Genomic DNA, 68,092 nt, shown 5'->3' with positions numbered 1-68,092 from the left:
TTTTGTTCCGTATGCCGCTATTCGTGTCCAATACTCCGACTCGCCTCCCTCTGCACGTCGGGCGCCAGCTCAGTCTTGTTTTCACTCCGTATCTCAGCTGTACGCCCGACCTGATGCTTACCAGGTCCCTGCGGGCGCCTGGCGGGAGCTCGAGGTTGGGCGTGTGCCTGCACAAAGGGAACCGGGCTTGCAAGTCAGTGCGTGCGTTGATCCCAAAGGCTGGTGGCTTCCCAGCAAGCCACCCTCACGCAAAGGGAGGGTGGGGGGCGAGGTAGCCCGGGAAGCGTCCGAGGGTGAAAGGGGCTTTTAGTCAATTCACTTCAACGCAAGCCCCCAAGGACGTTTGAAGTCCCAGCTCTTGGCGACGAAGGGCAGGGTGTCCAGCTTTGATCGGGCTGGGCGCCCGGCCTGGCTCGCCGCACGGCACTCGGGTGGGGGGGCGTCACGTGTGGTCTCTGCACTTCAGACAGATTCACAGGGCTCACTGGGGAAGGGGATAAACTGCCACCGCCCCTCTGCCTGATTCCCCCCCCCCCCCCGGCCTGCGCTGCCCACCCCATTGCCGGTCATGCACTCTCCATCTCCTGCAGCGGCCGAGACCCCTCCCCGGGACCCCCCACTCCTCCAGCAGCTCCCCCCAGCAGGCCCATCCCTCGCTGCTGGTCAGGCCAAGGGGGCTGGCAGCCGGGCTCCGTCCCCAGCCTCGGCACTGAACGCAGAAACTCCTCGGGCCTCAGAGCCTGCCGGGAGCTGGATGGCTCCTTCGGGGCTCGGGAGGGGCTTCCCTGCCAGGTTCCCCCAGGGCAAAGTGACTCACCTCCTGGGCGCCCCCTCGCAGCCAGGGGCTTCTCCCCACCCCAGCCCTACTGCCCGGCCGGCTGTGATCTGCTTCTCCAGCCAGGCCACTCTGGGCTCTCCCCGCCTTTGGGGTGACCCACAGTCCAGTCCACACCACAGGGAAGCCCCGTCTCATGGCCTGGATGCCTGGTCATTGGTGCCCCGGCAGCCGGCCTTTCTCCCTGGGATCTGGAGAGCTGAGGGGAACCCAGGCTCCGGGCTCCAGCACAGGGACCCTGATTTAGGCAGCTAAGGATCATCCCTTCAATCCCCCGCCGCTTCCCTGGACCGCCCCGCCCTGTCCCTGCCCGTCGGGGCCTTTCCCGGTCCCTGATCCGCTGTTTCCGCCCTGCCCTCCCAGCTTCTCCCCAGCTGGCTACGGAGGAGAGTCAGCCAAGCTGCTCCCAGCTTCCCCAGCAGCCGCTGGGCTGCGTTTCCCACAGTCCTTCCAGCCGCCCCAGTCGGAGCTAGGAGTGGGGTGCAGGGGTCTGCTCTGCCACATGCCCGACTGCTTTGGCCCTGGGCAGAGAAAATCTCGTGACTCCTCGCTGGGGGAACCAAAGCCAGACCAGGTCCGCAACCCTCCTGGAGATGAAGCCCAGGTAGATTTTTCCTGCATGAGAGTGATCTTGTGTGTACGCGTCTAGCAGCCGCACGCCCGGGGGCAAACCGACAGGCCTTGCAGCCCGGCTCAGACTGGGGCGTTTGCCAGGGAGACGCCTGGCTGGGAGCCGAGGAGAAATCATTTCAAAATACCCCTGGGGACGGGGCTAGAATCAGCCCATCTCTCAGCCGGCTGGCTCCACCGCTCAGCGAGTAGCTGCCACGCACTGGGAGGTCTGCACCTCACCGGGGTGTAGCCTGCTCTTCCGGACTGGCAGGAGGGATTTTTGTGCCAGGGAACATCCGAGAATTTACCTCTAGGATCCCCAGCCCCACCCCGGAGTCAGTCTCTTTAGGTACATTTTGTTTTTGCATGAGCCTAATTGGAGTTTTGCAAGTCGGTCCCACCGTCCTGAAGCCCCCCCCCCCCCATTTCCGCCTGCCCCCCCCCCCCCCCCCGACCTGGGAAGGGCAAAAGTTCCGGGCGGGGGGTATCCCATGGATCACAACGTCACAGCAAAGTGCAATGCCCCGGGATCCCTTGGGTAGGACATTAGGATGGGACATACCTGTCTCTTCTGGGGTGTGTGACCAGAAATGGAACCAGTCGTGCACCCGTGTGTGTGTGTGTGTGCGTGTGTGTGTGTGCCTCTGTGTGTGCTATCTCTGCAAAACCGTTCCAGTGTCAGTATCTACAGTGGATGCACGTGTGTGTGTGTGTGGGCGCGTGTGTCTGCGTGTCTGTATGGGCAGCACATCTCTCCTCCCACACCAGGGTCCCCCAGTGTCCCCCCATATTCCAGGGGCTCTGGGCACTCCCCCCACCATGTTCCCCTCCCCACCACTATCTTCCTCTCCAGGAGATCAGCGACGGGGCTGCCCATACGTCACAAGAGGGCGGGCGGAGGTGTTGGTCTTCGGGAACCTGCCGATGGTGCCGTGGGACTCGGGTTTTCTGATTCCCCCACTAGCCCCATCCCCGAGAGGGTGGAACCGGTCTCCGGGAGCGACCCGCAGTCAGCGCCATCGGTCCAGCTAATTTTAAGATGGGGTTGTGTGCGAGAGCCAGGGGCTAGACCAGGAGACTCGAGCCAACAACTCCCGGTTTACATGGTCGCGACGCCGAACGTCCGGGACGCAGGCTCTTCCCCTCTGAATAATCTCACCGCCCACTGCCTGCCATCCACTGCCGCCAGCCCCTGTGTGGGCCTGGAGGAGCCACTTCCCCGTCTGTGCCTCGGTTTCCCACACGGGGAGATCTGTGCTGCATCATGGCAAAGGGGCGCTGCGGCAGTTTGCTCGGCATTTTCTGCTATATGTGGGAGCAGCAGAGCAGGGGGTGACAGGGCAGGGATGGGAGATGCCCAGCTCTGCCTCCCTCCTGCAGACCCCGCTGGGACAGAGCCCCATGTGTGGCCGTGGGGCACAGGGATCCTTCCAGCCCCATGGAGACTTTGGCTGCAAGCAGATGAGTCATTCCCTGGCAAACCACAGAGGAGAGAGCTTCGCTCCCGGATCCCCTGCCCTGACGCGTGCCCGGAGCCAGCCGGAGCCCTGCGGAGCCGGGCCAACATCGTGGCTGCTGCCCTGCAAACAAAGAGGTCCTGGACCCCGTTATCCACCTCCCACCAAGCTGCCCAGCCGGCGGCCAGACGGGGACACGGGGCAAGGCCCCGTGCCCGATTCCCCACCCCCTTGAGCCAGCCGGGTCTGGGGCCAGATCCGAGCCAGTGCCCCCCTACAGAAGAAAGGCTCCAACCCCAGGAACCAGCTGGTGCCCCTGACCTGGGGCTGGATCGGAGCCGCTGCACCTCGGACCGTAGCATTCCCTGATCCTGCTAAACAATCCGGCTGCATTCCCCACGTGCCGCGGGGGTTAAATAACCAGCGCGAGCCAGTGACCCCGCGCCGGGACCCCACAGACACACACTCCCCCTCATCCTGCTTGTGCAAGGAAGCATTTTATTGAGAGAAGCAGTACTGACAGCTTCCCCGGGGCTGCGCCTGAAACAACACACACGCAACACCCAGTGGGTCAGTGCAACACTGCATGATGGGCACCGGGGGAACCAGGTGTGTTTGGCTCCTGCCCAGATGGGCGGGTGAGGGGCTCAGGCTGGGGTTCTCAGATCTAGCTGGGGGCTGGACTCCCCTTGTCGCTGGGAACCAGGCACCCGGCGTGGGAAATCCTCCCTGCCGGGCTGTGGGAGAAGGGGTGACACCGAATGTCCCCGTGGAGACTCCCAGCGGGTGTTGCCCGGGAGGGGCAGATAGGAGGGCCAGTGGGGGATCAGGGGACCCCAGCTACCGGCCCGGTGCCAGCCCCGTGGCCCTACAGGACTCTGTCGAAGTGCACAGGCAGCCTCTGGCGACAGGCCACGCGGATCCGGCGGGTCTGGACGCTGGCCCGGTAGTTACAGCGCCCCGGGCTGGAGCCGGGCGCCACCCGGCAGGTGGTGAGGCGAAAGGCTGCGTTGCTGTCGCAGAGGTTTCGACCGTGGCACCGCCCTGCCCCGCGGCAGATGGCCTGGAGCAGAGCGGCTGGGGCATGGACGAAGGTGTTGGTGGGTTTGCAGACGGGGCGGGTCAGGCCGCGGCGCCGCATCAGGGTGTTGCAGTAGATCCGGTCGTTGGGGGCCCCGGTTTTGGGGAAGTCGACGTGGCGGGTCAGGAACTGCCGGTAGCTGGCGCCTTCGCTGAGCTGGGCCAGGCCGGCGGCCAGCAGGACCAGGAGCAGGAAGAGCCCGGGGCGGGGTCCCCTCAGGGCCATGGCCGTGTGTGTCGCTGGATCGACCTGCAGTGGGGAGAGGGGGCTGGATGGGGACAGCGCGAGGGGGGATCTGCCTCCTCCATGGAACCTCCTGGGTCCTGCCCCCTCCTCTCACATCAACCCACTGTGCCCCAAATGCTCTAAAAATAGGCGAGTTATTATTTTTATCTCATGGCGCCTCCAGATTCTACCGAAGATCTTTGCCCCATTGTGCCAGGCACCGCACAGACCCCAGGTGAGATCAGGGCCCTCCCTCCTACTCCCCTCCCCTAGGTGGAGATAGAACCCAGGAGTCCTGACTCCCAGCCCCGCTGCTTTAACCACTAGATCACGCTGCCTCCTGGAAACCAACCCTGCTGTTTCAGCCCCACGGGAGGCTGTTCTCTCCTCTCCCCCGGCTGCTGGGATCTCTCGCAACTCACCCGAGTCCTTCTTTCTTCGCTGGTGTCGGAGCGATGGATCCTGGCCTCTGCCGCACCGAACCTCGCCCTGATCCTCCTTCCCGCCTTGGGGCGTTTTATATAGACATGACAGGGGAGGAGTGGGAGGGCAAATCCAGTAAACAATTGGGACATCCTGATACCTGGTAATTAAAAGCACTGACGGAGCAAGCGGGGCAGGGGTGGGGAACACACAGCACCTGTCCTCCTAGATATCTGCACTCCATAGCATCATCTCAGGATGTGTCTACCCAGCCAGCGAAGGTGCGATTGTCGTGTGGGCAGGCAGAGCTGGGCCAACTTCCACCCAGCTAGTGTGCGCAGCGATGGCACAGAGCACAGAGGTGTCTGCCCCTTGCACCAGCCCGCCGGGGACACGGCGTACCTACTCTGCTTGGTGGTCCTTGCTGAAGGCCAGGCCACCGTGTCTCCACTGCTCGTTTTACCTGCATTAGCAAGACAAAAGCCAGCGCAGGAACCCCAGCGCGTGCTACAAATACTCTTGGTCTGCGGTGTAGATGGACCCAGAGGCCTCACCCACCGGCACCTTCCCAATCCAGTCATGGCCTGGAACCTCACCGCTCGGCTGGTGCCCGTCAATCTTAATCCACAGCCCCCTCCTCTCCCAGCCTTCCCTCCGCCGGCAGCTCTGGGCCTGAATGACGAACGGCAAAAACGGCATCCGATTACCAGGCCATCGCATTGCTGAAAGCACAGCAGGAAGAGACTGGGAGACAGAGCTCTCCATCCAAACACAGCCAGGGTTGAGATTTTGCCATGCACCGAATGAATGTGGAGGCCACGAAAATGAGTGGGGAACTGGGTGCCTAAATCCCTTTGGCAATTTGAAGGTGGCGGTCACACCACACGTGTCCCTTGCGCCGCACTGCTCTCAGCACTGGAAGAGTGGATATTAGCCAGTTTCCGGTAGGTCAAACTCCCCCAGAGCACATTAAAAACCAGTCTCTCGCCGGATTTGAACTCAGAGCACCTCCAGCACAGGGCCAGACCCCAAACCGCTGAGCAACGAGCCTGGATGATAACCAGAGTAGCACCCCGAGGGCCAGCTGTGATGACACACCTCACCCCGCCTGCCTTCTAATTATGGTACTTCTGGGAATGGTGTGACCCCACTGCCGCCGGTGTGACCGCGCACGCATGGTGCATAGGAGGTCATGCCCCACGGAGGACACCGTTTTGAAGAGCTCCACCCCCGTGCACGCGAGGTCACGTTGGGTTGGGGCCACAGCATTTAATTCTTCAAAATGGCGTCCCTTGTCCAAACCGGGCAAAACCACAACCTCTTTTGTCTCAGTACCAGAGGGGGGACGAACCACCTAAAAAGAGGAGTGCCTGGTTCAAAACCAGATGAATGGCTGGCCGATAGTTGAGGGATTCTTTCCCTTCAGGATAAGAATGATTGTCTGAAAGAAGAACTGCCGTGGGGTGTCATTGGGCGTCTGGCCTATCTTTGAGGGGCAGAAATGTGGCCTTGGGATTTTAATAATGAAAGAAGGAGAGAGATGGGGAAGGACACAAGAGAGAGAGGGAGAGTTGTGTCAATGTTTTCTCTTGGGACCGAAGCCAGGTTTTGCTGGGCAGGGCTGGCGTGTTGCCTTACTCCTCCATCGGCTCTGGGCAAGGAAAGGAAGGTGGTATGTGGAAAGAGAAACTTGGCAGAATGCACTCAGATACGCACACAAGACACAAACGTACACAAGGAACAACGCTGGATCCAGACAAGGCTCTGACTGACCCAAGCCAGAGGAATAATCACACAAAACACAAAACGAAAGACACAACCATGCACACGAGTTGGAAGGAAAGCATCGCAAGATGCACCCAAGCAAGAGTCACACGTGCACAGAATACAAACACACACACGGAAGAAATCTAACACGAGACACTCAACGCTCGCACAGGCAAGGGAGTCAAATACACAGAACACAAACACACACAAGACAAAAAAGGAAACACGCAAGACAGACCCACACACACAAGCCCCAACATGATGCAAGGACAGATGTGACTCACAAAAAAACTCCGCCTGGCTCAGCTTCTCCAACGTGGGGAAGAATTGACATCTCCTATCAAGCCTCTGCCCAATCAGAGCTGGGGCCTGGCATTTCCTGACCCAGGCACAGCTCAGTCCTTGGCAGCTCTGACTGGGGGTCCCCAGCTGGGTTGGTGCCCTTCCCCTCTCCCCAGCAGTCCACATCAACACTCATCCGTCGGTACCCTGGTGATGGTCAGCACCAACCTAGAGGACTCATGTGGCTCAAGCAATTCCATGGATCTGGAGTTCACCCAAGCACACCATATCCCCACCCAGTGCACAGACTTCCCTGAGACAGCGAAGCCCGTAGAGGCGTCACTCCTTTCAGCAGGTCTAGTCACTCATAAGACAGCTCCCGTAGAGGGCATTACAATTCGAGGCCCCAGTATGGGCTAATTTATGCACCACATTCAGCAGTTCTCCTTGGCATCTCCTGGCTCGTTACACACAACCCATGCATCCACTGGCAGTCAGGCACTGTATTCTTTGAAACCCCTTCATGCCGACAATCCTGTTTCCTGAAAGCTGACCCGGGACCAGCAATCTTTCGTGGCCTACTCAGTCCTCCAAAGAATTCGAATAGGAAGAGAGGATCCAAAGGTGACCCCGGCATCCCCATGACCTCCTCAATGGTGCTAGGGATTTCTGTTAAATGTCAACACTGTGCCAACAGGTTCAACAGAAGAAAACTGACACCCTACTGCCCCATCACAGCTGTGACTGCCCCATCAACCTGCCCCTGGGAACAGAGGTTCCCTTCGGGAGCATTTACTCACTCTTTGAACCTGAACGATAGGCTATCTTGAGGAAAACCTGAAGCAGGGGTTGATTCGCCCCTCCATGTCCCCAGTGGGGGCCTCAATCTTTTTTGTGGCAAGGAAAGAACGCTCCTTCTGGCGGTGTGTGGACTTTGAAACGGATTACACTTACCACTTATTAACGAGCTGTTTGAAAGACTCTGCTCTGCGAAGGCCTTCACAGAGCTGGACGTGGTTAGGATTCAGAAAAGAGAGGAATGGAAGACCTCCTTCCACACCAGGAATGGCCACTGTGCGTATTTGGTCATGTCATTTGGGTTGTGCAGTGCCCAGAACCCTTCCTGCACTTCATATATGACGTCTTTAGGGACATGCAGGATCAATTTGTCATCAGTTACCTAGACAACAGCCTCATTTTCTCCAAAAGTCAGGACATAAGAACATAAGAATGGCTGTACTGGTTCAGACCAATGGTCCATGTAGCCCAGTGGCCTGTCTTCTGACAGTGGCCAATGCCAGGTGCTTCAGAGGGAGTGAACAGACCAGGGCAACTATCGAGTGATCCATCCCCTGTCATCCAGTCCCAGCATCTGGCAGTCAGATCTTTATAGAAACCCAGAGCCTGGGGTTGCATCCCTGACCATCTTGGCAAATAACAATTGATCTCCATGAACTTATCTCATTTTTTTTTGAACCCCATTATACTTTTGGCCTTCACAACATCCCCTGACAAATAGTTCCATATGTTAATTGTGCATTGTGTGAAAAAGTACTTACTCTTGTTTGCATTAAACTGCTGCCTATTTGTTTCACTGCGTTTTGGTTCTTGTGTTATGTGAAGGGGTAAATGACACTTTCTCCACACCATTCTTGATTTTGTAGCCCTCTATTATATCCACATTTAGTCATCCCTTTTCCAAGCTGAAAAGTCCCAGTCTTTTTAATCTCTCCTCATATGGAAGCTGTTCCATACCCTTAATCATTTTTGTTTTACTTCTCTGTACCTTTTCCAACTCCCTGAAGAAGCACAGGAACAAATCTACACAGATACACCCCTAGAGCCCTGACCAGGGATATTCTATCTGCTACCCAAAATCCACAAACCCGGGAATCCTGGACGCCGCATCATCTTGGGCACTGGCACTCTCACAGCAGGGTTATCAGGCTATGTGGACTCTCTCCTCTGGCCCTACACTACCAGTACTCTTCGGGATACCACCGACTTCCTGAGAAAACTACAATCCATTGTTGATCTTCCAGAAAACACCATCCTGGCCACTATGGATGTAGAAGCTGAACTTCGTGACTTTGTCGTCACCCACAACCATTTCAGATTTGGCGATGATTTATACCTTCAAGTCAGCAGTTCAGCTATGGGTACCTGCATGGCCTCACAGTATGCCAACATTTTCATGGCTAACTTAGAATAACGCTTCCTCAACTCTCGTCCCAAAGTGCCCCTCCTCTACCTACGCTACAGTGATGACATTTTCATCATCTGGACCCACAGAGAAGAGTTCCTTGAACAATTCCATCGGGATTTCAACAATTTTCACCCCACCATCAACCTTAGCCGGGACCAGTCCACACAAGAAATCCACTTCCTGGACACTACAGTGCAAATAAGTGATGGCCACATAAACACCACCTTATACCAAAAGCCCATCGACTGCTATATATACCTACATGCCTCCAGCTTCCACTCAGGACATGTCACACAATCCATTGCCTACAGCCAAGCCCTAAGATACAACCACATTTGCTCCAATCCCTTAGACAGAGACAAACACTTACAGGATCTCTGTCAAGCATTCTTAAAACTACAATACCCACCTAGGGAAGTGAAGAAACAGATTGACAGAGCCAGATGGGTACCAGGAAGTCACCTACTACAGGACAGACCCAACAAGGAAAGCAACAGAACACCACTGGCCATCACCTACAGCCCCCAGCTAAAACCTCTCCAACACATCATTAAGGATCTACAACCCATCCTGGAAGACGATCCCTCAATCTCACAAACCTTGGTAAGCAGGCCAGTCTTCACTTACAGACAGCCCCCCAACCTGAAGCAAATACTCACCAGCAACTGCACACCATACAACAGAAACACTAACTCAGGCACGTATCCTTGCAACAAACCCCATTGCCACCTCTTCCCGCACATCGACTCGAGTGACACCATCACAGGCCCTAACCACATCAGCCACACCATCAGGAGCTCATTCACCTGCACTTCTACTAGTGTAATATCTGCCATCCTGTGCAAGCAATGCCCCTCTGCCATGTGCATTGGTCAAACCAGATTGTCACTACGCAAAAGAATAAATGGACACAAATCAGACTTCAGGAATGGTAACATTCAAAAACCAGTCAGAGAGCACTTCAGTCTCCCTGGACACTCTGTAGCTGACTTGAAAGTTGCCATACATCTACAAAAAAACTTCAAAAACAGACTCCCACGCGAAACTATAGAGCTGCAAACTTGACACGCTCAGACTAGATCTGACTAGAGACTGGGAGTGGCCAGGTCACTGCAAAAAACAATGTTTCCTCTTTTGACATTCACACCTTCTCAACAACCGTTGTGAGTGGGACTCATCCACCCTCATTGAATTTACCACGTTAACGCTTGCCCTCCTCTCTGCGATGTAACTCACCCATCCTCGCATGTGTGTATACACCTACCACACCGAAGTTTCCACTTCATGCATCTGACGAAGTGGGTTTCTGCCCACGAAAGCTTATGCCCAAATAAATGTGTTAGTCTTTGAGGTGCCCCAGGACTCTCGCTGTTCTCCTCATTTTTGTGTAGCTCCCCTTTCTGAGATTAAATGCTACCGTGGTGGGCTGCTTTGGTGTCCTCCCCCGCACAGGACTGTTAAATTGTATTATGTTATGGTCACTAGTACCAAGCGGTTCAGCTGCATTCAGCTCTTAGACCAGATCCTGTGCTCCACATAGGACTAAATCAAGAATGGCCTCTCCTCTTGGTTCCAGGACGAGCTGCTCCAAGAAGCAGTCATTTAAATCATATCTCTGCTTCCCGTCCTGAGGTGCATGTACCCAGTCAGTACAGGGATACTTGAAATCCCCCATTCTTACTGAGTTTTTTATCTTTACAGCCTCTCTAATCTCCCTGACCATTTCACCGTCACAATCACCATCCTGGCCAGGTGGTCAGTCCTATATCCCTCCTGCTCTATTCTTAGTATTCACGCATGGAATTACAAGCCAGAGAGATTCTATGGCACAGTTTGGTCCATTTCAGATTTGTGTTCCATTTGACGCTGTGCTTTCTTTCACATCGAGTGCCGCTCCCCCACCAGGATGACCTATTCTGTCCTTCCGATATATTTTGCACCCTGGTATTACTGTGTTCTGCTTGTATAGCTGGGATTATGTTTTCCAATGTGCATTGTCTTGGAGACACTCTGTCAAAACTACCTTTACGCAGAGCTGGAGAAATGTGAGTTCAACACGGACTCGGTGCAATTCTTGGGATGCACGGTTTTCCCCGAGGGACTCACTATGGAGCCGCATAAAGTGGTGGCAATAGCTGACCGGGCCACCCCCGAGGGCATATGCAGGGTGCAGGGATTCCTGATTGATACAAGTACCCAACCCGACTGAATTCTGATTTCAGGACGGCCTCCTTTACTGCAAGGGACAACCCAGGCTTCAGGAATTGAAACGATGCCATGATTTGCCAGTCGCAAGCCATTTTGGCCAGTTCAAGACCTGGAATCTAAGCACTTCTGCTGGCGAGGACTATGAGTTTACATCAAGGATTATGTAAGGACCTGTGACATCTGTGCCCGTACCAAGAATCCACAGTCAAAACCCTTACGTCTCCTTCCAGCCTCTGCCAATGCTTCTACACCTGTGGTGTGCTCCATTTCTGGACCTCATAATGCTACTTTCCTGGAGGCACTTGGCAATCCTGGTTGGTGCCAACCTCCTAAGGAAGATGGCACTCATCATCCTACATCGTACAGTTCCTACTGCCCAGGAGACATCTCAGCTTCTCCTGGAAAATGTCTTCTGCTCCCACAGGTTACTGATGGGCCTTGTGTCGAGCCGAGGTCCTCAGTTCACCTCCTGATTCTGGAGGGAGTTTCGCAGACTGTTGGTATCAAGTCCCTCACATCATCTGAGGGTGGTGAAGCACTGGAATGGGTTACCTAGGTAGGTGGTGGAATCTCCATCCTTAGAGGTTTTTAAGCTGCGGCTTGACAAAGCCCTGGCTGGGATGATATAGCTGAGGTTAGTCCTGCTTTGAGCAGGGGGTTGGACTAGATGACCTCCTGAGGTCCCTTCCAACCCTCACCTTCTATGGTTCTATCAGTCACAGACTAATGGGCAGACAAGGAGAGTCAACCAGATCTTGAAGCAGTATCTTCACCACTTTTTGAGTCACCGCCAGGACAACTGGCTCCCTAACAATGCAACCCACACCTCCACCCGACATGGGGCATCCTTTGCAAATGATGGTTTTCACCCCTGATTCAACCCAGACTGACCCATTAGTTCCCCTGTACCAGCCACTACAGATTTAACCTCACTCCTACGCCGGGTGCACCGGGAGCTCAAATGAGCCTACAGACACCACACTGAAGAAGACCATTGGGCTGCCCCTATCTGGCCATCGGGGACAAGGTGCAGCTCTCCACCCAGAACATTAAATCGGGCCAGCCATCCACCGAACTAGGCTCCTAATGTCTGGGACCCTTCAAGATTAACTCGTGGCCTTCAAGCTGCAGCTCCTTGAATCCTTGAGGACCCAGCCTGTCTTTCAGTGCTCACTTTTAAAGCTCCAACCCACCGCCGCCAACCCTAACTGCCCCGGGACAGAAGGAGAACTCGGTCCACCGACTCCTTGACTCTTGGCAAGCTAGAGTTGGCCGACCGGCTCTGAACCCCGCAGCGGCAGTTCCACGACCGCCCAAAACATTTGCCCGTGGACGCAATAGCTCCTGCGCTGTCTTGCTCCTGCCGTACTCTGGCCTTGACCCCCGGTCCTGCCCCATGGATCCAGTGCCTGCCTACCAACTCCTTTAACCACTGGGCCGGACTGCTGCTCTGACCACAAGACACAAATGCCCGTGTCCTGGTGACTGACAGGTATAAAGCATAGTTATCCTGGTCCACCTGCGTGCACGCTAGGACTGCACTGGTCTACCAGTTAAATCAGTACAAAAAGTGCTCTCTCTTTCTCTCCATCCACCCACCCCCAGACACACCCCTCACCCTCCCTCTATAATTAACTCTGTGCCCGTCCCAGGGCAGGAGTAAGCCCATCAGATGCTACAGGTCCGTGGGAGGTTGTTGTTGCCAGGAGGGAACTGCCCAGCTGGGATGGAGGCCAGCTGTTATTACCCTGCAAACTGGGAGTGGAAGACCTGCGTTTCTTCATTCTTTTGAGAGCTTCTGAATGAGCCCGTGTCCTGGTTCTGCTTAGGAGGCCCTGCTGGTCCCTCTTTTAGAGCCTCAGTGGCTTTAAAGAGGTCGGCTCAGTTGCTTGCCTCCGGGGGGTATTTGGGACGTGAGTAGGGTGGGGGGGGTGGAGGCCAGGACTCCTGGTTTTACCCTTTATAGGATCCAGAGGGTTAGGACAGGGGCGGCTGGGAGTTAGGAATCCTGGCCTCTGTCTCCCCAGCCGGGAGTGGAGTGGGTCAGACGTCAGAACTGGACACAGCTCTCCAGAAGTCAATGCCCCAGTGCTCAATACAAAGGTAAAATAACCTCTCTGCTCCAGCCAGGAATTGCCCCGTTTACACCTTACACACTCGGCGCTCTCGCACCCAACACGCGTTAGCACACCCATCGTGCTACCAGGGCTTTGACTGCCCCATTTGGGAGAGACGTGACCAGCCCTCCTTAGCAAATGGCTGCACGCTGGGGGTTTCACGTCATACACAGAGTTCAGACCACACCTAGCGGTCAAACAACCAGCCAGCCTCCACACGCTTTACAGATGTTCTTTGCAGAGTTGCTGTCGCCGTGCTGGTCTCGGGATATTTGCGAGACACGGTGGGCGAGGCGATATATTTTACTGGCCCAACTTCTGGGCGGGTGACACAGCAAGCTTTTCAACACAAACAGAGCCTTTTGTAATCTCAGAAACTCGTCCTTTTCACCGACAGACGTTGAGCCAACAAAAGGTATTACCTCCCCCGCCTTGTCTGCCTGTAAGGTTTACATAAACCGATTCCACAAACTATCGCCCGGGCAATTATGGAAAAGCTCTCCCGGAGGGGAACATTTCTGACAGTTCGAGGTTGTCTTACGTGTCGAAACAGGGTTGGAGTTGCACAGGAATTCGCTGAGCCATTAACGCTGATTTTCAATAAGTTCCAGAAGACTGGAAGAAAGCTAATTTTGTGCTAATTTGAAAAGGGTAAACAGGATGATCCAGGTAATTATTGACATCGATAGGATGTGGGAGCACTGCCAGCAGATCACGGGAAGTGATTATTCCCCTCTATTCAGCATTGGTGAGGCCGCATTTGGAGTATTGTGTCCAGTTTTGGGCCCCCCACTACAAAAAGGATGTGTACTAGTTGGAAAGAGTCCAGCGGAGGGCAACAAAAACGATGAGGAGGCTGGAGCACAGGACTTATGAGGAGAGGCTGAAGGAACTAGGCTTGTTCAGTCTGCAGAAGAGAAGAATGAGGAGGGATTTGATAGCAGCCTTTAACTACCTGAAAGGGGGTTCCAGGGAGGATGGGGCTAGGCTGTTCTCGGTGGTGGCAGATGACAGAACTAGGAGCAACGGTCTCAAGTTGCAGTGGTGGAGGTCTAGGTTGGCCATTACGAAAATCTTTTTCCCTAGGCGGGTGGTGAAGCACTGGAATGGGTTACCTAGGGAGGTGGTGGAATCTCCATCCTTAGAGGTTTTTAAGGCCCGGCTTGACAAAGCCCTGGCTGGGATGGTTTAGCTGAGGTTCGTCCTGCTTTGAGCAGAGGCCTGGACTAGATACCTGCTGAGGTCCCTTCCAACCCTCATCTTCTATGCTCAGTCCTGGGCAAGATAATGAAGTAGCTGATATGGGATTCGACTAACAAAGAAATCAAATGGTCATGACATTAATGCCATTCAACATGGATTCTTGGAAAATCCTGTCAAACTAACCGGATACATTTTAAACTGGATTACATGTTTGGTTGATAAAGGTAATAGCGTTGGCATAACAGACTTCGACTTCTGTAACGTTTTTGACTTGTTAACGACCAATATTTTGATTAAAAAACTAGGACAATACACGGTTCACACGGCTCACATTCAACGGATTCAAAACTGGCTAACTGATAGGTCTCAAAATGTAACTATAAAAGGGGAAGCGTCATGGAGCGGGTGCGTTTCCAGTGAGCGATTGGTTCTGTGCTCAGCGTCACTTGACATTTTCACCAGCGATAAGGAAGAAAACATAAAATCATCATCGGCCAGATCCGATAGAGTTTACCGAGGACAAAAAATTGGGGGAGTGGTAAATATGGAAGAGGGCGGTTCAGGGCTTCGGAGTGCTCTCCGGGTCTCTTGGGAAACTGGGCGGAACAAACAATCTGTGTTTTAAATACAGCTAAACGTGATAGGGACGAAGGGTGTCGGTTGTACTTACAGGATAGGGGCCTCTATCCTGGGAAGCAGGGACTCTGAAAAAGATGCAGGGTAATCCATGAACGTGAGCCCCCAGTACGACACAGTGGCCAGCAGAGCTAATGGGATGCATAGAAAGGGGAAGCTAGAGCCGGAGCCGAGAGGTTATTTTACGTCTGTATCTGGCACGGGTGCGACCTCTGCTGGAATATTGTGTCTGGTGCCACGGATGTTGATAAATTGCAGAGGGTTCAGAGAACAGCCGCAGGAATGAATAATGGACTAGAAAACATGCCTTAGCGTGCTAGGAACTCAAGGAACTCCGTCTAGTTAGCTTAACAAAGAACCTAGAAACTGGAAATAAAATGTACATTTTTAGTGGTGGGTAATTAATCTTCAGAACAATTTAGCAAGGGCGGGGGTGGATTCTCCATCAGTGAGACATTTTGAAAGCAAGACTGGCTGTTTCTCTAAGTCCTGCTCCAGGATTATTTCTCCGGCCGGTGCTACACAGGCGATCAGACCAGATGGTCACAATGGTCCTTTCTGGCCTGGGGATCTATGGATCCAGAGTGACTCCATTGCAGGGTGGGAGACACGGGGTTTCGGCTGCAGGCGCCCTATTTTTAAAGAGATTTCTGGTTTTCAATACACCGAGGCCCTTACAAACTCAGCCCAGACACTCTGAATTTGCAGTCACCGTTTTATTATGGGGAGCGGCACAGGAATCCAGCTCAGCGGCAGTTCCCAGAGCTCAGCCTGAGACATTCCACTCACAACATCACCCCCACCACGCCACAGGGAAGGGGTGGCTATACTGTATAGGGTGGGGGCAGGGAAGGGGGCTCATAGGAGTTGGGCACCCAAATCAAGGTATCCACAGAGCCGCTGAGCCCCTTCAAGTCCCATGGGTTCAGGGAGGCAGAAGGGGGCCGAGCTGATTTCTCCAGGGTCCTTTCCAGCGACAGACATTTCCCACACCCCCTAGGAGCCTTGGACGCTCCAGCCCAGACGTTAAGGAGAACTCAGCACCCAGACCCCTTAGTCCACAGCGCCGGGTCTGGGGTTTCTTTGGTTTCACAGCTCTCAGAGTTCCCGGGCAGGCACTAGCTACAGACCTCACGGCTCCCGTGGGCTCAAATCCGGCCCGCTAGTCACAGCCTCCAGCCAGCCCATGGCAGGGCAAAAGGGGGAGTTCCTGTCGAACATGGAGCTCCCCACTCCCCGGCTGCAGACATCTCCGGGGCAGGGGGTGGGTAGAGGTGCCAGGGGCGTTTGCCAGGGGGCTGGGGCCGTCCCTGGGGGCTCTTGAACGGAGCCGCACATCAGCAGCGCTAGCCATGGGCAAGTTTACACGTCAAGTCATGAGCTGCCGGTGGCTGGGCCGGGGGCAAGTGGCCCACGGCATGGATGGGGTCCCCTGGCAGACACAGCCTGGTCTGTCAATGGAACGACCCACTGTCAGGAGAGAGAGGGGAGAACGAGGGGACTCCCCCACTCTTCTCCCAGAGCTGGGGAGAGATCCCAGGAGTCCTGACTCCCAGGCTCCCCTGCTCTGGTCACTTTCTGCTTCCCAGCTCATAATCCCACCGCTGGCACCAATATAAATCCAGAGCGACCCCTCCGCCCTGCCTGGGGTGAGCCCAGGGTGACAAGGGCATTGCTGGGGGCAGGATCTGGACCCTCCTGCCCCAGTTTTGGAGATGACCCTTTCCCCGGCACAGTCCCCGACTCCCCCGTGGGGTGGGACGGCAGCTCCCAGCGGCGAGGGGGACCCAGCTGTAGGCTGCGGAAGATGTTTGTAATGCGTTGGACAGAGATAGGGGCTTGACGGGTCTGGTCAGGACCGGTTTGATGAGCGGCACTGCTTGGCCTGGTAAACAGGCTGTGAAAGGCCGTGTGAATTTGACTGTGAGGAGGAAAGTGAGGGGGCGAGGTCACGTGCTGTGAATTTGCCAATGCCAGCTGTACCTTGGAGCTGATGTGGTATGCTGTGTATAAAAGCTGGAAATGCAAACTGCCCAATGAGACTCGGCCATAAATCCACTTGGATTGCGTGGTACAAATCCAGTCCCCCGGCAGCCCGCTTCGCTCCCGTGGCTGTTTGGAGCGTAAGCCGTGATTACAGATAAGTGCACCCACCTGGTGTGGGCGTGTTTCTATTCCTCACCTGGTATCCAAAACCTGCAGGCAGCTGTGAGCAGCGGTGCCTGGCATAACACCAGCCACCTGCGCGGCTGTGGGTCCCTGAGTCGCCTGCTGGTCTGTAAAGCTGGGCAGGTGTGGGGATGGGGGGCAGGCGGTGGAACGGGCAGCGCTTCGGGTGCAGGGTTTAGTAGCACTGGGCGGGGGGGGGGAGGGTAGCAACCTTGGCATGGTCTGTCTGGTGCGGCAATGGAGTGTGATTGAACTGGAGTGTGCGTGCGTGTGTGCGTCCCTGCACCCCCTGCTGGAGGAACAAGCCCTGTTCTGTTTGTTTGTGTGTGTGTGTGTGTGTGTGTTTGTCGCCCGGCCCTCCTCCCCCCCCCCCCCCCCGGCTGGAGGGACAAGCTCTGCTCTGTGTGTGTGTGTGTGTGTGTGCCCACCCCGCAGGCCGACCCGGTGTCAGTTGGTGGTTGGGACATGGCTGGATCCTTCCCTGTGGTCTGGGGCAGGCTGCTGTCCCCGTGCCAGTGGGAACAAACTTGCACACACCGGGGAAGCTTTCACAACCCGGGCTGGGGCAACGGGCTAACGGGCAGCGTCTCCACCGGCCGATGGGATGTGCCAACAGCTGCACGTTCCCTGCTGTTAACCTGGGATCCTTCCTTCCTCTGTGGTGTGACACAGCACCCTGCCCCCGTGGAGAAGACGGGCACAAGGTGCTGTATTTTTTATCACTCACCCCTCGGGTTACCTGTTTGCTACGGCCCTACCAGACAGCCAGGAGTTAAATCGAAGGAAGGAAGGAGAGGAAACAGCTTTTTAGGGGCACTTGACAGAAGGACAATTGCCGGTTTGCCCTGTACACTCCAATCCAATCCACGATGCTTGTCATCAGCCGTGGGTGCTGCTGACCTCAGCCGTCCAAATAGCCTGGGCCAGGGCTCCAAAAATCCCCAAGATCGGTTTAGAAATCAGGAGATTTTTGCAGGAATTCCTGCAGGCTCATTTTCTTTGCCTCCTAACCTCAGAGCCATCCTGGCTTCAACGTTTCCTCCACCGCCTCAAACCAGGGGCTGGAGGGCGGGGGCCAGAGGGGAGAAATTGTGACTTTTGGCGGGCAAACATGAATCCCCTCCCCGGCTTTTCAGCAACCGGACATGGGGAAACATTTGTCCAAAAAGCAAAGTTATTCTTCAGCTATGCGTAGCTAAAGCGTTTTCCACAAAGGCCTCCGGTCTGGATGATAAAAGATGGAGAATCTCCGGCTTATCAACCTCACTGTGAAAACTGCGTGCCTTATTTCTAACTTGAATGCGTCTAGCTTTAATGGTTCTCGTGGCGGCTTTTTCTGCTAGATCAAAGATCCTTTTAAAAGCTGGCATTTTCTCCCCACTGCCAAGGGTTGGGCTAACCCCCACTGAAAATGGCGGGTGTAACAGCTGCCTGTCACCCCTGATCAGTGTCAGAAACAATTAAGCTCATTTATAGAACCAGCTAACTGGCAGCCGCCAGCCAAAACACAGGTATATGCAAGGCACATGTGGGGAAAGGGGTTTCGCTGGAGGTTATCCGATGGAGGATGTGTGCCTGACTCTGAGAGATGAGCATGAGAAACAGCGGTGAAGCTGAGCAAGAAGGAGCAGGAAGCGAGGGACACAGCTAGAACATGGACTGGGTATGGGGCCCTGAGAAAAGCCTAGCGAGGGAGGGCTTTGGGGCAGAGTGCTGGCCGGAAAGGGGCATAGAACTATGGGTAAAGGAAGTGTCCCCCCTTGTTTGATTCCTCCTGTGTTCAGGGAAACAAGACTTCGTCTATAAACAGAAACACCTGACTCCGCCATCACTTTCTCTTCCCGATAGAACTGGCTGCCCAAGCCTGAATTTTGGCCAACTGCTTGGGTCACTGGTGTCAGCGGTGGGATCCAGTTTCCAAGGAGAGAGCCAGTGGACTGCTATTCCTGCGGAAGCAAGATGGAGCCAATAACGCCCTTGCTCACAGCTGGCCAGAAGGAAGTAAAACCCACTCTTTAAGCAGTCCGAACAGCTTGGGAAGCCCAGCTGGAACACTGCAAGCCTGGACCGGCAAGGCAGACCCAGGAGGCGACCAGCAACCCGACCGCCATGGGCCAGAAGTTCTTCCACAAAATCGGGGAGAGCCGGAAAGCTCTGGCCAGCCTGGAACTTGAAAGCGCAGCCAGGACATAGGGAAATCACCTTGAGTTAGAAATCACAGACCCCAGTGGAAAGCAGCTGCCTTGCCTGGACTTGGGCCTGCCAGAGGACGTGGGTGAGACATTTACCAGCTTTTCTACCCAGTTTCTAATTCACCAAGACCCAGAAGAGAGAGGCCGGGCCAGCCCTGCACAAAGGATGAAAAATCCCACTGCCTTTGTGTTACCTGGCAGCTCTGTGTTCTTGGGGAACCAGGGCCCAAAACCCAATTGCTCACCTGAATACCCCCCACCACCACCATCACCCTGCAGGCTGCTTGAACCAGAAACCAAAGACATTCTCAATAGGAAAAGGCAGGAGACACAACTGAAACCCTCCCATCAAGGGTGAGACAACTCCCCACGCCCCATAAGCATCTCAGTTAGCACATGAATGGAGAACAGAAGCCTCATCTACATCGAAGATGGAACACGCACGGAATTCTGGGATTGCTGCAGCAGGGACCGCACTGAACTCTGGGATTGCTGAAGCAGGGAAGCATTGCATGTTGGGAAATCCCTGCTCTTGATGTAAATGAACTCACACCTGCACACACCCAGCTCCACAGTTATCAGACCAGTCCAGGTATTGATCTGCAAAACACTGTATCCTGGTTGCATTGTGAGCTCTCTCTCGAGGAAAGGCGCCCTTCCAGGAAGGATCAGCTCCTTTTGTCCAGACATTGTTTATCCATAAACAAACCTGGGGTCTACAAAACCCCCTATCAGAAATCAACCCTGGGTTCTGATGTTTGGATCCAAAATGCTGCATCAGTTCCACTGTAACCTGTCTTCTCTTCCTGACTGAGCGTGCTGGGAACGCTCCAGACCCTGCACTGACAAACCTGTTTGTGGGAACCTCTGAACTGCACTGAGTGGTGAGATCAACCCCCCCCCCCCCCCCCCCCACCACCACCACCACCACCACCACCACCACTTCTTCCCCCAACACAACTGGTCTCTCTCTCTCTCTCAGTCCAGGTCTAACTTCCTACTTTTGTAATCAACCTTGGGCCAGCTTCTCCAAAATCCCAACTGTAATTGTGTAGTGTTGTAAGCGTGTGATTGTGTTCCTCTTCTTGTATGGGATTACTATCAGTATCATACATTTTATACACCTGGCAATAAAATAACTGGTATAATCAAGCTGGGTGCCAGTCTCTCTCTCTCTCTCTGTCTCTCCAATCTGCATTTACTCCTTTGTGTTCTCGGTCCCTATCTTGCTCTGTAGTAACGCTTCTTCTACCTGAGCCAAAGATCCCTGGAGTGCCCAGAAACCCTGTGGGGTTTGCTCCTCAAGGGGGTGACTGCTAGAACAATTGTGGTGTAAAGGGCCATATGAAGGGGACAGCCAGGAAGTGCTGCTCCGCCTAGCCTATGGGGTCCAGGGGCAAATAAGGGTGCGGCTCAAAGTGCTGTTTGACCCAGCCTGATTGAGTCCAGGGGCAGATAGACAGGAGTAGCCAAAAAGTGCTGTTTGGACCCAGCCTGCTCAGACGTGCGCTCTGTTCTGGTGCGGTGCAAAGGGGCAGGTAAGGGTGGGCACTGAAAGTGCTGTGTCAGCAGCCTGCTGAGTGCAGGGACATGTAAGGGGTCAGCTGGGAGCGCTGATAGCCCGGTCCGCTCAGACGCACTCGGTTAATCTGGAACGTGTGTGTGTATCTGTGGGGGTTTATTTGAATCTGGGGCTGGAGGAACCCAGTCCTGGAAACCTTAGGTCCTGCAGGATAGCTCCATTGGGAGGAGACGTGTAGCCATATGAACACACAAGTAACACAAGCAGTACATGAATAGAATCAGCCCCACCCCGCTTTCCAGGTAACCCTAATAAATGAGCATACCCCAAGGTGACGGGCAAATCTGGTAACACTTGAGGAGAAACTCCCCAGGAGATGTATTTGCTTCAGTTCAACACCATGAGTGGCTGGGAAGGGGGACAGAAAGGAGAGGCTCATATAAGCCGCCGTAGGTGGCCCAGTTCTGACAGCTGTGCAGAACTTAGCCCTGCTTCTCAAGTTCTGGTAGGAACCGTGGATGTGTGGTTTGCAGCCAGCCATCTAGCTGAGCTGAGAGTGGCAATGGGGCAGACTGAAAGGTGCGTGAAAGACAGCTCAGCACCCCTGAGAGGCTGTGGAATTTGAATCTTGCCTTGTAGCCACGGACCAGAAGAGGAAGCGTCTGGTAGCGAGGAAGATGGAAGCTGACCGCCAGGAGGCTCCGTGTCTCCTGTGTCTGATGGACCAGGGGAGTCTCACCTGGTTCAGGACATTGGTGCGCCGTTGCAGAAAGGGAGACGTTTGGGGAAATCGGCAAAGCAGCCCCGTTAAACGCAGGCGCTGCGACAAAATTGGCCCCAAAAAGAAGGACTGGTCAAGACAGAGCATCAAAAATGTCTCTTGAAATCCCCTGCCTGAGTTTCAGAAAGGGGGGGGGCTACCAACCCGAACAGGCAACGCTTGGGTGACCTGCAGCCGCTCCACTTCTAGATCTGGGCTGTAAAACAACAACCAGGGGGTTTCACACCTGGCAGGAAGACCCGGTTGCTGAGACAGGGGCTGAGCTAATAACTGGGTTGCATTTCATGATGGTTCAGAATTGTGCAATAAAGGCCAGGGAAAAGGTCCCACAAATCCATCCTGTGGAAATTCCCTTGAGAGACGCAGCGCAGGTGAAGCAGAGGGTTTGGCGTGAACAAGCTGTCTTGCCCCCAGGGACAGGACACAGAAGGGCAGCGCCAGGTGGTGGTGGCTTTCCATCAAAGGAAAGATGGATGGGCAGTGGTTGTTCTGAGACCCAGGCTCACGGAGCAGCCTGGGATCCAGGGCAGAGCTGTGCACTTCAGCTGGGACCTGCAGAACAGCCGGAGAGAATTTCTGGCCACAATCCGGATTTGTTCTCCCAATCCAAGAAAGACAGAGATTGCAGGGCACCAGTCCAGCCCCAGCTGCACCCTGGAACAGTGCCTCAGCGGCCACCGAAAAGGGACGAGGCCTCACGGGCCATTGAGGAAACACATCAGGAAGGTATAACTGACCCTTTCATCACATGCTTCTCTCAGCCTGTCTGTTGTACCGAGAGATCCTGGTGCATGTGCAAACTTCTGAACCCTTGGAACCGTTGACCACTGATAATCTGTACACTGTGCCCGGCTGTCCAGAGACTCTCTGGTTTAAACGCTGAACCTGATCATTTATTTAAACGTCATCTTTAATCACACCTTTTAAATTGCACAGTGACGGGGTCATGGGAACACGCCGGTTTATTCCCTCGAAAGTGACACAACGGGGCCGCCAGTCTGAAACCGAACCCGGCGATGTGTGACTTGTTTCAAAAGGAGGCCGTGCACCTTGTTGTGAATTTCCTCCTCGCTGATTGCGCACCTGGGGCAGGGAATTTCCAGCGAGGGAAAGGGAAACTGAGGCTGGGCAGATCTGGCCCACGCCCCAGACGCTCGCAGACGCACCGAGTTCTGCAGAGCTCTGTGCTCAGTAGCAGTCCAACCATTGCAAACTGCTGCCGAGGCTGGGGGAGAAAAGGGAACCAAGCGGTCAGCAGAGAGTGAGGCAGAGTTCGCAGAGCTGGAAAAAAGCTGTTGCGAGTTGTTCTCTTTTGGCCCATCCATGTTTCAAAACCCCTTTCACATTTCACACACACAGGCTCGTGCCTACGGTTTGAGGGCAGGAATGACACAACAACACGAACGACGAGAGCGGACGGTGGCTTATTACAGCCCAGGTTTGAGTTCTCCGCAGAGAAATTATTGCCACACCTGAAAAGAGCAAGGGGCGGCGGTTCCATTTGTAACACAGGCCAGGGAACGGCCCCAGAAACGATCCCTCGGGCCGGACTTTTAGCAAAACACCCAGTCTGGAGTTAGTCAGTGATGGAGAATCCACCACCACTGGGGGCAAGTTAATTACCCTCCTCATCAAAACTGCATGCCTTATTTCCGGGCTGAACTTGTCTTGCCTCAACTTCCAGCAATTGGACCGGGCTCGACTTTTTCTGCTAGACAGAAGAGCCTGTTATTAAATCTTTGTTCCCCATGTAGATACTCTTCACCTTCTCTGTGTTAGGCTAAATGGATTCATCTCGTTCAGTCTATCGCTATAAGGCAGCTGTTCTTAGCCTTTATTCATTTTGGTGGCTCCTCTCCGAACCCCCTGCAATGTATCAACATCCTTCTTCAGTTCTGAGCACCAGAGGTGCCAAAATCCCGAGGTCAAATAACCTCTCTGCTCCTATTCGAGATTCCCCTGCGTCCCAGGACTGCGTTAGCTCCTCTGCTCCCAGCGCCGCACTGGGAGCCCACGCCCAGCTGGTTATGCAGCCTGACCCCACATCTTTTTCAGAGTCACTTCTTCCCAGGAGAGAGCCCTTTAGGTTCCACCCCGTAAGCACGCCCTCCGTTCTTTGAGCCGAGAGTACAGATCTACCTTTAGGCTGTATCAAAACATGGCTAATTGCAACCACCGCTGCCCTAGGGAGCAGACCAAGGGATGGGTGGGCTCAGGAAGTGCCGGCCGTCTCCACTGGCCGGGGGTGGGACGCTAGATGGGCAGAGCTCGGGGTCACTACACAGAATTCTTTCCCAGGTGTTGGGCTGATCGCCACTTCTGGGATTGGGAAGGAATTTCCCCCCAGGGCAGACTGGCAGAGCCCCTGGGGGCTTTTCGCCTTCCTCTGCAGCACGGGGCACGGGGCAGGTTGCAGGTTTAAACTCGTGTCAGGGGTGGATTCTCTGTAACTCTTTAAACCATGACTGGAGGGCGTCAGTAACTCAGCCAGAGGTCAGGGGCCTGTGACGGGAGCGGGCGGGTGAGCGTCTGTGCAGGAATTGTCGGCGGAGTAATTCAAAGCGTCCTGATACCGGACATGTGGCTGGAAAATCATTTGGCAAATGCAGCCTCCTTGGAAGTACGCGTGTCCCCCAAAATCCCACAGTCAAAGCTTTCGGGGAAAGTTAAAAAAAAGGGGCCTGCTGTCTCGGAGAAGGGAGAAACCCCCGGCCCACGGATACACGTACCAGCTGTTTGCAGCAGATACATTGAACAGGGAAGTCCTGAGGCTCTGCCGTGATCTTACTGGACATTTTGGGTTCGCAGACACCTCAGCCAAGCTGGGAAAGAATTTCTGTCGGGTGAAGCGCAGGCAGGATGTGGAAAGCAGGTGTAGGAAATGGAAAGCTTGCTTTGCAAAGAAGGGACTGGGAGAACCCCGTTGCAGCAGCATCTTGCACTGGCCCCAACGGAGAGCACTGCCGCTGATATTCCCGGGCCCCGGGCTCTATCAGTATTTGCTAGGAGCGCCGGACTGCTTCGCAGACTGGCCTGAGGTTTACGCAGGGAGCCATCAGGAGGCTGTGACACTAGCGGCGGACCTAGAAAACGTATAAATATTCCACCAGCTTTGGTGAATTAGATACAGATCAAGGGAGAAACTTTGAATCCCCAGGGTCTCCTTTGTGGAAATCGAGGCTGGGAAAGTTGTGACAGGGATGAGTTTCCCATTAGGCCCCAGTAGGCGGGATCCCTCTCAGCCAGCAGATTTCACAGAAACAATCGACCTCCCTCAGGGACTTGCAGAAAGGAGCCCTTGCAGGATGGATGAAAGGAAAGCAGGCAGGAAAATTGTTTTGGGCGGGTGGCAAGTCACCGTGCAAAACACCAGGTATATGTGGGGGCAGACATTTGGCTGGGGCTTGTTTGGGGGAGGGGATGCGTGTCTGTCTCTGTCAGATACTGAAAGAGCAGCAGCAGAAACCAAGGCCACAGCTAGAAAAAGCACTGGGAATGTGGCCCGGAGAAAAGCCTAGAGAGAGAGATTTTGGGCAGAGTGCTGGCTGGAAAGGGGCCTAGAACTGTGCGCAGGGAAACTGTCTCATGCTGTTTGAGTCCTCCTGTGTTCAGAGGGAAAGGGCTTTCCACCGTGTTCGTAAGTAAACAGGACTGGATCAAAGAAACACCTGCCTGTACCGCCAATTTCTCCTTCTAGCAGGAACAACCCGCCAGACCCCGAATTTAGACTAAGTGCGGTTGTGATCCCTGGACCGACAAACGTACCCTAATTGTCCGCTCAGCTGTGAAAAGTGAGTGAAAAACGTGTGGTGTCACAATAACCGATAGCAAGAAAGGCTGAGGGGGGAAAGATACAAAAGAGAGTAAATGAGTTTAAACAAAAGTAGACCTCGAGGCCTGTGTTAAGATCATGCCTGGGACGCAGAAGCCTGGGACCAGAAATCAGTGATCTGCAGTTGTGTGTTGGAAATAAGGCCTAATTGGTGATTTAAATAACAAGGGGATGGGCTGTGCCTCCCCCCCCTCACTCCCTCACAAAGAGACTCTGACTACCAGGACACTGGCTGGCTGAAAGAAGGGGCCGGCGCCAGCTCCATCACCATCTCCTGACCCCGGAGTGTCTTCATCCTAGTCCAGAGAGATGTTGTGACTAGACCAGGCCACAGAGAGGGCTGCATTTTCTCTCTGTGCTGTTCTTTTCGCTCCCCTTTTGACTCCTTGGGTCCCACCAGCCTCCCTCAATTAACACCACAGCGCTCGGTCCCAAATTAACGGTACCCCTGCGCTGGAATCAAGTCCCCTCTTTAGCCCCTTTCTGATCGAGCGCCAGTCTCTAACGGCCAGGCCCGTTCCCCGGCCCGCGGGGCAGTTTGCAGCTTTTCGGTTTCTCAACATCCTTCTCCAACGGCGGCATTCCAGGGGCGCCGGGCAGGGAGGCGCAGAGTTTCTCCACCCGAGCATTGCATTAGCCCTGCTGGCCGCAGAGGCCTCACCTCGCAGGGGGCCGGGCCGCAAGGCCAGCTGGGTGAAGGAGGCCAGCGCCCCGGATCGCTCCGTCCGACGGCCGCGTGGCCCAAAAGGGGCCTTTTTCCATATCTGATCCAGGTCGCCTGAGGGCCTTCGATGGAGTCTTTTTTCCTTCTAAAGTCACCCCCGCCCCAGCCCTGGCTTCCCAGGCTTCCCCTGTGTGGGCAGGTTTCCCCACCACCTGCGGAGAGCAGCCTGCCCCACACTGCAGGGAGGGATCCAGCCACGTCCCAGCCACCAACTGACACCCGGGAGCCTGTGGGGCTGGGCAGCGCGGGACGGGCCTGGGGGCCTCGCTCCCTGCCCGGGATGGGCTGGGGCCGGTCTGGGCTGAGGGGTCGGGGGCAGCCCCGTTAGGGCCAGATCTGGGCCTGCCCCTGGCCGTGGGGTGTCAAAGCCCCAAGCCCCTGAAGATGGGGGGACACGGCAGGGTGAATGGGACAGGAGCCGGCACCGGGGGATCTGGCAGGGCCCCATAGCCAGTGCCAGTGGGGGGGGGCCGGGAATCCAGCCCTGGACCCAGCCCTTCCCTGGTCGTTACATGCAAGGTCCGGGCTGGTCCAGAGGAAAGACAGAATAAACCCAGCATCAGACTGGACAGTGTATCCAGCCGGCCTGGCCTGCCCCACATCCCCCTGGGCCCAGACAGTCCAGCCTGCTCCGCATCCCCCTGGGCCCAGACAGTCCAGCCCGCTCCAGATCCCCCTGGGCTTAGCCGGCCCAGCCTGCCCCGGATCCCGCTGGGCCCAGACACTCTGACCCCCTCAGGGACCCCTCAGGGGATCAGAGGCTACCAGGAGAGCTGGTGAGAAAGCCCCAGATCAGACAGACACACGGACAAACGCACCCCCGAACACACAGAGTCACACACACACACTGACAACACACACACATGCACTTTGCACGCACACACACACGCTGACACGGTGCAGGCCTGGCAAGTCGGGCAGAGGGTTTCCCGGCTGGAGCAGCTCAGTAACACGGTCCTGGCACCACAACGGCACAGGGATTGTGTTACACACAATCATGCACAACGCACACAGACACAAACAATCAGACACACTGCCGACACCTGCAACGGGTACTGCACACCTGTGCACACTGCTCACACACATACACAACTACGCACACATCCAAACACATGGGTCAGACACGATCCAGATACACACGTACACACAATCCTACACAATCCACACACACACATCTGCACTGCACAGATACAAGCGTACACATAAGCCTACACAATCTACACACACACCCATATGCACTACTCAGATACACACGTACACACACTACTACACAATCCTCACGCACACACATTCTGGGACACTGCTCAGATTCACACACACATATTCATGCGCACTGCTCCCTTATACACACTCCCACACACTGCTCAAAAACACACAGACACACACACTGCAGCGGGCAGGACACAGATCCAGGTGAGATGAGCCAAGTCCCTACCCCCACCCCCAGCCCTCCAGCCCTCACCCTCCGCCCGGGCCAAGGGCTCAGGGGCACCCGGGGGGATCCAAGATGTGCTGGGCACGCGCCAGGCCTGCCCTCCCCTGGCCGGGTCGCTGACCCTCTCCACGCCCAGGAACTGGGGCAGGGAACCTGGGGGGGACGGGCTGCGGCTGGGGGGTGGTGATGGGGTACCCAGGACACCAGGGAGGGGATGAACCTGTAACAGGGCAGAGTCACAGGGGCACCAGGGCCATGGGGTTAGCAGGCCTGGAAGCCAGGACTCCTGGGTTCTATCCCCAGCGCTGGGAGGGGAATGGGGGCTAGTGGTTAGAGCAGGGGGCTGGGATCCAGGACTTCTGGGTTCCATTCTCTCCCTTGGGGAAACACGCTGCTGAGGCTTCCAGGGGCAGGTGCCCCAGACACTGGGGCTCTGGGGGTCACAGTGTCCCAGGACCCTGCCCTGTGCCCACTTCCCCCCTAACTCCCTGCCCTACCCAGCACCTCTCAGCCCCTCAATGGGAGGAGCTGCCCCACCCCTCCTGGCCCCCCCATCCCAACCCCCCCCTAGGATCTATATAAGGGGCATGGGGGGGAAGGAGCCGCAGGGACTCTCTGCTCTGCCACAGCCGGATCTGTCTCTGCCACCGGAGCCCGAGACTCGGGTAAGTGGGGAACGGACCCAGTGGGAGGGGGGGAAATGCAGAGGGAGGGTCGCTGTGGACTGACCCCGGGGGGCTGGGAGCAGAACCCGGCCCCGACCCCATTGCAGCCAGGGGTGACTGCGCATCGACCCCGGGACAGCTGAGATCAGGTTCTAGGAAAGGAACAGGACACGGGGGGAGGGCGTCTGGAGCCAGGACTCCTAGCTTCTGTCCCAGCTCGGGGAGGGGAGTGGGGTCTAGTGGTCACGGGAAGGGGGGGCAGGGAGTCAGGGCAATGGACACACTATAGACATAGCAGCAACCCTTCTGCCCTTCTAGCCGTGGTTTCCCAGGGGGTTTAGGATGCCCAGGTTTCTGTCCCTGTTTCCCAGGATGAGGATCCCCATGGGCCACCCCAGAGCTTGCAGGCCAAACCCTGGTGTGTTCCCATGGGAGTTGGGCACTGCTGAAGACCCCGACTTTAACTCTTCTCTGCTCAGTTTCCCCGGCTGTGGCAGGGGGAGAACAGCCCTGGCCTGGCCTGGTTCCCGCGCAGCGTGTGCGCGCCGGCTGCATTCCCATCGGGACCCGTGACGCTCCCAGCACAGCGGGGCCCGATCCCAGGCTTGGTCTGTGCAGCTCCCAGCGCAGCGAGGCCCCGATCTCAGTGGGGGAAAGAGTGGGGCAGGGATTTAGGGGTGACACGGGCTGGCCGGGGGAAGCGTTTGGGCCCAGGAGGTTTTATGTCCCCATCCAGCCCCCTCTCCCCACTGCAGGTCGATCCAGCGACACACACGGCCATGGCCCCGAGGGGACCCTGCCCCGGGCTCTTCCTGCTCCTGGTCCTGCTGGCCGCCGGCCTGGCCCAGCTCATCCCCCAGGACAGCTACCAGAAGTTCCTGAGAGAGCACGTCGACTTCCCCAAGACCAACGCCACCAACGCCCATCGCTACTGCACCACCCTGGTGCGGCGCCGCGGCCTGCCCTGCAACCCCACCCACACCTTCATCCACGCCCACCCCGGGCAGCTCAACTCCATCTGCGGCAGCGGAGGGGCATGCGAACGCCGGCAATACCGCTGCAGCAGCACCGCGGCCTATCCCCTCACCACCTGCCTGCTGGCGCGCTCGTCCCGCCCGGGGCGCTGTCTGTACCGGGGCAGGGCGCAGACACGCCGCATCCGGGTCCGCTGCAGGCAGTGGCGGCCTGTGCACTTCGAGGGGCTCCTGTAGGGCCGAGGGGCTGACACCGGGCCGGGAGCTGGGTTCCCCTGATCCCCCGCTGGCCCTCCTGTCTGCCCCTTCCCTGCCCCTCCTGGGTAACGCCTGCTGGGAGTCTCCACGGGGACATTCGGTGTCTCCGCTTCTCCCACAGCCCGGCAGGGAGGATTTCCCATGCCAGGTGCCCGGTTCCCAGCGACAAGGGGCATCCAGCCCCCAGCCTGAGCCCTTCACCCGCCCGTCTGGGCAGGAGCCAAACACACCTGGTTCCCCCGGTGCCCATCCCTCAGCATAGCCGCCCCTCCCCGCCCCTCACCCCTGGGCCATGAGGGGCACGTTGTGGGGAGAAGATTGTCCCAGGCTGCGCCCTGGAAGCTGTCCCTGAGTTTTCTGTCCCTGCTGCTTCTTGCAATAAAACCCTTCTCTGCCTGTGCAGAGCGAGTCGGTGTTTTTGGGGGCCGGGGATGTCGGGGGGGGGGTCCCACTGGGGCCTGGCTGCATGGCGGAGCCTGATATGGGACCATCGCTGGTGGAGGCACAAGGAAAAGCTCCAGGAAACACAAAGCCAGCGGGGGCGGGGGGGTGTCCTGCTCACGGGAACAGACAGTGGAATTGGGGGCGTTACGGAGGAAACTGAGGCAGGCCCTGATCCTTCCCCGAGGGGACAGAGCTCAGCTTGTTCTGTCTTTGAAAGGAGGCTCCCAGCCAGCCTGGCTGGGGGCCTCTGCAAAGGCTGCGGATGCAAACGGCCTTAGCCAGGCACGGGCCCCCGTAGCCACCTCTCGGCTCCGCCAGCGATCTCTGCGCCCGGGGGATTCTGCCAGGACATTTCCCATCGGCTCCACCGGCTCCCAACCACCCTGGCGTGGAAAATGTCCCCACTTAATGTCAGCCGCCCCCAGCCCCGTCCCTTCGCTGATTGCCCAGCCTCAGCCCCTCGGCCCCGGGTTGTGAAACGTCCTGTGTGGGCAGGTTTCCCCACCGCCCCACGGAGAGCAGCCTGCCCCACACCGCAGGGGAGGATCCAGCCACCTCCCAGCCACCAACCGACACCCGGGAGCCAGCAGGGCTGGGCAGCGTGGGGCGGGACGGGCTCTGGGGCCTCGCTCCCTGCCCGGGATGGGCTGGGGCCGGTCCGGGCTGAGGGGTCGGGGTCCAGGCTGATCATGGGGAAAGACAGAGAATAAACCCAGCATCAGACTGGACAGTGCATCCAGCCGGCCTGGCCTGCCCCGCATCCCCCTGGGCCCAGCTGGCCCGGCCCCTCTACATCGACAGGACCCCGCGGGAGATCAGAGGCTACCAGGGAAGGAACTCAGAAAACCCCAGTTCAGATGGACACACGTAGAAACCCGACCCATGGCACAGAGAGTCACACAGACACACTGACAACACACACACGTCTGCAGTCACACACACGCATACACAAGCCCTTTGGCACACGCACGGACACCCTGCTCACACACACACACACACACACACATGCACGTGCACACACGCTGCAGGGGGCAGGACACAGCCCCAGAACAGCCAGTCCCTGCTCCCCCACCCTGACGTCCCCTCCAGCCCTCGCCCTTCCCCCAGGCCCTGGGGCTCCGTTGGTGCTGGGGGGTGTCACGGGCATCTCCAGCAGACAGGCCTGCCCCCCTGGCCGGGTCGCTGCCCCTCTCCATGCCTGGGGACCGGGGCAGGGACCGGGGAGGGATGGGCTGGGCTGGGGGCTGTGGTGATGAGTACCCAGGACAGGGCAGATTCACTGACTGCTGGGTTCTAACCTGGCTCGGGGAGGGGAGTGGGGTCTAGTGGTTAGAGCAGGGGGGGCTGGTCCCCTGACACTGGGGCTGCGCAGATCACAGTGTCCCAGGACCCTGCCCTGTGCCTCCTTCCCCCACAACCATCGGCCCCACCCAGCACCTCTGGGCCCCTCGGTGGGAGGAGCTGCCCCACTGCCCCCACCCCCACCTGCCGGGCTGGGCATAAAGGGCACCCGACGGGGAAGGAGCCGCAGGGACTCTCTGCTCTGCCGCAGCCGGATCCGTCTCTGCCACCGGAGCCTGAGACTCGGGTAAGCCGGGAACGGACCCAGCGAGGAGGAAATGCAGAGGGAGGGTCGCTGCGGATTGACCCCGGGACAGCTGAGATCAGATGCTAGGAAAGGAACAGGACACGGGGGGGGGGGGGACGTCTGGAGCTGGGACTCCTGGGGCCTATCTCAGCTCGGGGAGGGGAGTAGGGTCTAGTGGTTAGAGCAGGGAGGGGCCTCAAAGCCAGGACTCCTGGTTCTGTCCCAGCTCTGGGAAGGGCGTGGAGCCTCGTGGTCATAGGAAGGGGGGCAGGGAGGGAGGCCAATGGACACATTACAGACAAAGCAGCAACGCTGACAGGCCACTGCGTGGCCAGCTGCCCATCTAGCCGTGGTTCTCCAGGGGGTTTAAGACCCCCAGTTTCCTTCCCTATTTCGTAGGATGAGGAGCTCCATGGGCCAACCCAGCGTCTGCAGGCCAAACCCTGGTGTGTTCCCATGGGAGTTGGGCACCCCAGGGGGAGCGGAAGACCCCGACTTTAACTCTTCTCTGCTCAGTTTCCCCAGCTGTGGCAGGGGGAGAACAGCCCTGGCCTGGCCTGGTTCCCGCGCAGCGTGTGCGCGCCGGCTGCATTCCCATCGGGATCCGTGACGCTCCCAGCACAGCGGGGCCCCGATCCCAGGCTTGGTCTGTGCGGCTCCCGGCGCAGCGGGGCCCTGATCTCAGTGGGCGGAATGAGTAGGGCAGGAATTTAGGGGTAGCACGAGCTGGCCACGGGAGGCGTTTGAGCCCAGGAGGTTCCATGGAGGAGGCAGATCCCAACCCACGCTGTCCCCATCCAGCCCCCTCTCCCCACTGCAGGTCGACCCAGCGACACACACGGCCATGGCTCCGAGGGGACCCCGCCCCATGCTCTTCCTGCTCCTGGTCCTGCTGGCCGCCGGCCTGGCCCAGCTCAGCGAAGGCGCCAGCTACCGGCAGTTCTTGACCCGCCACGTTGACAACCCCAAAACCGGGGCCCCCAACGGCCGGATCTACTGCAACACCCTGATGCAGCGCCGCGGCCTGACCCGCCCCGTCTGCAAACTCACCAACACCTTCGTCCACGCCCCGGCCCACCAGCTCCAGGCCGTCTGCCGCGGGGCAGGGCGGTGCCACGGTCGAAACCTCTGCGACAGCAACGCAGCCTTTCGCCTCACCATCTGCCGGGTGATGCCCGGCTCCCGCCCGGGCCGCTGTAACTACCGGGCCAGGGTCCAGACCCGCCGGATCCGCGTGGCCTGTCGCCAGAGGCTGCCCGTGCACTTCGACAGAGTCCTGTAGGCCGCGGGGCTGGCACCGGGCTGGGAGCTGGGGTCCCCTGATCCCCGCTGGCCCTCCTGTCTCCCCCTGCCCTGCCCTTTCCCTGCCCAACGCCCTCCGGGAGTCTCCACGGGGACATTCGGTGTCTCCGCTTCTCCCACAGCCCGGCAGGGAGGATTTCCCACGCCAGGTGCCCGGTTCCCAGCGACAAGGGGCGTCCAGCCCCCAGCTGGCTCTGAGAACCTCAGCCTGAGCCCCTCACCCGCCCGTCTGGGTAGGAGCCAAACACACCTGGTTCCCCCGGTGCCCTCCCCGCCCTCACCCGTGGGCCATGAGGGGCACGTTGTGGAGAGAAGATTGTCCCAGGCTGCGCCCTGGAAGCTGTCCCTGAGTTTTCTGTCCCTGCTGCTTCTTGCAATAAAACCCTTCCCTGCCCATGCAGAGCGAGTCGGTGTCTTTGGGGGCCGGAGGGGTCGGGGGGCTACACTGGGGCCTGGCTGCATGGCGGAGCCTGACGCGGGGCCGTCGCTGGTGGAGGCACAAGGAAAAGCTCCGGGAAATACAAAGCCAGTGGGGGCGGAGTGTCTTGCTCACGGGAACGGACAGTGCAGTTGGAGGCGTCACGGGGGGAAACTGAGGCAGGCCCTGATCCTTCCCCGAGGGGACAGAGCTCAGCTTGTTCTGTCTTTGCAGATGCAAACGGGCTTAGCCAGGCACGGGCCCCCGTAGCCACCTCTCGGCTCCGCCGGCGAGCTCTGCACCCGGGGGATTCTGCCGGGACATTTCCCATGTAACCCTTCTGCCGGACCGAGCCGGTAGCACGGGCCGGGTTCTCTGTCTAGGGGTCCCTGTCAATGGTACAACACCAAACCGGCTCCAGCCCCCACCCAGTGCCCCGGGAAACCCCACACTGTCCCCTGGGCGCCCCAAAGGGCAGCACTCCCCCTCTCGCCAGCACAGAGTCTGAGTGCAGAAAGAAACCGTTTAACAGCAGAAGAGAGGAGGTAACACGGCGCTGGGCTGGGAACCAGTGCACACAGCTCCATGACCTCCCTGAGCCGAACCCGCCCAGAGCACGGGGCGTGTCCTCCGCCTCCCCCGTCTCGCCTTCCCCTGCACCGACCGTCCTAGCTGCACTGTCCACCCCTCGGGTGTGGCTCTGCCCCTATGCAGGCTCCTGTCTGACATGGGCTTGACCAGGCCCTCTCTGCTGCCGTCTCCTACCGCCTTCCGGCCTCGCTGAGTCCCCGCCCGCTGGCGCTGACCCTCCTGGCTCCCGCCGACCACACCGGGCTGGCACTGGCTGTGCTGGCCTCCCACCCGCGTTTTGTGTTGCCCACTCAGCTCTGTCAGTGGGCAGGCCAGGTTTCCCAGCTCCTCTACGGGTTCAGCTCTCAGCGGATCTCAGCTCCGGGATAAACCTCTTGCTGACACACAGGGCCACGTCCCTGCTTCCAAGCAACACAAGACTCCAGGAGAAGTCGTTAATTCTACCTGTTAACAACAGGAGGGGATAGACACTCCAGGCGGGAAGGCCGCCAGGACTGGTGCACTCCCAGAAGAAGACCTTTCTCTCTCCCTCCCTCGTACACCCTCCCCCACCCTTTGAGCAGGCTGACACGTCTCCCCGCCCCCCTCCTGGGGCTCTGTTCAGTTGGGGTGCAGTATTTTATCACACCAGGCTAAGCACAGCTCTGCTGGCTTCTCTTCATGCCATGGCAGCACAACATTTCCTGACCCAGCCGGTAACACAAAAGGGGTTCGTAGCCCAGAACCGGCCCTGCCGACCTGTTCCCATCACGCTCAGCACCCAGGGGAGTTATGCTAAACACTGAATTGTCCTCGTGCAGATACAAGCCCATGCAAACAACGGGCCCCCTTTCAGCTGCTGCGCAGGGAGAGTTTCACTCAGACACTCAGACCCGGCTCACACCCATCGGCTCCACCGGCTCCCAACCATCCTGGCGCGGAAAACGTTCCCACTTAACGTCAGCCGCCCCCAGCCCCGGCCGTTGGCTGATTGCCCCAGCCTCAGCCCCTGGGCCCCGGGTTGTGAAACGTCCGGAGTGGGCAGGTTTCCCCACCGCCCCGGGGAGAGCAGCCTGCCCCACACCGCAGGGAGGATCCAGCCACGTCCCAGCCACCAACCGACACCCGGGAGCCAGCAGGGCTGGGCAGCGTGGGGCGGGACGGGCCATGGGGCGTCGCTCCCTGCCCGGGATGGGCTGGGGCCGGTCCGGGCTGAGGGGTCGGGGGCAGCCCCATTAGAGCCAGATCTGGGCCTGCCCCTGGCCGTGGGGTATTAAAGCCCCGAGCCCCTGAGGACCGGGGGACACAGCAGGGTGAATGGGACAGGAGCCGGCGCAGGGAGGTCTGGGAGGGCCCCATAGCCAGTGCCAGTGGGGGCGGCAGGGGCTGGGAATCCAGCCCTGCAGCCAGCCCCTCCCCAGTCGTTACCTGCGGGCTCCAGGCTGGTTGGGGGGAAGACAGAGAATAAACCCAGCATCAGACTGGACAGTGCATCCAGCCGGCCTGGCCTGCCCCGCATCCCCCTGGGCACAGCCGGCCCGGACCCTCTACATTGACAGGACCCCGCGGGAGATCAGAGGCTACCAGCGGAGCTGCTCAGAAAGCCCCAGATCAGATGGACACACGGACAAACGCGCCCCCGGGCACAGAGAGTCACACAGACACACTGACAGCACAGACACACACGTGTGCCGTCACACACACGCATTCACAAGCCCTTTGCGCACACACACAGCTCACACACACAAACACGGACACACACACGCTGCAGTGGGCAGGACACAGCCCCAGAACAGCCAGTCCCTGCTCCCTGACCCCGACGTCCCCTCCAGCCCTCGCCCTTCCCCCAGGCCCTGCGGCTCCATTGGCGCTGGGGGGGTGTCACGCGCATCTCCAGCAGACAGGCCTGCCCCCCCGGCCGGGTCGCTGCCCCTCTTGGTGCCCGAGGACCGGGGCAGGGACCAGGGAGTGACGGGCTGGGCTGGGGGCTGTGGTGATGAGTACCCAGGGCGGGGCAGATTCACTGACTGCTGGGTTCTAACCTGGCTCGGGGAGGGGAGTGGGGTCTAGTGGTTAGAGCAGGGGGGCTGGTCCCCTGACACTGGGGCTGCGCAGATCACAGTGTCCCAGGACTCTGCCCTGTGCCACCTTCCCCCACAACCATCGGCCCCACCCAGCACCTCTGGGCCCCTCGGTGGGAGGAGCTGCCCCACCGCCCCCACCCCCACCTGCCGGGCTGGGCATAAAGGGCACCCCACGGGGAAGGAGCCGCAGGGACTCTCTGCTCTGCCGCAGCCGGATCCGTCTCTGCCACCGGAGCCTGAGATTCGGGTAAGCCGGGAACGGACCCAGCGGGAGGGGGGGAAATGCAGAGGGAGAGTCGCTGCAGACTGACCTCGGGGGGGGCTGGGAGCAGAACCCGGCCCTGACCCCATTGCAGCCAGGGGTGACTGCACATCAACCCCGGGACAGCTGAGATCAGGTTCTCGGAAAGGAAAAGGACACGGGGGAGAGGGCGTCTGGAGCCAGGACTCCTGGGGCCTATCCCAGCTCGGGGAGGGGAGTGGGGTCTAGTGGTCATGGGAAGGGGGGGCAGGGAGTCAGGGCAATGGACACACTATAGACATAGCAGCAACCCTTCTGCCCTTCTAGCCGTGGTTTCCCACGGGGTTTAGGATGCCCAGGTTTCTGTCCCTGTTTCCCAGGATGAGGATCTCCATGGGCCACCCCAGAGCTTGCAGGCCAAACCCTGGTGTGTTCCCACGGGAGTTGGGCACTGCTGAAGACCCCGACTTTAACTCTTCTCTGCTCAGTTTCCCCGGCTGTGGCAGGGGGAGAACAGCCCTGGCCTGGCCTGGTTCCCGCTCAGCGTGTGCGCGCCGGCTGCATTCCCTTCGGGATCCGTGACGCTCTCAGCACAACGGGGCCCCGATCCCAGGCTTGGTCTGTGCAGCTCCCAGCGCAGCGAGGCCCCGATCTCAGTGGGGGGAAAGAGTGGGGCAGGGATTTAGGGGTGACACGGGCTGGCCGGGGGAAGCGTTTGGGCCCAGGAGGTTTTATGTCCCCATCCAGCCCCCTCTCCCCACTGCAGGTCGATCCAGCGACACACACGGCCATGGCCCCGAGGGGACCCTGCCCCGGGCTCTTCCTGCTCCTGGTCCTGCTGGCCGCCGGCCTGGCCCAGCTCATCCCCCAGGACAGCTACCAGAAGTTCCTGAGAGAGCACGTCGACTTCCCCAAGACCAACGCCACCAACGCCCATCGCTACTGCACCACCCTGGTGCGGCGCCGCGGCCTGCCCTGCAACCCCACCCACACCTTCATCCACGCCCACCCCGGGCAGCTCAACTCCATCTGCGGCAGCGGAGGGGCATGCGAACGCCGGCAATACCGCTGCAGTAGCACCGCGGCCTATCCCCTCACCACCTGCCTGCTGGCGCGCTCGTCCCGCCCGGGGCGCTGTCTGTACCGGGGCAGGGCGCAGACACGCCGCATCCGGGTCCGCTGCAGGCAGTGGCGGCCTGTGCACTTCGAGGGGGTCCTGTAGGGCCGAGGGGCTGACACCGGGCCGGGAGCTGGGTTCCCCTGATCCCCCGCTGGCCCTCCTGTCTGCCCCTTCCCTGCCCCTCCTGAGTAACGCCTGCTGGGAGTCTCCATGGGGACATTCGGTGTCTCCCCTTCTCCCACAGCCCGGCAGGGAGGATTTCCCACGCCGGGTGCCCGGTTCCCAGCAACAAGGGGCGTCCAGCCCCCAGCTGGCTCTGAGAACCCCAGCCTGAGCCCTTCACCCGCCCGTCTGGGCAGGAGCCAAACACACCTGGTTCCCCCGGTGCCCATCCCTCAGCATAGCCGCCCCTCCCCGCCCCTCACCCCTGGGCCATGAGGGGCGCGTTGTGGGGAGAAGATTGTCCCAGGCTGCGCCCTGGAAGCTGTCCCTGAGTTTTCTGTCCCTGCTGCTTCTTGCAATAAAACCCTTCTCTGCCTGTGCAGAGCGAGTCGGTGTTTTTGGGGGCCGGGGCTGTCGGGGGGGGGGGGGGGGTCACAATGGGGCCTGGCTGCATGGCGGAGCCTGATATGGGGCCATCGCTGGTGGAGGCACAAGGAAAAGCTCCGGGAAACACAAAGTCAGCAGGGGCGGGCGGTGTTCTGCTCACGGGAACGGACAGTGGGGTTGGCGGTGTCACTGGGGAAACTGAGGCAGGCCCTGATCCTTCCCCGAGGGGACAGAGCTCGGCTTGTTCTGTCTTTGAAAGGAGGCTGCCAGCCGGCCTGGCTGGGGGCCTCTGCAAAGGCTGCAGGTGCAAACGGGCTTAGCCAGGCACGGGCCCCCATAGCCACCTCTCGGCTCCGCCGGCGAGCTCTGCACCTGGGGGATTCTGCCGGGACATTTCCCATCGGCTCCACCGGCTCCCAACCATCCTGGCGTGGAAAATGTCCCCACTTAACATCAGCCGCCCCCAGCCCCGGCCCTTCGCTGATTGCCCCAGCCTCAGCCCCTCAGCCCCGGGTTGTGAAACGTCCTGTGTGGGCAGGTTTCCCCACCGCCCCGGGGAGAGCAGCCTGCCCCACACCACAGGGGGGATCCAGCCACGTCCCAGCCACCAACCGACACCCGGGAGCCAGCGGGGCTGAGCAGCGCGGGACGGGCCATGGGGTGTCGCTCCCTGCCCGGGATGGGCTGGGGCCGGTCTGGGCTGAGGGGTCGGGGGCAGCCCCGTTAGGGCCAGATCTGGACCTTCCCCTGGCCATGGGGTGTCAAAGCCCCGAGCCCCTGAGGACCGGGGGACAAGGCAGGGTGAATGGGACAGGAGCCAGCGCAAGGGGGTCTGGCAGGGCCCCATAGCTGGTACCAGTGGGAGGGGAGGGAGGGGCTGGGAACCAGTCCCTCCTCGGTCGTTACGTGCGGGGTCCAGGCTGGTCGTGGGGAAAGGCAGAGAATAAACCCAGCATCAGACTGGACAGTGCATCCAGCCGGGCTGGCCTGCCCCGGATCCCCCTGGGCCCAGCCGGCCCGGCCCCTCTACATCGACAGGACCCCGCGGGAGATCAGAGGCTACCAGCGGAGCTGCTCAGAAAGCCCCAGATCAGATGGACACACGGACAAATGCGCCCCCGGTCACAGAGAGTCACACAGACACACTGACAGCACAGACACACACGTGTGCAGTCACACACACGCATTCACAAGCCCTTTGCGCACACACACAGACACCCTGCTCACACACACACACAAATGCACTTTGCAAACACATACAGATCCACACTCCTCGTGCACACACGCACACACGCGCACACACACGCGCACACACACACACACACTGCAGTGGGCAGGACACAGCCCCAGAACAGCCAGTCCCTGCCCCCCCACAATGTCCTCTCCAGCCCTCACAGTCACACACACACATACACAAGTACTGTGAGGACACACACTTACATCTTGCTCACACACACACCGAAATGCACTTTGCAAACACACACAGCTCACACACACACACACGCACATGCACACATGCTGCAGGGGGCATGACACAGCCCGAGAACAGCCAGTCCCTGCTCCCCAACCCTGACGTCGCCTCCAGCCCTCGCCCTTCCCCCAGACTCTGGACCTGGGCTGGGGGCTCTGGTGATGGGTACACAGGGCAGGGCAGATTCACTGACTGCTAGGTTCTAACCTGGCTCGGGGAGGGGAGTGGGGTCTAGTGGTTAGAGCAGGGGGGGCTGGTCCCCTGACACTGGGGCTGCGCAGATCACAGTGTCCCAGGACCCTGCCCTGTGCCTCCTTCCCCCACAACCATCGGCCCCACCCAGCACCTCTGGGCCCCTCGGTGGGAGGAGCTGCCCCACCACCCCTACCCCCCACATGCCGGGCTGGGCATAAAGGGCACCCGACGGGGAAGGAGACGCAGGGACTCTCTGCTCTGCTGCAGCTGGATCCATCTCTGCCACCGGAGCCCGAGACTCGGGTAAGTTGGGAACGGACCCAGCGGGAGGGGGGGAAATGCAGAGGGAGGGTCACTGCGGACTGACCCCGGGGGGCTGGGAGCAGAACCCGGCCCTCACCCCATTGAAGCCAGGAGTGACTGCACATCGACCCCGGGACAGCTGAGATCAGGTTCTAGGAAAGGAACAGGACACGGGGCGGGGAGAGGGCATCTGGAGCCGGGACTCCTAGCTTCTGTCCCGGCTCGGGCAGGGGAGTAGGGTCTAGTGGTTAGAGCAGGGAGGGGCCTCAAAGCCAGGACTCCTGGATTCTGTCCCAGCTCTGGGAAGGGAGTGGGGCCTTGTGGTCACGGGAAGGGGGTTCAGAGAGGGAGGCCAATGGACACATTACAGACAAAGCAGCAACGCTGACAGACCAGTGCGTGGCCGGCTGCCCGTCTAGCTGTGGTTCCCCAGGGGGTTTAGGACCCCCAGTTTCCTTCCCTATTTCAAAGGATGAGGATCTCCATGGGCCACCCCAGCATCTGCAGGCCAAACCCTGGTGTGTTCCCATGGGAGTTGGGCACTGCTGAGGACCCCGACTTTAACTGTTCTCTGCTCAGTTTCCCCGGCTGTGGCAGGGGGAGAACAGCCCTGGCCTGGCCTGGCCTGGTTCCCGCGCAGCGTGTGCGCGCCGGCTGCATTCCCTTCGGGATCCGTGACGCTCCCAGCACAACGGGGCCCCGATCCCAGGCTTGGTCTGTGCAGCTCCCGGCACAGTGGGGTCCCGATCTCAGTGGGGGAATGAGTGGAGCAGGGCTTTAGGGGTGGCACGGGCTGGCCATGGCAGGCGTTTGGGCCCAGGAGGTTTTATGTCCCTATCCAGCCCCCTCTCCCCATTGCAGGTCGATCCAGCGACACACACGGCCATGGCCCCGAGGGGACCCCGCCCCATGTTCTTCCTGCTCCTGGTCCTGCTGGCCGCCGGCCTGGCCCAGATCATCCCCCAGGACCGCTACCGGCAGTTCCTGACCCGCCACGTCGACTTCCCCAGAAGTGGGGCCCCCAACGGCCGGATCTACTGCAACAACCTGATGCGGCGCCGCGGCCTGACCCGCCCCGTCTGCAAACCCACCAACACCTTCGTCCACGCCCCGGGCCACCAGCTCCAGGCCGTCTGCCGCGGGGCAGGGCGCTGCCACGGTCGAAACCTCTGCGACAGCAACGCAGCCTTTCGCCTCACCACCTGCCGGGTGGCGCCCGGCTCCCGCCCGGGCCGCTGTAACTACAGGGCCAGCGTCCGGACCCGCCGGATCCGCGTGGCCTGTGTCCGGAGGCTGCCCGTGCACTTCGACAGAGTCCTGTAGGCCGCGGGGCTGGCACCGGGCTGGGAGCTGGGATCCCCTGATCCCCGCTGGCCCTCCTGTCTGCCCCTTCCCTGCCCCTCCCGGGTAACGCCCACCGGGAGTCTCCACGGGGACATTCGGTGTCTCCCCTTCTCCCACAGCCCGGCAGGGAGGATTTCCCACGCCGGGTGCCCGGTTCCCAGCGACAAGGGGCATCCAGCCCCCAGCTGGCTCTGAGAACCCCAGCCTGAGCCCCTCACCCGCCCGTCTGGGCAGGAGCCAAACACACCCGGTTCCCCCGGTGCCCATCCCTCAGCATAGCCGCCTCTCCCCGCCCCTCACCCATGGGCCATGGGGGGCACATTGTGGGGAGAAGATTGTTCCAGGCTGCGCCCTGGAAGCTGTCCCTGAGTTTTCTGTCCCTGCTGCTTCTTGCAATAAAGCCCTTCCCTGCCCGTGCAGAGCGAGTCGGTGTCTTCGGGGGCCGGGAGGGGTCGGGGGGCTACACTGGGGCCTGGCTGCATGGCGGAGCCTGACGCGGGGCCGTCGCTGGTGGAAGCACAAGGAAAAGCTCCGGGAAACACAAAGCCAGTGGGGGCGGCTGTGTCCTGCTCACGGGAACGGACAGTGGGGTTAGGGGTGTCACTGGGGAAACTGAGGCAGGCCCTGATCCTTCCCTGAGGGGACAGAGCTCAGCTTGTTCTGTCTTTGCAGATGCAAACGGGCTTAGCCAGGCACGGGCCCCCGTAGCCACCTCTCGGCTCCGCCGGCGAGCTCTGCACCGGGGGGATTCTGCCGGGACATTTCCCATGTAACCCTTCTGCCAGACCGAGCCGGCAGCACAGGGCCGGGTTCTATGTCTAGGGGTCCCTGTCAATGATACAACACCAAACCGGCTCCAGCCCCCACCCAGTGCCCTGGGAAACCCCACATTGTCCCCTGGGCGCCCCAAAGGGCAGCACTCCCCCTCTCGCCAGCACAGAGTCTGAGTGCAGAAAGAAACCGTTTAACAGCAGAAGAGAGGAGGTAACACGGCGCTGGGCTGGGAACCAGTGCACACAGCTCCATGACCTCCCTGAGCCGAACCCGCCCAGAGCACGGGGCGTGTCCTCCGCCTCCCCCGTCTCGCTTTCCCCTGCACCGACCGTCCTAGCTGCACTGTCCACCCCTCGGGTGTGGCTCTGCCCCTATGCAGGCTCCTGTCTGACATGGGCTTGACCAGGCCCTCTCTGCTGCCGTCTCCTACCGCCTTCCGGCCTCGCTGAGTCCCCGCCCGCTGGCGCTGACCCTCCTGGCTCCCGCCGACCACACCGGGCTGGCACTGGCTGTGCTGGCCTCCCACCCGCGTTTTGTGTTGCCCACTCAGCTCTGTCAGTGGGCAGGCCAGGTTTCCCAGCTCCTCTACGGGTTCAGCTCTCAGCGGATCTCAGCTCATGGGTTAAACCTTCTGCTGACACACAGGGCCACGTCCCTGCTTCCAAGAAACACAAGACTCCAGGAGAAGTCGTTAATTCTACCTGTTAACAACAGGAGGGGATAGACACTCCAGGCGGGAAGGCCGCCAGGACTGGTGCACTCCCAGAAGAAGACCTTTCTCTCTCCCTCCCTCGTACACCCTCCCACAGCCTTTGAGCAGGCTGACACGTCTCCCCGCCCCCCTCGTGGGCTCTGTTCAGTTGGGGTGCAGTATTTTATCACACCAGGCTAAGCACAGCTCTGCTGGCTTCTCTTCATGCCATGGCAGCACAACATTTCCTGACCCAGCCGGTAACACAAAAGGGGTTCGTAGCCCACAACCGGCCCTGCCGACCTGTTCCCATCACGCTCAGCACCCAGGGGAGTTATGCTAAACACTGAATTGTCCTCGTGCAGATACAAGCCCATGCAAACAACGGGCCCCCCTTTCAGCTGCTGCGCAGGGAGAGTTTCACTCAGACACTCAGACCCGGCTCACACCCATCGGCTCCACCGGCTCCCAACCATCCTGGCGCGGAAAACGTTCCCACTTAACGTCAGCCGCCCCCAGCCCCGGCCGTTGGCTGATTGCCCCAGCCTCAGCCCCTGGGCCCCGGGTTGTGAAACGTCCGGAGTGGGCAGGTTTCCCCACCGCCCCGGGGAGAGCAGCCTGCCCCACACCGCAGGGAGGGATCCAGCCACGTCCCAGCCACCAACCGACACCCGGGAGCCAGCAGGGCTGGGCAGCGTGGGGCGGGACGGGCCATGGGGCGTCGCTCCCTGCCCGGGATGGGCTGGGGCCGGTCCGGGCTGAGGGGTCGGGGGCAGCCCCATTAGAGCCAGATCTGGGCCTGCCCCTGGCCGTGGGGTATTAAAGCCCCGAGCCCCTGAGGACCGGGGGACACAGCAGGGTGAATGGGACAGGAGCCGGCGCAGGGAGGTCTGGGAGGGCCCCATAGCCAGTGCCAGTGGGGGGGCGGCAGGGGCTGGGAATCCAGCCCTGCAGCCAGCCCCTCCCCAGTCGTTACCTGCGGGCTCCAGGCTGGTTGGGGGGGAAGACAGAGAATAAACCCAGCATCAGACTGGACAGTGCATCCAGCCGGCCTGGCCTGCCCCGCATCCCCCTGGGCACAGCCGGCCCGGACCCTCTACATTGACAGGACCCCGCGGGAGATCAGAGGCTACCAGCGGAGCTGCTCAGAAAGCCCCAGATCAGATGGACACACGGACAAACGCGCCCCCGGGCACAGAGAGTCACACAGACACACTGACAGCACAGACACACACGTGTGCCGTCACACACACGCATTCACAAGCCCTTTGCGCACACACACAGCTCACACACACAAACACGGACACACACACGCTGCAGTGGGCAGGACACAGCCCCAGAACAGCCAGTCCCTGCTCCCTGACCCCGACGTCCCCTCCAGCCCTCGCCCTTCCCCCAGGCCCTGCGGCTCCATTGGCGCTGGGGGGTGTCACGCGCATCTCCAGCAGACAGGCCTGCCCCCGGCCGGGTCGCTGCCCCTCTCGGTGCCCGAGGACCGGGGCAGGGACCAGGGAGTGACGGGCTGGGCTGGGGGCTGTGGTGATGAGTACCCAGGGCGGGGCAGATTCACTGACTGCTGGGTTCTAACCTGGCTCGGGGAGGGGAGTGGGGTCTAGTGGTTAGAGCAGGGGGGCTGGTCCCCTGACACTGGGGCTGCGCAGATCACAGTGTCCCAGGACTCTGCCCTGTGCCACCTTCCCCCACAACCATCGGCCCCACCCAGCACCTCTGGGCCCCTCGGTGGGAGGAGCTGCCCCACCCCCCCCCCCCCCCCCAGCCGGGCTGGGCCTAAATGGCACCCCACGGGGAACGAGCCGCAGGGACTCTATGCTCTGCCGCAGCCCGATACCTCTCTGCCACCCGAGCCGGAGATTCGGGTAAGCCGGGCACGGACCCAGCGGGAGGGGGGAAATGCAGAGGGAGAGTCGCTGCAGACTGACCTCGGGGGGCTGGGAGCAGAACCCGGCCCTGACCCCATTGCAGCCAGGGGTGACTGCACATCAACCCCGGGACAGCTGAGATCAGGTTCTCGGAAAGGAAAAGGACACGGGGGAGAGGGCGTCTGGAGCCAGGACTCCTGGGGCCTATCCCAGCTCGGGGAGGGGAGTGGGGTCTAGTGGTCATGGGAAGGGGGGCAGGGAGTCAGGGCAATGGACACACTATAGACATAGCAGCAACCCTTCTGCCCTTCTAGCCGTGGTTTCCCACGGGGTTTAGGATGCCCAGGTTTCTGTCCCTGTTTCCCAGGATGAGGATCTCCATGGGCCACCCCAGAGCTTGCAGGCCAAACCCTGGTGTGTTCCCACGGGAGTTGGGCACTGCTGAAGACCCCGACTTTAACTCTTCTCTGCTCAGTTTCCCCGGCTGTGGCAGGGGGAGAACAGCCCTGGCCTGGCCTGGTTCCCGCGCAGTGTGTGCGTGTCGGCTGCATTCCCTTCGGGACCCGTGACGCTTTCAGCACAACGGGGCCCCGATCCCAGGCTTGGTCTGTGCAGCTCCCGGCGCAGCGGGGCCCTGATCTCAGTGGGGGGAATGAGTGGGGCAGGGATTTAGGGGTGACACGGGCTGGCCGGGGGAAGCGTTTGGGCCCAGGAGGTTTTATGTCCCCATCCAGCCCCCTCTCCCCACTGCAGGTCGAACCAGCGACACACACGGCCATGGCCCCGAGGGGACCCTGCCCCGGGCTCTTCCTGCTCCTGGTCCTGCTGGCCGCCGGCCTGGCCCAGCTCATCCCCCAGGACAGCTACCAGAAGTTCCTGAGAGAGCACGTCGACTTCCCCAAGACCAACGCCACCAACGCCCATCGCTACTGCACCACCCTGGTGCGGCGCCGCGGCCTGCCCTGCAACCCCACCCACACCTTCATCCACGCCCACCCCGGGCAGCTCAACTCCATCTGCGGCAGCGGAGGGGCATGCGAACGCCGGCAATACCGCTGCAGTAGCACCGCGGCCTATCCCCTCACCACCTGCCTGCTGGCGCGCTCGTCCCGCCCGGGGCGCTGTCTGTACCGGGGCAGGGCGCAGACACGCCGCATCCGGGTCCGCTGCAGGCAGTGGCGGCCTGTGCACTTCGAGGGGGTCCTGTAGGGCCGCGGGGCTGACACCGGGCCGGGAGCTGGGTTCCCCTGATCCCCCGCTGGCCCTCCTGTCTGCCCCTTCCCTGCCCCTCCTGAGTAACGCCTGCTGGGAGTCTCCATGGGGACATTCGGTGTCTCCCCTTCTCCCACAGCCCGGCAGGGAGGATTTCCCACGCCGGGTGCCCGGTTCCCAGCAACAAGGGGCGTCCAGCCCCCAGCTGGCTCTGAGAACCCCAGCCTGAGCCCTTCACCCGCCCGTCTGGGCAGGAGCCAAACACACCTGGTTCCCCCGGTGCCCATCCCTCAGCATAGCCGCCCCTCCCCGCCCCTCACCCCTGGGCCATGAGGGGCGCGTTGTGGGGAGAAGATTGTCCCAGGCTGCGCCCTGGAAGCTGTCCCTGAGTTTTCTGTCCCTGCTGCTTCTTGCAATAAAACCCTTCTCTGCCTGTGCAGAGCGAGTCGGTGTTTTTGGGGGCCAGGGATGTTGGGGGGGGGGTCACACTGGGGCCTGGCTGCATGGCGGAGCCTGATATGGGACCATCGCTGGTGGAGGCACAAGGAAAAGCTCCAGGAAACACAAAGCCAGCGGGGGCGGGGGATGTCCTGCTCACGGGAACAGACAGTGGAATTGGGGGCGTTACGGAGGAAACTGAGGCAGGCCCTGATCCTTCCCCGAGGGGACAGAGCTCGGCTTGTTCTGTCTTTGAAAGGAGGCTGCCAGCCGGCCTGGCTGGGGGCCTCTGCAAAGGCTGCGGATGCAAACTGCCTTAGCCAGGCACGGGCCCCCATAGCCACCTCTCGGCTCCGCCGGCGATCTCTGCGCCCGGGGGATTCTGCCGGGACATTTCCCATCGGCTCCACCGGCTCCCAACCACCCTGGCGTGGAAAATGTCCCCACTTAATGTCAGCCGCCCCCAGCCCCGGCCCTTCACTGATTGCCCAGCCTCAGCCCCTCGGCCCCGGGTTGTGAAACGTCCTGTGTGGGCAGGTTTCCCCACCGCCCCACGGAGAGCAGCCTGCCCCACACCGCAGGGGAGGATCCAGCCACCTCCCAGCCACCAACCGACACCCGGGAGCCAGTGGGGCTGGGCAGCGTGGGATGGGCTCTGGGGCCTCGCTCCCTGCCCGGGATGGGCTGGGGCCGGTCCGGGCTGAGGGGTCGGGGTCCAGGCTGATCATGGGGAAAGACAGAGAATAAACCCAGCATCAGACTGGACAGTGCATCCAGCCGGCCTGGCCTGCCCCGCATCCCCCTGGGCCCAGCCGGCCCGGCCCCTCTACATCGACAGGACCCCGCGGGAGATCAGAGGCTACCAGGGAAGGAACTCAGAAAACCCCAGTTCAGATGGACACACGTAGAAACCCGACCCATGGCACAGAGAGTCACACAGACACACTGACAACACACACACGTCTGCAGTCACACACACGCATACACAAGCCCTTTGGCACACGCACGGACACCCTGCTCACACACACACACACACACACACATGCACGTGCACACACGCTGCAGGGGGTAGGACACAGCCCCAGAACAGCCAGTCCCTGCTCCCCCACCCTGACGTCCCCTCCAGCCCTCGCCCTTCCCCCAGGCCCTGGGGCTCCGTTGGTGCTGGGGGGTGTCACGGGCATCTCCAGCAGACAGGCCTGCCCCCCCTGGCCGGGTCGCTGCCCCTCTCCATGCCTGGGGACCGGGGCAGGGACCGGGGAGGGATGGGCTGGGCTGGGGGCTGTGGTGATGAGTACCCAGGACAGGGCAGATTCACTGACTGCTGGGTTCTAACCTGGCTCGGGGAGGGGAGTGGGGTCTAGTGGTTAGAGCAGGGGGGGCTGGTCCCCTGACACTGGGGCTGCGCAGATCACAGTGTCCCAGGACCCTGCCCTGTGCCTCCTTCCCCCACAACCATCGGCCCCACCCAGCACCTCTGGGCCCCTCGGTGGGAGGAGCTGCCCCACTGCCCCCACCCCCACCTGCCGGGCTGGGCATAAAGGGCACCCCACGGGGAAGGAGCCGCAGGGACTCTCTGCTCTGCCGCAGCCGGATCCGTCTCTGCCACCGGAGCCTGAGACTCGGGTAAGCCGGGAACGGACCCAGCGAGGAGGAAATGCAGAGGGAGGGTCGCTGCGGATTGACCCCGGGACAGCTGAGATCAGATGCTAGGAAAGGAACAGGACACGGGGGGGGGGGGTGGACGTCTGGAGCTGGGACTCCTGGGGCCTATCTCAGCTCGGGGAGGGGAGTAGGGTCTAGTGGTTAGAGCAGGGAGGGGCCTCAAAGCCAGGACTCCTGGTTCTGTCCCAGCTCTGGGAAGGGCGTGGAGCCTCGTGGTCATAGGAAGGGGGGCAGGGAGGGAGGCCAATGGACACATTACAGACAAAGCAGCAACGCTGACAGGCCACTGCGTGGCCAGCTGCCCATCTAGCCGTGGTTCTCCAGGGGGTTTAAGACCCCCAGTTTCCTTCCCTATTTCGTAGGATGAGGAGCTCCATGGGCCACCCCAGCGTCTGCCGGCCAAACCCTGGTGTGTTCCCATGGGAGTTGGGCACCCCAGGGGGAGCGGAAGACCCCAACTTTAACTCTTCTCTGCTCAGTTTCCCCATCTGTGGCAGGGGGAGAACAGCCCTGGCCTGGCCTGGTTCCCGCGCAGTGTGTGCGCGCCGGCTGCATTCCCTTCGGGATCCGTGACGCTCCCAGCACAGCGGGGCCCCGATCCCAGGCTTGGTCTGTGCGGCTCCCGGCGCAGCGGGGCCCTGATCTCAGTGGGGGGAATGAGTAGGGCAGGAATTTAGGGGTAGCATGAGCTGGCCACGGGAGGCGTTTGAGCCCAGGAGGTTCCATGGAAGAGGCAGATCCCAACCCACGCTGTCCCCATCCAGCCCCCTCTCCCCACTGCAGGTCGATCCAGCGACACACACGGCCATGGCTCCGAGGGGACCCCGCCCCATGCTCTTCCTGCTCCTGGTCCTGCTGGCCGCCGGCCTGGCCCAGCTCAGCGAAGGCGTCAGCTACCGGCAGTTCCTGACCCGCCACGTTGACAACCCCAAAACCGGGGCCCCCAATGGCCGGATCTACTGCAACACCCTGATGCAGCGCCGCGGCCTGACCCGCCCCGTCTGCAAACTCACCAACACCTTCGTCCACGCCCCGGCCCACCAGCTCCAGGCCATCTGCCGCGGGGCAGGGCGGTGCCACGGTCGAAACCTCTGCGACAGCAACGCAGCCTTTCGCCTCACCATCTGCCGGGTGATGCCCGGCTCCCGCCCGGGCCGCTGTAACTACCGGGCCAGGGTCCAGACCCGCCGGATCCGCGTGGCCTGTCGCCAGAGGCTGCCCGTGCACTTCGACAGAGTCCTGTAGGCCGCGGGGCTGGCACCGGGCTGGGAGCTGGGGTCCCCTGATCCCCGCTGGCCCTCCTGTCTCCCCCTGCCCTGCCCTTTCCCTGCCCAACGCCCTCCGGGAGTCTCCACGGGGACATTCGGTGTCTCCGCTTCTCCCACAGCCCGGCAGGGAGGATTTCCCACGCCAGGTGCCCGGTTCCCAGCGACAAGGGGCGTCCAGCCCCCAGCTGGCTCTGAGAACCTCAGCCTGAGCCCCTCACCCGCCCGTCTGGGTAGGAGCCAAACACACCTGGTTCCCCCGGTGCCCTCCCCGCCCTCACCCGTGGGCCATGAGGGGCACGTTGTGGAGAGAAGATTGTCCCAGGCTGCGCCCTGGAAGCTGTCCCTGAGTTTTCTGTCCCTGCTGCTTCTTGCAATAAAACCCTTCCCTGCCCATGCAGAGCGAGTCGGTGTCTTTGGGGGCCGGAGGGGTCGGGGGCTACACTGGGGCCTGGCTGCATGGCGGAGCCTGACGCGGGGCCGTCGCTGGTGGAGGCACAAGGAAAAGCTCCGGGAAATACAAAGCCAGTGGGGGCGGAGTGTCTTGCTCACGGGAACGGACAGTGCAGTTGGAGGCGTCACGGGGGGAAACTGAGGCAGGCCCTGATCCTTCCCCGAGGGGACAGAGCTCAGCTTGTTCTGTCTTTGCAGATGCAAACGGGCTTAGCCAGGCACGGGCCCCCGTAGCCACCTCTCGGCTCCGCCGGCGAGCTCTGCACCCGGGGGATTCTGCCGGGACATTTCCCATGTAACCCTTCTGCCGGACCGAGCCGGTAGCACGGGCCGGGTTCTCTGTCTAGGGGTCCCTGTCAATGGTACAACACCAAACCGGCTCCAGCCCCCACCCAGTGCCCTGGGAAACCCCACACTGTCCCCTGGGCGCCCCAAAGGGCAGCACTCCCCCTCTCGCCAGCACAGAGTCTGAGTGCAGAAAGAAACCATTTAACAGCAGAAGAGAGGAGGTAACACGGCGCTGGGCTGGGAACCAGTGCACACAGCTCCATGACCTCCCTGAGCCGAACCCGCCCAGAGCACGGGGCGTGTCCTCCGCCTCCCCCGTCTCGCTTTCCCCTGCACCGACCGCCTAGCTGCACTGTCCACCCCTCGGGTGTGGCTCTGCCCCTATGCAGGCTCCTGTCTGACATGGGCTTGACCAGGCCCTCTCTGCTGCCGTCTCCTACCGCCTTCCGGCCTCGCTGAGTCCCCGCCCGCTGGCGCTGACCCTCCTGGCTCCCGCCGACCACACCGGGCTGGCACTGGCTGTGCTGGCCTCCCACCCGCGTTTTGTGTTGCCCACTCAGCTCTGTCAGTGGGCAGGCCAGGTTTCCCAGCTCCTCTACGGGTTCAGCTCTCAGCGGATCTCAGCTCCGGGATAAACCTCTTGCTGACACACAGGCCACGTCCCTGCTTCCAAGCAACACAAGACTCCAGGAGAAGTCGTTAATTCTACCTGTTAACAACGGGAGGGGATAGACACTCCAGGCGGGGGGCCGCCCTTTTCCAGGACTGGTGCACTCCCAGAAGAAGACCTTTCTCTCTCCCTCCCTCGTACACCCTCCCCCACCCTTTGAGCAGGCTGACACGTCTCCCCGCCCCCCTCGTGGGCTCTGTTCAGTTGGGGTGCAGTATTTTATCACACCAGGCTAAGCACAGCTCTGCTGCCGTCTCTTCGTGCAATGGCAGCACAACATTTCCTGACCCAGCCGGTAACACAAAAGGGGTTCGTAGCCCAGAACCGGCCCTGCCGACCTGTTCCCATCACGCTCAGCACCCAGGGGAGTTATGCTCAATACTAAATTCTCCTCATGCAGATACAAAGCGCATGCAAACAAAGGCCCCCCTTTCAGCTGCTGCTGCGCAGGGAGGGTGTCACTCAGACACTCAGACCCGGCTCACACCCATCGGCTCCACCGGCTCCCAACCATCCTGGTGTGGAAAACGTTCCCCCTTAACGTCAGCCGCCCCCAGCCCCGTCCCTTCGCTGATTGCCCAACCTCAGCCCCTGGGCCCCGGGTTGTGAAACGTCCTGTGGGGGCAGCGTTTCTCCACCGCCCCACGGAGAGCAGCCTGCCCCACACCGCAGGGAGGATCCAGCCACCTCCCAGCCACCAACCGACACTCGGGGAGCCAGTGGGGCTGGGCAGCGCGGGACGGGCCCAGGGTCTTCACTCCCTGCCCGGGATGGGCTGGGGCAGGCCTGGGCTGAGGGGTCGGGGTCCAGGCTGGTCGGGGGGTAAAAACAGAGAATAAACCCAGCATCAGACTGGACAGTGCATCCAGCCGGCCTGGCCTGCCCCCGCATCCCCCTGGGCCCAGCCGGCCCGGCCCCTCTACATCGACAGGACCCCGCGGGAGATCAGAGGCTACCAGGAGACCTGCTGAGAAAGCCCCATATTAGATGGACACAGGGACAAACGCGCCCCCGGGCACAGAGAGTCACACAGACACACTGACAGCACAGACACACACACACACACGTGTGCAGTCACACACACGTGTACACAAGCCCTTTGCGCACACACACAGCTCACACACACACACACGGACACACACACGCTGCAGGGGGCAGGACACAGCCCCAGAACAGCCAGTCCCTGCTCCCTGACCCCGATGTCCCCTCCAGCCCTCGCCCTTCCCCAGGCCCTGCGACTCCGTTGGCGCTGGGGGGGTGTCACAGGCATCTCCAGCAGACAGGCCTGCCCCCCCCAGCCGGGTCGCTGCCCCTCTCCGTGCCCGGGGACCGGGACAGGGACCGGGGAGGGATGGGCTGGGCTGGGGGCTGTGGTGATGAGTACCCAGGGCAGGGCAGATTCACTGACTGCTGGGTTCTAACCTGGATCGGGGAGGGGAGTGGGGTGTAGTGGTTAGAGCAGGGGGGCTGGTCCCCAGACATTGGGGCTGCGCAACTCACAGTGTCCCAGGACCCTGCCCTGTGCCTCCTTCCCCCACAACTGTGGGCCCCACCCAGCACCTCTGGGCCCCTCGGTGGGAGGAGCTGCCCCACCGCCCCCACCCCCACCTACCGGGCTGGGCATAAAGGGCACCCGACGGGGAAGGAGCTGCAGGGACTCTCTGCTCTGCCGCAGCCGGATCCGTCTCTGCCACCGGAGCCTGAGACTCGGGTAAGCCGGGAACGGACCCAGCGAGGAGGAAATGCAGAGGGAGGGTCGCTGCGGATTGAACCCGGGGGGCTGGGAGCAGAACCCAGCCCTGACCCCATTGCAGCCAGGGGTGACTGCACATCGACCCCGGGACAGCTGAGATCAGGTTCTCGGAAAGGAAAAGGACACGGGGGGAGAGGGCGTCTGGAGCCAGGACTCCTGGGGCCTATCCCAGCTCGGGGAGGGGAATGGGGGTCTAGTGGTCAGAACAGGGGGGGCAGGGAGCCAGGACAATGGACACATGACAGACAAAGCAGCAACAGTGACAGATCCTTGTGTGGCCAGCTGCCCGTCTAGCCATGGTTCCCCAGGGGGTTTAGGACCCCCGGGTTTCCTTCCCTATTTCGTAGGATGAGGATCCCCATGGGCCACCCCAGAGCTTGCAGGCCAAACCCTGGTGTGTTCCCATGGGAGTTGGGCACTGCTGAAGACCCCGACTTTAACTCTTCTCTGCTCAGTTTCCCCGGCTGTGGCAGGGGGAGAACAGCCCTGGCCTGGCCTGGTTCCCGCGCAGCGTGTGAGCGTCGGCTGCATTCCCATCGGGATCCGTGACGCTCCCAGCACAACGGGGTCCCGATCCCAGGCTTGGTGTGTGCAGCTCCTGGCGCAGCGGGGCCCCAATCTCAGTGGGGGGAATGAGTAGGGCAGGGATCTAGGGGTAGCATGAGCTGGCCGGGGGAGGCGTTTGGGCCCCGGAGGTTTTATGTCCCCATCCAGCCCCCTCTCCCCACTGCAGGTCGACCCAGCGACACACACGGCCATGGCTCCGAGGGGACCCCGCCCCATGTTCTTCCTGCTCCTGGTCCTGCTGGCCGCCGGCCTGGCCCAGCTCAGTGAAGGCGTCAGCTACCGGCAGTTCCTGACCCGCCACGTCGACTTCCCCAAAAGTGGAGCCCCCAACGGCCGGATCTACTGCAACAACCTGATGCGGCGCCGCGGCCTGACCCGCCCCGTCTGCAAACCCACCAACACCTTCGTCCACGCCCCAGCCGCTCTGCTCCAGGTCATCTGCCGCGGGGCAGGGCGGTGCCACGGTCGAAACCTCTGCGACAGCAACGCAGCCTTTCGCCTCACCACCTGCCGGGTGGCGCCCGGCTCCCGCCCGGGCCGCTGTAACTACCGGGCCAGGGTCCAGACCCGCCGGATCCGTGTGGCCTGTCGCCAGAGGCTGCCCGTGCACTTCGACAGAGTCCTGTAGGGCCGAGGGGCTGGCCACGGGCCAGGAGCTGGGGTCCCCTGATCCCCCGCTGGCCCTCCTGTCTGCCCCTTCCCTGCCCCTCCCGGATAACACGCGCCGGGAGTCTCCACGGGACATTCGGTGTCTCCCCTTCTCCCACAGCCCGGCAGGGAGGATTTCCCACGCCGGGTGCCCAGTTCCCAGCGACAAGGGGCATCCAGCCCCCAGCTGGCTCTGAGAACCTCAGCCTGAGCCCCTCACCCGCCCGTCTGGGTAGGAGCCAAACACACCTGGTTCCCCCAGTGCCCATCCCTCAGCATAGCCGCCCCTCCGCGCCCCTCACCCATGGCCATGGGGGGCACGTTGTGGAGAGAAGATTGTCCCAGGCTGCGCCCTGGAAGCAGTCCCTGAGTTTTCTGTCCCTGCTGCTTCTTGCAATAAAGCCCTTCCCTGCCCGTGCAGAGCGAGTCGGTGTCTTCGGGGGCCGGCAGGGGTCGGGGGGCTACACTGGGGCTTGGCTGCATGGCGGAGCCTGACGCGGGGCCGTCGCTGGTGGAGGCACAAGGAAAAGCTCCGGGAAACACAAAGCCAGCGGGGGCAGGGGGTGTCCTGCTCACGGGAATGGACAGTGGGGTTAGGGGTGTCACAGGGGAAACTGAGGCAGGTCCTGATCCTTCCCCGAGGGGACAGAGCTCAGCTTGTTCTGTCTTTGAAAGGCGGCTGCCAGCCAGCCTGGCTGGGCGTCCCTGCAAAGGCTGCAGATGCAAACGGCCTTAGCCAGGCACGGGCCCCCGTAGCCACCTCTCGGCTCCGCCGGCGAGCTCTGCACCCGGGGGATTCTGCCAGGACATTTCCCATCGGCTCCACCAGCTCCCAACCATCCTGGCACGGAAAATGTCCCCACTTAACGTCAGCCACCCCCAGCCCCGGCCCTTCGCTGATTGCCCAGACTCAGCCCCTCGGCCCCGGGTTGTGAAATGTCCTGTGTGGTCAGGTTTCCCCACTGCCCCACGGAGAGCAGCCTGCCCCACACTGCAGGGAGGGATCCAGCCACGCCCCAGCCACCAACCGACACCCGGGAGCCAGCGGGGCTGGGCAGCGCGGGACGGGCCCGGGGGCCTCGCTCCCTGCCTGGGATGGGCTGGGGCCTGTCCGGGCCGTGGGGTCGGGGGAAGCCCCGTTAGGGCCAGATCTGGAAATGGGTGAATGGGACAGGAGCTGGCGCAGGGGGGTCTGGCAGGGCCCCATAGCTGATGCAAGTGACAGGAGGGAGGGTCTGGGAATCCAGCCCTGGAGCCAGCCCCTCCCCGGTCGTTACCTGCGGGACCCAGGCTGGTTGGGAGGAAAGGGGGAGAAGAAACCCAGCATCAGACTGGACAGTGTATCCAGCTGGCCTGCCCTGCACCAGAGCCCCCTGGGCCCAGCCGGCCTGGCCCCTCTACATTGACAGGACCTCGCGGGAGACCAGATCAGACGGACACAGGGACAAACGCCCCCGGGCACAGAGAGTCACACAGACACGCTGACAACACAGACACACACACACACACATGTGCAGTCCTACACATGCATACACAAGCCTTTTGCACACACACATGGACACCCTGCTCACACACACACACAAATTCACTTTGCAAACACACACAGATCCACACACACACACACGGACACACACACACTGCAGTGGGCAGGACACAGCCCCAGAACAGCCAGTCCCTGCTCCCTGACCCCCACGTCCCCTCCAGCCCTCGCCCTTCCCCCAGGCCCTGGGGCTCCGTTGGCGCTGGGGGGGTGTCACGGGCATCTCCAGCAGACAGGCCTGCCCCCCCTGGCCGGGTCGCTGCCCCTCTCCGTGCCTGGGGACCGGGGCAGGGACCGGGGAGGGACGGGCTGGGCTGGGGGCTGTGGAGATGGGTACCCAGGGCAGGGCAGATTCACTGACTGCTGGGTTCGAACCTGGCTCGGGGAGGGGAGTGGGGTGTAGTGGTTAGAGCAGGGGGGCTGGTCCCCAGACACTGGGGCTGCGCAGATCACAGTGTCCCAGGACCCTGCCCTGTGCCTCCTTCCCCCACTACTGTTGGACCCACCCAGCACCTCTGGGCCCCTCGGTGGGAGGAGCTGCCCCACCGCCCCCCACCCCCACCTGCCGGGCTGGGCATAAAGGGCACCCGACGGGGAAGGAGACGCAGGGACTCTCTGCTCTGCCGCAGCCGGATCCGTCTCTGCTACCGGAGCCCCGAGACTCGGGTAAGTCGGGAACGGACCCAGTGGGAGGGGGGGAAATGCAAGGGAGGGTCGCTGCGGATTGAACCCGGGGGGCTGGGAGCAGAACCCGGCCCTGACCCCATTGCAGCCAGGGGTGACTGCACATTGACCCCGGGACAGCTGAGATCAGGTTCTCGGAAAGGAACAGGACACGCGGGGGTGGACGTCTGGAGCCGGGACGCCTGGGTTCTGTCCCAGCTCGGGGAGGGGAGTGGGGTCAAGTGGTTAGAGCAGGGGGAGCTTGGGCACTGCTGAGGACCCCGACTTTAACTGTTCTCTGCTCAGTTTCCCCGTCTGTGGCAGGGGGAGAACAGCCCTGGCCTGGCCTGGTTCCCGCGCAGCGTGTGCGCGCCGGCTGCATTCCCATCGGGATCCGTGACGCTCCCAGCACAACGGGGCCCGATCCCAGGCTTGGTGTGTGCGGCTCCCGGCGCAGCAGGGCCCTGATCTCAGTGGGGGAATGAGTGGGGCAGGGATTTAGGGGTGACACGGGCTGCCCAGGGGCAGGCGTTTGGGCCCAGGAGGTTTTATGTCCCCATCCAGCCCCCTCTCCCCACTGCAGGTCGATCCAGCGACACACACGGCCATGGCCCCGAGGGGACCCCGCCCCGTGTTCTTCCTGCTCCTGGTCCTGCTGGCCGCCGGCCTGGCCCAGCTCAGCGAAGGCGCCAGCTACCAGCAGTTCCTGACCCGCCACGTCGACTTCCCCAAAACCGGGGCCCCCAACGACCTGATCTACTGCAACACCCTGATGCAGCGCCGCGGCCTGACCCGCCCCGTCTGCAAATCCAGCAACACCTTCGTCCACGCCCCGCCCGCCCAGCTCCAGGCTGTCTGCCACGGGGCAGGGAGATGGTACACACGAAACCTCTTCGACAGCAACGCAGCCTTTCCTCTCACCATGTGCGAGGTGCTGCCCGGCTCCCTCCCAGGCCTCTGTAACTACAGGGCCACCCTCTTTACCCGCCGGATCCGCGTGGCCTGTCACCAGAGGCTGCCCGTGCACTTCGACAGAATCCTGTAGGGCCGAGGGGCTGGCACCGGGCCGGGAGCTGGGGTCCCCTGGTCCCCCGCTGGCCCTCCTGTCTGCCCCTTCCCTGCCCCTCCCGGGTAACGCCCGCCGAGAGTCTTCACGGGACATTCGGTGTCACCCCTTCTCCCACAGCCCGGCAGGGAGGATTTCCCACGCCGGGTGCCCAGTTCCCAGCGACAAGGGGCATCCAGCCCCCAGCTGGCTCTGAGAACCTCAGCCTGAGCCCCTCACCCGCCCGTCTGGGCAGGAGCCAAACACACCTGGTTCCCCCGGTGCCCTTCCCACCCCTCACCGGTTGGGGACGGGGGGCACGTTGTGGGGAGAAGATTGTCCCAGGCTGCGCCCTGGAAGCTGTCCCTGAGTTTTCTGTCCCTGCTGCTTCTTGCAATAAAACCCTTCCCTGCCCATGCAGAGCGGGTCGGCGTCTTCGGGGGCCAGGGGCGTCACACTGGGGACCTGTTTCAATGGCGGAGCCTGACGCGGGGCCGTCGCTGGTGGAGGCACACGGAAAAGCTCCGGGAAACACAAAGCCAGCAGGGGTCGGGGATGTCCTGCTCACGGGAACGGACAGTGGGGTTAGGGGTGTCACTGGGGAAACTGAGGCAGGCCCTGATCCTTCCCTGAGGGGACAGAGCTCAGCTTGTTCTGCCTTTGAAAGGAGGCTGCCAGCCGGCCTGGCTGGGCGTCCCTGCAAAAGCTGTGGGTGCAAACGGGCTTAGCCAGGCACGGGTCCCCGCAGCCATCTCTCGACTCCGCCAGACGAGCTGCTGTTTTATTTCACACGTGGCCATTTCCTGCCAGTGCTTTTCCTTTCTACGTCCCCCGTCTCTGTGAACGACACTCCCCCTGCATGTCACCGTGCCCCATGCCGGCACTGTGCGTCCAGGGCGGCGGGAGCACAGGTGACCTGGCCAGCCGGGGGGCCCAGTGGCTCTGGGAGCAGCCCGCCTTCAGTGGGGCAGGGCCTGGGCACCGCAGGGGGACGCTCGGAGAACCCGGCGGCATGGACAGGCCAGGGCAATGACTGAGTGACCCACATGGGGAAGAGATAGGGGGCAGGTGCAGAGGTCCCTAAAGTGGAGGGGGACAGGGGACACACACAGAGCGTGGGCTGGTGAGATGCCAGGAGCCGCTGGCAGGCACCATGCACTCGGCCAACAGAGACTACGAAGTTTGCAAACCTCACAGCCCCGTAGCCCCCGTCAGCCCAGCCTGCCCCGGATCTCCCCCCGCCATCCCCGTGCAAAAATAAAGCCAGCATCGGCCTGGGGTGTATCAGCAGGACACAAGTGGTCATTCTACCGCTCTCTGCCGCACCGGCACGGCCGGGCCGGGGTCCCTACATCCAGAAAGAGGTGGACACGCTGGAGAAAGCCCAGAGGAGGGCGATCAATTGTTCTCTTTAAACTCGGGCTCCCTGGGGTTGGGTGGTGGCTGGGCCTGGCTGGTTCCCTCCCTGCGGTGTGGGGCAGGCTGCTCTCCCCAGGGCGGTGGGGAAAACCCTGCCCACACAGGGGAAATTTCACAACAGGCTAACGGGCCGGGACTCCACCGTTGCGTTCATGTCATCTTCCCGGGGAGGGCGGCTAAATGTGAGCAGCGCCGCTTTGTCCTTTGCTGGTGTCAGCCGGACTCCTGTGGCTGACTGGGTTGTAAAGGGAATGCGACCCATAATGGGGCGTATGAGGCAGCGTGCCAAAAGAAGGCAGAGTTAAGGTTGTGTGGGCAACCTTAACTTTTCATTGCCTGCTTTTCCGAAGACTTGTTTGGCCCAGCGAAATGTTCTGCATGGGGATGCCGAGCCACCTGCGAACCGTCAGGCTGGGTTAGCATCGTTTCTTTCCTCCGCCGGGCTGTTCGCTCCTGTTCTCTCCCATCGAGCTAGTTCCCTTGCCGAGGGGGCGAACAAAGACAAGGGACACTGGGGCTGTGGCCCCGCACGGGCAGGATGTGCCGGCACGTCTGCGCTGGTCTGGAATGCGATTACCACATCAGCGCATGCAAGAAGGGAAGGCTGGCGGGTGAGATGCTCAGTTCCCTCTCGCTCACGGCCAGGGCTGCTGGAAATACAAGTCTCCGAGGTGAAGGTAAGCGAGGCGTGTTTCCTGCGGACGGTGCACGGGCAGCGAGGCTGGGGTCTGTCCGTCTGTCTCCGGCCTGGCTGTCAGTCCAGCCGGGGAATTTCCTCTCTGCATATTGAGCTGCACATGCCATTAAGCCGCTGGCCATGCTGCAGTCGGGGGAACCCAGGAGCAGAGGGGATTGGGGGTGTCCCAGGGGGAGGGGGGAACCTTGAGGGGATTGTGGGACAGGGGGGTCCCCAGGAGGAGATTGGTTGTCCTGGGGGAGGGGGGACCTGCAAGGATGGGGGAAGGTGGGTCCCCAAGAAGGGGCGTCCCTGAGAGGGGATTCAGGATGTCCCAGGGGGGAGGGGGGACCCTGAGGGGATGATGGGAAGGAGGGGTCCCAGGGAAGCATCTGGCAGCCTGTCCGTATCCCCCCCACCCCCGCGCAATGGGGACACCGCTCCTTTCCCTCGGCCGTTGTGTTGGGAACATTTCCCACCCCGGCCCCCGAGCAGGGGCGGCCCCACAGGAGCCTTGGGCTAGCGTCCCAGGCGCACGGATCGCCCCCACGCGGCCACTCACGTCGGTGGAGTGGCGGGTGCGAATCTCCCTGGGGCGGGTACTAACATCTGCAGCTCCTGGCACTGCTCCCGCACAGGCCCTGCAGGAGGCGACCAGCTTCCTAGGCTATTCGGGGAAGTGGAGTCAAACGCCCTTTATCTGGTCACCCACCGCCTTTTCTACAGGGAAATCTTGCCGTAGAGACTCAGGGTCCATTTGTCTGCCCCCCTCCGGCAAGACCCCTTCTTCCTTCCCGACCCGATTCCCCTAGGATGAGTCATTTTAAATAATCAGCCAAGAAAAGAGGAAATTCCCAGCCGAAAAACGTGCCGTATAGAAAATCCTGGGGAGCCGTCAGTCCGTTCGGCGGAGGAAGAACCGTCTGTCGGTGAAGGCACCAGACCAGTGGTTTAGTGGGATCCTGGGATCCGCCGACCCCTGGGGCCGGCAGAGGAGGTTTCCGATTTCCAAAGGGGCCCGCACGTCCCTTCGACATTTTTTAGGGGTCTGCCAATGACAAAAGGTTGCCGCAGCCCTCGGACAAATCGCTCAGGCTGACATTTGCAAAGCGCCTAAGGGATTTGGATGCCTCGTTCCCATTCAGATGAACCGGACCCAGGCACCCAGCTCCGCCAGGTGGCTTTGCAAAGCCCAGCTGGAATAGGGCCGCCATTTTCCAAACAAGGACCCCCAGGGACGTGATTTGTAGAGGGCGACACTCGGCATTTACCAAACACCAGTTCCCTCTAAGCTGCATCATGTCAGCCCCCAAAGACACTTGCCCCTTTGTACATCTTGCCCCCTGTGCCTCAGTTTCCCATCTGCAAAGGGGGCAGAACAATCCCCCTTTTCTCTCTCCTGCTGTGACCTGGCTCTTTCCCACCACCAAGGCCTCAGTCAGGTGTAAAGAAACAAAAGGGGGGGTTTATTTGGCCATGGGCACCAGCCGTCCCCACAACTGAGGATAAAGCACCGGCAGCAAAGCAACAGAACCACAGCGCCACATCGGGCCGCCTTCCCCCCGGCCCCAGCCAGACCCTCCCGCCGAGGGAGACCTGGAAACCGGCTCCCTCCCCCGTCAGCCCCCAGCTGAGCCGGCTTTGCCCTGTCATCCTCTCCCTCCATCGCGGGTGTCGTGGGGAGGGGAGGACGGAGCCCGCAGCAGCTGGCTGACCCTTTCCTGCCCACTGGGGGGATTGTACACCCCACCGCGCCGGCTTACGTAGACTGTCATCTCCCCTGAGCCGGGCCCTCTCTGTAAATCGCCTTGCAGAATCGGGCCCCGGTCCCAGCTGTGGCCGCTAGGTGCTGCTGCAATGCAAATAATGAACGGGAGGAAACGGGTTTTCTCTTGCAGGGCCATGCCTGCCATAGTGCCCAAGAGCAAAGCCCCGGGGGCCGATTTCTGCGGGGTGAAGGAATATTACTACATCGTCCGCTCGGACCTGGCCTGCTACTTGAGGTCCACCAATTTCAAGGAAGGGAAAGATCTGGTCGTCTACAGCCTGCACCCCACCTGCCAGGGCGGGGAGCACTACCTGGCCCACCAGGACGACATCTTCTACATCATCAAAGGACAGGCCTATCGCCGGGTCTCCAACATGAACACGGACGCGGATGCCATGGTGTACAATCTCCACCCCAACTGCCAGGGAGGAGACCACTATCTCTCCGCCTTCGGGCACTTCTACATCATCTTCCAGGGCAAGGGGGTCTACCGCAGGGTCACCAACATGAACACCGACTCGGACGCTGTGGAGCACAGCCTCCACCCGTCCTGCCGAGACGGCCTCTATTACTGGGGCGTCGCTGATTATTATTACTTCGTCAAGGCCCACGACAAATGGGGGGTCCAGTATTACCGCACCACCAATTTCCACGAGAACGTGGATGCCGTCACCTACTCCTTCCACCCTGACGTGGTCAAGTTCCTTCCCGGCGGCTTGGCCATCACCCATGGGTCAGCCTACGGCACCTGGGAGGCCATCAAGACCATCTCCAACGATTCCACCACGCCCATCACCTGGAACAACAAGATCACCAGGAAGGTGGGCTACACCTGGGAGAAGATGAGCAGCGTGGAGCACAACTGGAACGTCAGCATCTCGGCGTCGTACCAGGCGGGCGCCCTCACCAAAGCGATCGCCAAGTACCAGTTCTCCCTCACCGCTGAGTACGGCGGGATAAGCGTCAAGACGGAGCAGGAGAACTGGAGCGAAGCCACCGAGGTGGAAGAGTCCGTCAGCCTGACCCTGAAGCCCAACGAGAAGATCTATCTTTGGCAGTACCACTTGGGCCTGGGCAAGGAAAGCGTCTTGTTCTGCCGGGATATGAAATTCAGCAACAGTCCCAGCCCGCCAACGGATGTCCCCCTGCCGCCTTCCAACCAGTGATCTCAAAGGCGGAGCCTCCAGGAATACCTCCGGGCCCGCTCGCCGCCTCGGGGTACCGCTAAGAAACGGGGCTGGCTGTCAGGCGTATTTCGGGGTGGTTTTTTAGAGTAGATGCTGTGACAAAGTGGAGATATTCCTGGGGCTTTCTCTGGGGGCTGGGTGCGTGCCTCAGTTTCCCCATATGTTACTTATGTATTTCGGTGATGGGACCCGGGTGTGGGATCATTGCAGAAGCCACGGGGGAGGGGGGGTGGATGGGCTTTCCCCAGCCATACTATGCAGACCTGGCCGGGGCCCCCTGACCGGGCCCAACCAGCTGCAACAGGTCGTGGCAGGCAGAGACCGGGAGGGGTGGACACCTTGCCTGGGAAGGAGGTAAAGGACTGGGGAGGGGCAAAGGGACGGCTCTGGGGGGTGGCTGGGGGGGAAGGGCCAGGACCGGGGGTGTAGGGTCCAAGAGTGGGGCTCTGGGTGGTCTGGGGGTGGTCACTGCTGTAACTTCTAATTAATCTGCTGGGATCCTGGGAACTAATAAACCCGTCTGACTCCCACGCCGGCGTGAATCGCTGCTGACTGCAGGGCGGGTGCATGGCCCCTTGGGGGGTGTGGGTGGGGGGGCTCCCCATGGTTCCGTCCCGGGGTTCTCACAGGGGGAGCTCCAGCAGAGCGGGGGGGGGGCTGACCCTCCGAGGCCAGGGTCAGGTGTGTGGAGACCCTGGAGGGGCAGAGTCCGGACAGGCTGCACCCCGCGGGGTTCCCGGGGGACCCCGGCACAGACACCTAGGGTTTAATGAGGCCCAGGCTAGGATTTCCCGACACAGGGACACGACTCTGCCCTCTGCCCTAATGATCTCAATGAGGCGTGTAGCTAACTGGGCTGGGAAACCCTTTCCCGGCCCACAGAGACCGGGCTGGCACAGATGTGCTGCCATGGGTACTCGTGCGAGTGTATCCGCACGAGCACATCACGCCCCAGCTCACAGTTCTCGCACTCCCCTCTCGCACGGGAGCGTGGGGGGCTGCAATTACCTCTCTGCCGGCTGGGGTTTTAGGCCGGCGTTTGGTGTCTTAACTCCCAGACACGATACCCACGTTTGTCCCTTTTGTTCGTGCAAATGTTGCCTCGCGGGAGGGGCGCCCGTGGGGTGGGGATGGATGCTGGGATGTCACCTGGCTGGCTTCACAAATTGCAGCCCTAGCAAAGCGGACGAGGGTTGTCCTGCGTGGGGCAAATCTGCCAGCCAGCCCGGAGAGAAATGAAAGACAGGCTGGGCTGGTTTGTTTTTTCCAGTTCACTTCGGAGCTGAGGGCATCTGGGTGCAACCCTTCTGCCAGGCAGAGCCGGCCACAGCACGGGCCGGGTTCTACATCTAGGGGTCCCTGCCAATGATCCCGCCCCGAACCAGCACCAGCCCCTGGGAAATCCCACACTGTCCCCTGGGCGCCCCACAGGGCAATGCTTCCCCTCTTGCAGGCACAGAGTGTAGAAGCTAAACGTTTTAATAACAGCAAGGAAGTAACACAGCACCTGTTTGCCATACAGAATTCATTAATTCAATGAGCCGACCCCACCCCAGAGGATGGGGGCATGTTCTTCGCCCCACCCCTGCCTCCTTCTTGCTTTCCCCTGTACTGACCCTCGTAGTTGCAATGGGCCAGAGCCAGCCCCCTTCTGCAGCCTCCTGCCGGACGCCGGCTTGACCAGGCCTCCATCACGCCTGTTGCCTACCACCTCTGGATCGTCCCGTGTCCGGCTCCCGCCGTCTGCATGTGCTGGTTTTTATCTGCTGGTTCTCAGTCAAGGTTTCCCAAGTGATTCAGCTCTTAGTGAATGTCTGCTCACGGGAAAACCCTTTGCCGGTCCAGGAGCCGTGGCCCTGCTTTTAACAAACAAAAGACTCCCCGAGGAATCATTAATGCTCCCTTTTAACGGTGGGAGCAGACAGTTAATCCCGGCCTGAGGGTAGCCCTTTGCCAGCGCTGGCGCAATCTCCGCAGGAGACTTCTCACCCCTCCCTGCTGCCCTGGCTAGGCTGGAGCATCCCTCTGTGCGCCCGCCTCGCTGGGCTCGGTCCAGGGGAGGGTGAAGTTTTCATCAGACCAGGCTGAGCACAGCTCTGCTGCCGTGTCTCCAGGCGATCCAAGGCCCACCTTTCGTTTCCCCTGGCTGGCCGGTAACACAAAAGTGACTTGTAACACAACACTGGACACCGTGATCGTTTCCCAGCATGCTCAGCACCTGGGGCACCCCTGGGAGATGCTGAGTGCTCAATTGTACCATGCAAATAACGGGCCCCCTTTCAGCTGCTTAGCTGGGCCCTGGGATGCTCAGACCTTGCTGCCGTGGGGAGGGAACAGGAGCCTTTCCTTCACCTCCCGGTCCCCAATCTAGCTCCAGGTCAGGGTGAGCGGCTCCTCCACCGAGCTCGGGCAATGGCTGCTGGGTCTCCTACCTCCAGGTACCAAGTGAAACCCGCTCCCAGCTGGCTGGGGTGTGTCTGCGCCAAGGAAGGGGGATCAGAGCAACACCTCCAGGCATCGCTTCCATCTGTCCCGGGCTAGCTCAGAGGGGGCTCAGGGTGGCCTGTGGAGCTGTTGTTCCTTTTGCCGTGGGCCATTCGCCCACACTGCAGCTAGGGCACAGGGCGGTCCCACCTGACGCTGTTGCCGCAGGCTCCCTGCAAACCCAGGCAGACGGGGCTGCCTCCGTCGCTCCCAGGTCGCGTTTGGGAGGTTCCCTTCTCACCCATAACGGCTCCAGCCCGACTTTTCCCTGAAATGAGATCTGCGATTCTGGAGAAGAGCCGAGAAGCCGCTTTGTTCCTCTGAGGTGAGATGCTCCTGCCCCCCACAGGGTTCCGCGTCCTGCCCCCCGGGAAACGCTGTTCTGGGGCGAACGTAATCTGGCTTCTGTTCGCTCCTTCCCACAGGGCCGATCTCGAGTCGCGGGGAGCAGGCCAGGCCCCAGAGCACACAGGAGGCGCTAACATGGGGGAGGGTGAATGGTCCATTCATAACAACCACCGTCACTAAAAAGGCTTCCTGGCGTAGGGTCTGTCCTGAAATGCGATAAACACTTTAGCCTCCCTCCCCTGGCGTTTCATTAACTGCCCCTGCGCCTAATTCACCAGCCACCGGAGGAATGTTGGCGCTGGCCCCGTTGCCTTTCCGCGTGCACGGGAACACGCAGCAGATTTCACAAATCCCACGGGACTCGTTTCTAAAAGCAGCGCAACACCAACTATCTCACAGCGCTCCCCTCCCCCCTTCACTCCCCCACCTCCCCAAAACCAACCTTTCCACGGCATGGCCAGCAGCCCCTCTCCTGGGCCTGCGTGCCTAAAGCCTCCACCTTCCCTCCCGGTCCCGAGAAGCCGGATCCCCGGCAGGTCTCTTCTCCCTTCCATTTACAGACTGCGATTTTCAAAGGGCTTTGAACACTCACTTCCCCTGGGTCATTTCAACCCCTGCAGCAGCTGGGCAGTGGCAGGATTGACCATGGCAAGCGAGGAAGAAAGGCCCTTAGAAACCGAGGCAAGGAGAGGCAGAAACCGTAGCGGGGCTGGAAATGGTTTTCTTTTCATTCGGTTTCCTCCCGTTTCTCCGGCTCTTTTCACCCCAAAATGCAGCCCAGGCTCCGTGCGATGGCAGGCGATGGGAAGGTGGAAAGTGATTGCAGATGTCCCAAGTGAGAGCTCCAAAGATGTTCCTAGGACGCCCGGGCTGGAGCTGCATAAAGGGGACGCTCAGGGCAGGAGAATCAGCGGGGCGCTGACAAAGTGTGGGGCGTCCCTGTGTGCCCCCCTGCGGCCAGCTGTGCCACGCCAGGTGTGAGCCACGTCAATATCCCCTCTGGGGCAGTGACAGGTCCATTTTCACAGCCAGGGGCAGGGAGAGACCAACGGGTGCTAACAAACGACCGTGTCCCCTTGTGACCCCGAGTCAGGAGTCATATGGGCCTGACCTCGGCCCGGGTCCGAAACGGGACAGCACCACAACAGAGCCGCCAGCGCGGCTGGTCTCCTGGGGCCAGAGTCACAAAGGGACGTAGGTCCATCAGTGGCAATTAGGGGCCTAAATCCCAGAGTGGGGCTCGGAAAGACCCCGCACAGCTGCTGCCGAGCCCCCTGGGTGCCTGCACTTGCTCCATGCCCAAGTGTTTGCTGTGAAATTCACCCACGGCAGATGTACAGACGCCCGACCCCAGAGCCAGGCGCTGCCCGGGGCCAGGCAGGCATCGCTCCACCTAACTGGCGGCTGCTGATGGGCTGAGCTCCTGCAAAACGGGGGGGAAGAGAAGGAAAAAAATTCTCAGCACTTTGAGCCCCATGGCCAGGGCACTGGACGGGGTGTGGGAGACCCCCAGACCACATCCATCTGGCCGATCGCGTCTTCGCGGGCGCGTCACAGCCCCGCCTTGGAGAAAGCAGAGACGCTCAGCGTCACACGTGTGCTTGTTCGGAGCAAAACCTCTCAGGCCGGAGAAACCCCTGGGGGGGATCTGAAGGACGGTTCCCCGGCCCACGCCCTGTCGGAGTGAAGGACTAGCCGGTGTTTGTTTCACCTTCCTGCACACGCGTGTGCAGAACATCTGGCAGAGCTGATGGGGAGCCTGTGCCGTGCACCGACCGTGCCTGTTCTCAGCTCCTCACCCTGCTCTCAGCCCCGTGTGCGCGGTGCCGCTCCCAGCACGCCTGTTCCACGTGCACAGCCAGAGAACCAGCGTGCCCTCGGGTGCCGGCTCACGCGGGGGGACTCCTCTCCCCTGGGAACAAGGGGAGTAAAAGGAGCTGCCTGCTGCTGTATTCCCAGCAGGGCAACTAGTCCGGGTAGGGAGTCCAGGCAGAATCAGAGCAGGCAGGTGTAGACGTTCCCGAGCGCGCTCTGATCCAGCTAGCCCCGGGACGTCGGCACCTGCTGAGTCGTGCATCCCTGCGGCTGTGTAGACAGACCTCACCCCCCTTGATTTCCACGAGTGCGTCTGAAACACCTTTAAAAACCTGCCCCTCAATGACCCGCTCGATGGATCGGTGATCCGGGTCAGCAGCTTTGGCCCTTCGCTGACGCAGCTCCGGCTGCAATCTGGATTCGATCAGTGGGTTGTCTGGTGTTTGCTTGCTTTAATGGAGCTGATAAGGAGTGAACATCAGTGAGCCGCTTAATTGCTTTTCCACCTTTGCTTCTTTCTTAATGTGCGATAACACCCATAAAAAGCGCGCTGAGCTGGTTTTCCTTTCACCTTTGCACCTGGCCCGGTAACACTGAGGATTTCGGAGCCATTTATTTCAGAGCCAGTTCTTTCCCGCAATGGCGCCCGGGAGGCCGGGTTTGATTTTCTAGAAGGGGACCCATTTCTGTGTCAAAAGCCCCAGTAGCATTTATTGCAAATTGGTCCGGACGCCTGAAATTTCTTTTCTCTCCCAGCTGGTGGCTCCAGGCAGCCCTGCCATGAAAAAGAAGAGGAAGTCACTCACAACTCTGCAGTGTCCGTGAAAGAAAAGAGGAAATGTTTTTCACCAACCTGTTTGTGCTGCTAACGAAGGAGATTCAGAGCGGCTCTAAACGGCTTTAACCTCAAAGCTTCCTGTGAAAGCCTAATGCCGTCCATGCCGCTGCTTGGAAACCAACCCGATGGGAAAATTCGGGGTTCCCTGCTTTAAAGGGATTTCCCAAGGCTGGACATTACGAAAAGCTTTTTCCCTAGGAGGGTGGTGAAGCACTGGAATGGGTTACCTGGGGATGTGGTGGAATCTCCATCGTTAGAGGTATTTAATGCCTGGTTTGACAAAGCCCTGGCTGGGATGATTTAGTTGGGGTTGGTCCTGCTTTGAGCAGGGGGTTGGACTAGATACCTCCTGAGGTCCCTGCCAACCCTCATCTTCTATGATTCTGTGATTCATCTGCGCTTGTCCTGCCCACAAGTTTCCACGCACTAAATGTGCCGGGCCTCTAGGCAGACGAGAAAGTCTGCTCTGCCCGGCTGGCCCCACAGCTGCGAGGCCGTGGTGGTGTTCAGCACGTGCCGATTGCCTCCCTGGATATGCCCTGCACCGATTCCCCCCCAGCTTGTTACAGGTTTTTCCCATGGCGTGGCTGCCTGAGGGATCTCTGTCTTTCAAACCACTGCCGCCTGGGACTGGATCGTGCTGAGCTCCTTAATTAAGCTGGCACCAACCCAGGTCGTTAAATTCACCTTCAGGCACTATGATGACTTCTGCTTTTCTGCTGTGCAACGTTCTCTCTTCCCCTCCCCGGCTCCGGGCACACACACACAATCT

General features: G+C 60.7%; 9 protein-coding genes across 9 annotated transcripts; 8 read left to right on the top strand and 1 right to left on the bottom strand.

Moving 5' to 3' along the window:
• Positions 1-3,772: 3,772 nt before the first annotated feature.
• Positions 3,773-4,210, bottom strand: LOC137150695 (ribonuclease-like). The gene has a single exon (XM_067544671.1). It carries the CDS (start codon positions 4,208-4,210, stop codon positions 3,773-3,775), a length of 438 nt encoding a protein of 145 aa, XP_067400772.1.
• Positions 4,211-29,151: 24,941 nt separating this feature from the next.
• Positions 29,152-29,583, top strand: LOC137150687 (ribonuclease-like). The gene has a single exon (XM_067544664.1). It carries the CDS (start codon positions 29,152-29,154, stop codon positions 29,581-29,583), a length of 432 nt encoding a protein of 143 aa, XP_067400765.1.
• Positions 29,584-32,440: 2,857 nt separating this feature from the next.
• LOC137150676 (ribonuclease-like) lies at positions 32,441-33,322 on the top strand. Its single transcript, XM_067544656.1, has one exon. It carries the CDS (start codon positions 32,481-32,483, stop codon positions 32,916-32,918), a length of 438 nt encoding a protein of 145 aa, XP_067400757.1. The 5' UTR covers positions 32,441-32,480; the 3' UTR covers positions 32,919-33,322.
• Positions 33,323-37,041: 3,719 nt separating this feature from the next.
• Positions 37,042-37,473, top strand: LOC137150665 (ribonuclease-like). The gene has a single exon (XM_067544649.1). It carries the CDS (start codon positions 37,042-37,044, stop codon positions 37,471-37,473), a length of 432 nt encoding a protein of 143 aa, XP_067400750.1.
• Positions 37,474-40,756: 3,283 nt separating this feature from the next.
• LOC137150654 (ribonuclease-like) lies at positions 40,757-41,212 on the top strand. The gene has a single exon (XM_067544640.1). The coding sequence runs from the start codon at positions 40,775-40,777 to the stop codon at positions 41,210-41,212; it is 438 nt and encodes a 145-aa protein (XP_067400741.1). The 5' UTR covers positions 40,757-40,774.
• A 4,143-nt stretch (positions 41,213-45,355) lies between these two features.
• LOC137150646 (ribonuclease-like) lies at positions 45,356-45,787 on the top strand. Its single transcript, XM_067544628.1, has one exon. It carries the CDS (start codon positions 45,356-45,358, stop codon positions 45,785-45,787), a length of 432 nt encoding a protein of 143 aa, XP_067400729.1.
• Positions 45,788-48,682: 2,895 nt separating this feature from the next.
• Positions 48,683-49,542, top strand: LOC137150641 (ribonuclease-like). The gene has a single exon (XM_067544615.1). The coding sequence runs from the start codon at positions 48,701-48,703 to the stop codon at positions 49,136-49,138; it is 438 nt and encodes a 145-aa protein (XP_067400716.1). The 5' UTR covers positions 48,683-48,700; the 3' UTR covers positions 49,139-49,542.
• Positions 49,543-53,079: 3,537 nt separating this feature from the next.
• On the top strand, positions 53,080-53,517 carry LOC137150636 (ribonuclease-like). The gene has a single exon (XM_067544601.1). The coding sequence runs from the start codon at positions 53,080-53,082 to the stop codon at positions 53,515-53,517; it is 438 nt and encodes a 145-aa protein (XP_067400702.1).
• Positions 53,518-56,329: 2,812 nt separating this feature from the next.
• On the top strand, positions 56,330-56,785 carry LOC137150629 (ribonuclease-like). The gene has a single exon (XM_067544589.1). It carries the CDS (start codon positions 56,348-56,350, stop codon positions 56,783-56,785), a length of 438 nt encoding a protein of 145 aa, XP_067400690.1. The 5' UTR covers positions 56,330-56,347.
• The last annotated feature ends 11,307 nt before the right edge of the window (positions 56,786-68,092 follow it).

Source organism: Emydura macquarii, unplaced genomic scaffold (genome assembly GCF_026122565.2).
Source record: "Emydura macquarii macquarii isolate MOO-44397 ecotype Brisbane River unplaced genomic scaffold, CSIRO-AGI_Emac_v2 contig_196, whole genome shotgun sequence".
Taxonomy (NCBI): Eukaryota; Metazoa; Chordata; order Testudines; family Chelidae; genus Emydura; species Emydura macquarii.
This window is presented reverse-complemented; position numbering and strand designations above follow the sequence as displayed.

What these genes read in the sequence shown, in the direction of transcription:
- LOC137150636 (XM_067544601.1), top strand. Translation starts at nt 53,080, where the DNA reads ATGGCTCCGAGGGGACCCCGCCCCATGTTCTTCCTGCTCCTGGTCCTG.
- LOC137150665 (XM_067544649.1), top strand. Translation starts at nt 37,042, where the DNA reads ATGGCCCCGAGGGGACCCTGCCCCGGGCTCTTCCTGCTCCTGGTCCTG.
- LOC137150629 (XM_067544589.1), top strand. Translation starts at nt 56,348, where the DNA reads ATGGCCCCGAGGGGACCCCGCCCCGTGTTCTTCCTGCTCCTGGTCCTG.
- LOC137150695 (XM_067544671.1), bottom strand. Translation starts at nt 4,210, where the DNA reads ATGGCCCTGAGGGGACCCCGCCCCGGGCTCTTCCTGCTCCTGGTCCTG.
- LOC137150641 (XM_067544615.1), top strand. Translation starts at nt 48,701, where the DNA reads ATGGCTCCGAGGGGACCCCGCCCCATGCTCTTCCTGCTCCTGGTCCTG.
- LOC137150687 (XM_067544664.1), top strand. Translation starts at nt 29,152, where the DNA reads ATGGCCCCGAGGGGACCCTGCCCCGGGCTCTTCCTGCTCCTGGTCCTG.
- LOC137150646 (XM_067544628.1), top strand. Translation starts at nt 45,356, where the DNA reads ATGGCCCCGAGGGGACCCTGCCCCGGGCTCTTCCTGCTCCTGGTCCTG.
- LOC137150676 (XM_067544656.1), top strand. Translation starts at nt 32,481, where the DNA reads ATGGCTCCGAGGGGACCCCGCCCCATGCTCTTCCTGCTCCTGGTCCTG.
- LOC137150654 (XM_067544640.1), top strand. Translation starts at nt 40,775, where the DNA reads ATGGCCCCGAGGGGACCCCGCCCCATGTTCTTCCTGCTCCTGGTCCTG.